Below are 68,867 nucleotides of genomic sequence, written 5' to 3'. Positions count from 1 at the left end.
GGGAAGGAAGGGAAGGAAGGAAAGACAGCAGAGACAGCAGATGAGCCGAGAGAACAAACCGGGGTACAGACAAGGAGATACAGTATAAAAGAACGATGGCAGCTGAATGGGTTCTGCGGTAAAATATTTCACCAGGGTCTGTCTGTGCCTTTGTGGGTGTGTGGGCATGTGTGTGTGTGTGTGTGTCTTTAAAGGAGGACATAGAGAACTAACAAGTGGAGTGTGCCTGTTGACTGGGAGAGTTAATGATTCCTGTGGTCTGAATAGTGAGACAGTATTAATCCTGGAAAGAGGGAGGTTGCTCATTTACCTCCCGCTGACACACACATGCAGCAGCATCTATGGTTTGTGTGCCGATGGAGTTTGTTTTGATTGCTTTATGTGCCGCATGGCTGAAAACGGAACAGCTTCCTTGGCAACTCTCCAGAAGATGCTCAAAGCAGAACCGCAACGTTATAACGAGTTTATCGCAGCAAGAATGAATATTTTCCCCACCGCCAGCAGCTGAACTCAGTGAAGCAAGAAGTGTGCCAGCAAGGGGGGTGTGGGGTGGCAGTGAAGGACCACCTGTATGCAGATGAATGGGCTTGAACAGAGGAGCCAGAAGACACAGGAAAAGTGTGCCGAAATGCACCAGAGGGACAAGGTTGGGGGGTAAAGAGGACAGAGGGCAGCTGGGTGACAAGCCGTCCAGTTGGAGGTGAAACAATACCAAGTGTTGACAAGCTTAAACCAAAAGTAATGACAGAGTTTGGATGGACAAAAGGCAGCTTTTTGAAGTGCAATCTGTTATCAGTTAGAGTCAATAGGAAGCCTATTACAGTGATTTGTCACCCTTCAAACCCCTTAGAACATAGAATCAGATCTTCTACATATGTGACCTTTCCTACAAATGTCAAACGTCTCACGTCTCTGGAGTAGTTGGCAGAGTAATTTTAGATTGTGAAATGTAGAAACAATGATCATGAAGCATCAGCAAAAACAATTACATTTCAGAATATGAGGGGGGAAAAAAATAAATACAATCATTTGTAAAACTGATGCTCTGCATGTCCTGTTTGAACATTGTGTTGTTTCGTTTTACTTCCATAAATATAGTTATCCATCAGCAGATCATTTTGTTTTTTTGGTTTTGTTTGGGGACAAAATTCTCATATAGGTGTCTCGTCCAGATTTTGCTCAACACATCAATCAAAAGAAAAGCAGTAAATAATTTACAATTAGATTATATTCAAGGATTCAATGGCTCATACATAAAGTTGTAGCAGTTTTATATTTTATGTCAAACTGCTACTTTGATGTGGATATTTCTTTCTCTGTCTGCATCACTCTTCAAATCAAATTAATATGTCAGGATTAAGTACTGAAGTAGAATATAGAAATATGCTGCCATAAAAAAACAAAACAGGCGGCAACATTAGAAATCAGAATACTCCTGTAAAAGCCATAATGTTTACACAGATAGTTTCACAAACTTGTTTGAACAGCTTACAAGCCCTTTCTCTCCCATCCCTGTTTAGTAATTATTATGGCTTGGTGTGGCTTAACGCCTTCTTTTTTCCAACTCTTTTCTTTTACTGATCTCTCAGTAACTTCTTTTCAAAAGTTTCACTCCACCTTGTTTTGATTGATTTTTTCCCCCCTCTTCTAATAAGCCCATCTACGTCATATTTCACAGTCTGTGTGTGTTTGAAGAAAACCCTCTAAGTCTTTTGACAGAGGTCCCTGGCCAGCTCTGATCCCTGCCTGAGGCCAACAAGATGCCAGGAAAGAAGGAGTATAACAGAGAGGCAGGACTGAAAATTTAATAGGCTAACAGGCTGAGGGGGGAATCTGTCTTTATGTATGCTATAGGGTTCCATACATTCATGTGACTTTAAAAAAAAAAATTGTACGCAATTTTCTTGTCTTTTTTTATCTAGCACGTGTGTGACCCAGAAAAGAAAACGACCTCTTTTCTCTCGTTGTATTCACTTTAATACACTTGTGTTCTTTTTAACTGAAAAAGTATAAAAAAAAGTAACTGCACTTTCCAGAAGCTAATTTAAAATATTTATTATGTTAATTTAATGAGAGCGTGACCCAGAGAAGGATTAATGATGATCTCTTCAACGTGAACATCATAGTGGTAACGAACCACAGGAGCTGAACCCAAAAACACAATTTGATTTGACGGACAACTAAAAGACTAAATGAAACATTGAGCTCAATAGGACTAGGCTTAATTTTTGATATGTAATTGTTTTTATTATTCTTATTCTTATTGTGCTTGCTGAATGTGGTTGTTGAACTATTTTATTTTGTCTTTTTCTAACCAATGATAACTATTTATTGCTCATTTCCTGCCCCCAGCTAATTCATTTCACACTCACCTTAATTCCTTTTGTAACCCTGCCAAACCTAGCAACTGGTCCACAACACCTAAATGATTTCAAATTATTTCCTGAGACCGAAGTTACACGTGTCTCACGAACAGTCAAAACTCTGTGGTTTGCTTCCATCTACTAAAACAATTATCATACACCTTGGTTGAAACAAAACTAAGTATCATCAGGAACCAGTAGCACCGCGAGTTCTTTTTAATTATACAGGTTATGCAACTGCGGTGTTTCAACATTACTCTAAATAACTCGTGGAAGACACCGTGATGCCTGGAGACAAGCTCGGAAACAAACAAGCCTGATTTCCTCTCGCTGAACGGTTTGTTCGGCTGTCGGTGCTTTTCTCCGACTTCCTTTTAATCCACTTTCAGACCTGTCAAGTTTTCCATCTCCTCAAACGCTTTCTTTTCATCAAATTCTCCTTTTTTTACTTTTTTTTTGCTCAATCCCCCGATTTTCCCAGCCTTAGCGTGCCTGCATGGGCTGTGGGAGGACCGAGTGTCATCTGCGGTCTCTACTCTCTCAACACTGTCAAAGATGAAGACGTTTCCTGGTTGTGTACATCCACAGAATTCATGTGTAGAGAAATATGTAGAGCTGGCAGAGGAAACCCCAACTAGCTCACTGTTGGTTGCTGCGGCAATAAAATGGAGGTGTATTTGTAGACTGTGAATTTGTCTAGTACATGTGCTGCACTAGATAAATGGATAGTGAGGAAAGCCCATGTATGAGCAGCGGAAGTCTGCTGGTAATGAGGGGACACTCAGCCGTCTCTCTGAGTGTTGAGTTCAAAGTGAGAACTGGGATCCTGTTGCTGGTACTCCGAGGTCAGTGAATCACAGGCTAGTTTTGGAGCTGCTGAGACAGTATTTTCATTTCTGACGTTCCACTTTGGAAATCAATCCATAGGTTGGACGTGCAACGTCTCCAGAGGGCAAGATGTTGAATATCTTACTTTGCACAACTACCAGCGAGCAAGAGATTGATAGTACTGTATACACTCTAATAAGTCAGAAAATGATATAACATTTGGCTGCCAAGCTATTTATTGTTGAGTCTCTTTTAGAAAGAGCTAATAAGTTGCTGTCAACATGGCTTTGTCTTGTGAAGGAGGTGTAGATCAAGGATAAGTGCTTTTTAGAAACCCAGATCTGTTTGAGATTTCTTATTTTAATGTGAGAAAATGAGTGTTTTTTAGTTGTCCCTTTTTGCTTGAACTGATCCAGACTGCAGCACCTTCAATTGCAGCGTTTCAAAGTTGGTGACTGACCCTATATTCAGCATGTATTCCCATCTAGCGGCAATTTAAAAAAAATAATCTAGTGACTTTTTTGTTGCTACTGGAGAGTTATGAACACTACAACACGATAACACCAGCGCTGAAACATTGTGACTTACAAAATAAGAATGAAAATGTAAAATCTCACTTCTCTGGATAAATCACTGTATTTGATTCATTTATTTATAGTGTATTTTACCAATTTCTTGTCTCCCCAAATAGTTTTTTTTAATCTCAATCAAGGCATCCATTCCAAGTACATCAACATACTGAGTTTGCATCATGTTACATGAAATTCAATAATATCATTATTTGGTCATTGCTTCGATATCTGAGTTAGTTGTTGTGTAAATTGTGTAGGATTAGCACCACACTTTGCTGCAAGTTGTTGAATACAGACAAATCGTTCTTGGCCTAAACTCAAGTGGAAAATTCTGATTTTGATTAGAATTTTTATAAAACGTTGAATCTTCTAAACACACTTTTTGATTTGTGAAACCTTTTGCTCCATTTGTGGAAACAATAAAAAAAAAGTTAGTTTGACCCAAATATTGTTGAAAAAATCCTGTTCACCATCCTGAACCCTGCGTTGTGTATTGAGTTGAATTGCCTCTTGAAGGTAATCTTACAGCCCAACTACTGACTAGTAGAGTTTCATGGTCTTTTTATCTCTTGCCACTCGTATTTGGGAGCCATTACAGAGTGGAAAAGCACCCCCTCCCCACTGCCTTCAACATCTATCCTGAGCATGTGTGCTGGTGATCAGAGAGCTAAGACGTGTGTGTGCTTGCCCAAAACCAAACCTCGGGACAGCTAGACTCTTTACTCATAACACTCAGACACACAAAGCTCCTCACCAGATCACCTCAGCATGTGTTCATCCCTGCCCGAGGGTATCCCCTCTCCTGCTGAGGCCACAGTCTCGCAGACATTCAACACTCTGGACTTTATCCCCTCCATCTGCCAACTTGCTTTCTGTAGTTACCTGTCTGGTGACACAGCCAAGTGGAGACTGTGAGATAAAACTCACTGATAAGATGATAATAATGCTTTGCTATCTGGACAAAACATAATCTGTGCATCTGCATGTCTGAGCAACAACTTGCAGGAAAATTGGACCGACACATGCTTACTTGTAAAGATTTATAGGACTTAAATGCACAAAAAACATGCAACAATCTATTGAGCTGCAAAAAGATAAAGAGCGTAGCTACAAACAATACAGTTTAGCCCATATTTACAGGCTGCATCACATAAATACCAAGTAAGCACAACATGCAATTAATTGCAACACAAACTGCGTCATAGAGGCATGTAGCTTAACTTTAAAGCAACTGAGAATAGCGTTACAACACATAAAAACAAATATGCCATCAACAAAACAGACCGGCACAAAACAATGTCTGTAGGATTTTACTTAGTTTGCTTCATCTTTGTAATCTAGATGAAAAAGCATTAGTGTTTACAACAGTAATCACTAATATTGCAGAGGAAATATTTTTTAGCTTATGCAGTGATATAAGTGGTTAAAATCACTTAAAACAACAACATTATGAAACTAATGCTTACACGTTCCCACAGAGTTAATTATAATCCTCATATGTCATGCTATAACACAGACTGGAGCCATTTGTCATAAAAAAAACATGTGTCACATGTTGTGCAGCTTGTTCCAAGGGTTTCATAACTTTCATGTAAGATTTTAAAAGTATAGTTCTAAATTTTCGTGGTGAGGTTCTGTTAAAAGGTTACAGAAAGCTATTATCAGTACAGAAGATAATTTTCTCCCTACTACCTACTTTCTGCAGAACACAACTTACTTTGTCTGGTTTAATACTCTGATGATGATGATGATATCTGTTGCAATTTATCACCATCTTTTCTAAACCTTGCCTTTGTTTTCCACCATTCTTATTTAGCCACCTATTTGAGTGATCTTAAATATTTTGTCCATCCAAATTTATGACAATATTGGCCATCAAGGGTAACAACAGCTTGTTCACTATTGTTGCTTGAATGATTGCATCTAATCAGGCGACATGATGCCTACAATATTATGACATTAATATTGCAATTACATCAATTTGATGGGTTGAGCAGCTCCAGTATAAATCTAGTGGATCCCAGAGGTTGATGCTAACCTCTTTTCTGAGTGGCAAACAATCCTAAAAATATCTTTGGTTTTTTTTACAGATACTGTTTTTATTACATCCAAACCACTGCCATGTTTGCACTGGGTGTCTTAATATTAGAAATAGCAGCAAAATCTGTCATTTCAACCAACCTCTGTTGGAGAGGATAAACAGCTCCAGCCAAAGAACTGAGGTTTTATATGGATATAAACCCTCATCATTGTTGCTGACACAATGCTAGAGAGTTTTTTACTGCAGGTCAGATGTTAACTGCTTATAATCTTCACACAGAACCTCTTTTTGGGGATCCTGAACCACCCCTTAAAGATACACCAAAGAAAATCTTAAGTTTATTATCTGAATAATTTGACTGGCTCAATGTAGTATGGGATCAGCTTTTAACTGCTTAGGACACCCTGCTGGCCTGGGGGCTCAAAAAGAGCTTGAATTCACAAAGCAATCATACAGCAATGAACATATACTAAAGAAAGCATTCAGAATTAAGTTAACTAGGTCATAATTTAAAACTAACTTAATAGGCTTTTGTTTGACTTGGGAAAACATTTCTGGCTAAACTTTTTGTTACCTTTTTATTTTTTGTAGTTTTTGTGATGCACCCTGAACAGAAAAAAAAACAAAAAAAACTTTAATATATTGTAATGTAACACTGTGCAATTCCTCTGTGTTTAGAAAACCTTGATTAAGCGCCCTATTCTTGAAATATTTTATAGAATATTAATGTTTATATGTATATATATACACTGCTCAAAAAAATAAAGGGAACCCTTAAACAACACAATATAACTCCAAGTAAATCAAACTTCTGTGAAATCAAACTGTCCACTTAGGAAGCAACACTGATTGACAACGGGGACCCTCGTCGGGTCAATCAGTGCTGCTTCCCATTTATATATATATATATATATATATATATATATATATATATATATATATATATATATATATATATATATATATATATATATATATATATATGTTATTACTGGTCATATATGTATTTTTCTCTTCAACTTAGCTGAAAAAGTAGATATCCAGTTAGATCATTTAATCACGTTTTAATTATTATGAGCTAAAAAAGTTTTATATCTTGATTATTAAAACTGATATGGACCAACTTCGAAAAAAAAAGAAATCATTCAGTGTCCTGGTCGAACTTGATGCTGATATGTACATACAGTATTATTTTTTTTCTTTGAAAAGGGAAGATAAAAAAAAGCACTTGTTTTGCCTTAGAGCAGTTCTGTATCTGACTACGTTCCTGGAAAAAACTGTCAGCCCCAGGCGAAGTGGAGGGATTGGATAAGGTGTGTGTGTGTGGGGGGGGGAATGAAACTGTACCCTATTGGCTGCTGAATAAGTGGGCGGAGTCAAGATGAGACAAAACAGACAAGTTGCGCTCGTAAGAGACAGATAACAGCTTTAGAGCACAAGCGTCATCTTTGTGATTTATTCGTGCCAAGGAGCGAAAGATCCACGAGTGCGCACTTTTTTACGCGCATTGAAATCTTTCACGGAGGACGTTTTTCTTTAAAAATAAAAATCTAAATATTTTTCCAATTAACCGGCTGAGGAGAAGAGAACAGAAGCCATGGATGTGGTGTGTCTGATGTGTTTGGCGTTGACCGTCGGTGCGTGGTTTGCCTCCGCGGAGCGGCACAGCGTCTATTGGAACAGCTCAAACCCAAAGTAAGTCCTCAGATCGGGGCTACACTTTCTATTCCTGCAGCGCGGAGAATAGCAACTTCTAAATGTGATCAGTTAATTGAAACTTTTCTTACCGTTTTTGCTATTTCTGTGTAACCACATCCAAAACTGGTTTTAATTGTTACTTTCATAATACAGCTAAACGTGTAGGTTATTGTTTGGGTACCCTTCATATTAACTTTAAGGATGCTATTCAGTGGTATATCTTACTCCAGGTAAAAATAATTGACGACATAAACACATCTGGATACCGAAGTAGGCATGATTTTACAAAACGCAAAGTTTTTTGTTTGCTTATTTATTTTAATTTAAATAAAACCTCTTTCCATGTGCAATATGGCTTCACAAGAAGCACAGGAATTCTGGACGGATTTGATTTTATGGCAGATTAGAAAGTTTTGACAAAACTTGAGATTCTGAAGCAGTAACATTTCATTCCAGTCTGCCCTTTAACTGTCAAACATTTGGTTGCAGCCATGCACAATATAAGTGAACAACTTTGAACAAGAAATCTGATGAAAATGTTAATTAAGATAGGGACAAAACAGGAAAAAAATATAAGTACTCACTTAGTAACCTTTCGCCCCATTTGGCGTCATCAGAGGGAAGTGTGCATTAAAGTTTGGTAGCATGAGAGTAGTTTGCAACAAACTGCAAAAACAAAGGGAAAATCCGAGTGACATGATGTTTTATAGGTGGCAAGTTGAGCTTCAGTGGTTAGCAGTTTTAAATATTTATATTAGATCAGAGAGTGGATGCCTCGACAGATGGACACATTCACTACTATATTTAACTGTAACACATAGACTCAGACATACTCTAATAGTAAAAAATAGACTGACGAGTATGAACTTGGCCCATGCTGTCTGCATGGCTCTGCACCTGTGAGTGTGTGTGGGTGTGTGTGTCATGAAAAAGGCGTGTCTATTAGTAAGTGGGAGTTAATTGCCTAATTCAAGACAAGAAAGAAAAAGTGTGTTTTTCCATCGGTGAGGATTTCTATCCTGCAGAGACTGTGAGTCACGTATAGTGCTGATGATTTTGTTTTGAGGTCAGAAATGTAATGCTATCCGGCCACTCAGTGGGATCGATCAGGCTTGACGTATCTCAGCGCGATTTATTGAGCTTTTAGCGTGGGGAGGGGGGGTACGAGTCATCTCAGTGAGTATTATTTTGAAATTGAGCTGAAGGACGGTCCCTGAGTTTTTTTCTTTTTTTTTCTGCCCAGTGTGGTCGATTAAAACCCATCATCGAGAAGCAGAAAGGGCAAAACCATTATGAACAGTTAGTCTTGTCTTGAATACATTAGTTACTCTATAATTGCCCTTCATCAATGAAAACAAGGGTGGTTAAAAAGGGAAAAACAATTGGATGGGTGTGATAATTTAATTGGAGATCTGAAGGTAAATGTAGTGTGCAGTGCTTGTATCATTTGTAGTGATTCAACAATATGACGTGCCTAAATCACCTCAGACAGACTGAACAGGTGGGAAAAATCTGGTTCACGTAAGACCTGAGGGAAAATGTGTAACCAGGGTCTGATAAAACAGAGACCAGGGCCAGCCTTATTGACAATCCTTGTGATCACCTAGATGCCCCCTGCTGGCCTTGGAAACCTAATGAGGGTCTTAAATTCAGAATGGACAGGCTGAATAATTCACTGATTGTACAGATAGTGAAGACTGGCATCGTAAATGGCACGTTAACTGTCGTAATTCAAGGATACTTTAATAGCTCTAAACTAATGAATGTTGTTCAGTGGATCCTTTGTTAAACTTTCACTTCAGCTAGAACTTTAGACAGTTGGAAAATGTGCTCAAAACTTGAAAAAATATTTGTCAAACATTACTTAAAATGACCACTGGACACCGTGCTATTTTCTATATTAAAAAAAAACAAAACAAAACTTCAAATTATTACTGTGGAAACCAACTTGAAACTTAAGAAACCAATTGACAAAAGCAGGGCCGGTGACGCTGAGTTGGCTATGACTTTTACTAGAGGTAAGTCCCAATGTGAAATTCTCTTTATGGGTTCCTACAATCTAAGGTCGGACCTGGAAGGGACACTGGAGCTCATTGGGAGTGAGTATAAGTAAGACGGGGCAGACGGACAGAGGGGCAGGAAAACAAGAGAATGGCTCGATCAAATGGAAAGTCAGTTCTTGTGCTGTCACTAATCTGACCCTGGACTATTTCTGCTGTCAAATGGGGGTTGCGTAACCAAACGAGGGGGTAAAAAAATTATAGAAAAAGACTAATCCCTTCTTCTGCATGTCTAAACATAGACTGACACAGATAAACTAGACAGAGAATCAACTTTTAGTGTCATACCCTCTATTAATGTGCCCCAAATGTTAGGAAATCAGGATAATTCTTGGTCTTATTTTATTTCCTTCCAAATGTATTCTTTTCACTATTTCTTTTTCTATTGCATCCCACCTGCCCTGAACCATTCCCATGTGATCCATCAGTCTCCTGTTAATCGGACTGCATTGATCCATCTGTACGCTCCACAGATAATTGATGCTAATTGATCCTTGGCCTAATTGTGAGGCTGCACAGATTTATCTTACAGGAGGAGGACAGTGACCAGATGGCAGCAGTCTGCTCATTCATGTCGGGCACTATAGAGACATGAATAATTTGCCATCTTGTCAGGAAGCCTCAGCAATTGTGGCCTAATCTCTCGCAGTGATTTGATACGCAACTGTGTTTGCATGCTACTTTTCCCTACGTGACAGGTGAAGTCCTGTTTTTCAGCTACGTGATTTGGCTTGTACGAGCGCTTATTAGTGCTTCATGGGGAGAGGTTGAACTTACGCTGGCCCATAACCGGGTTTAACTGGCACCAGGCGTATTTTTGTTTTGGACTGACAGCACATGACTCCACCTGAACGTCAGAGAGCGAGAAAGGAGTGGCCTTTTTACCGTAGGCAGCCTCGCCGAGACTTGACGAGTGTGTGACTCACACACACTCATGCACAGTCCACTGGGGGGGTGTGGGGCTAAAAAGGGGAGGACCGGGGTGTTAATATTAGCCACAGACAGCATTCCAGCCTACTGTTACTACACTCAACTCTGTCAGCTGTGCGTGCAAGTGTTTTTTTTTTTTTCTCCCTCTGTACCTGTCTGTTCCTCTCCCCAGCCCTCCAACAGCTGGGTTTCCTCCCATTTTGACCCCGGGCCTTGCCGTTCTTTGTCTCTTTTTCTTATTAATAGTATACGTCACCTTATCTCTGTTATAACACCATCATCATCCATCTTCAGTGGACTGGGTCTTCCAGATATAATTTATCAGGAGTCTGGTGTAATGTAATATTCTGCTTATCTCAGCCTTGATGCTGATGAAGCAGGCAGGTCTGCCGCTGGACTATATGTTCCAAGTGGTAAAGGTGGTTGATGTCACCCCAACCTGGAGATGCACCGATTAGAAGTTTGTTACCAATATCCAATCTTTGATTTTTGTAACCCCAAAACCAATTAGAACCAAATCTGATTTCTGTTTACGAGTTATAGATTATCTGCCTTGTGCGAGAGCTGTTGCTGTTAAACAGACAAAATTACAGAAGACACATTTAAAATCCTTTTATAGCATCTGAAATCATTGCTTAGCATGGCTGCAGCTAGCATTACTACATATTTTGTATATGCTCTTTCCATTTCTTCTCTTCGCTTTTTTAATCTTTATTCCATATCCACCAACTCCAGAGCCACCAGAGTACGAACGCACATCCATACTAGCACATCCTCAAACTGTCAGATTACAGTTTCTAATCTGACCACCTGACCTAGAAACACAAAATTTTTATCATCCAGCCGCTATATAATGTAAGACGTGGTGATGTAAGCTCTGTTCTGTCAGTCTCACTGTAATCCCCCTGATGAGATTCATCGTGCAGAAGCACAATCAGATACACACTGCTCTTCCATTCATAATCAGGGTCCTTTATCAGCATCACGGCCCAGCTGGTATAACTGTCTTGTTACTTTATATACAGAGCCAGCTTGGGATGCTAGTAAATAGAAACTAATATACTTGTGTCTTTATTTTGTCCATGGCGATGGCGTTAAGGTATCCATGCACCTCTGTTATTTGTCTTCACTTCATTCTCTTGCTTCCTTATCTATAGTCCAGACTTCCCCCACACACCCAGATTCCCCCCTTTCCACTTCTCCCATCAGTTTCCCCTCTTTCTCACAGACCTTCCTCTGTTTTGGCCCCAGTAGTTTTCCACCATAGCAGGACAGAGTCCTTCTCTGCTAACACGGGAGAGCCCACTCTACACATAATGTTGTCACATTACAAGTGAACAAGATTATATATGTGTGTGTGTGTGTGTGTGTGCCCTGGCCATTCATAGCATTTCATGCATACTTGCATAGTATAGCAGACTGGTGTCTACTGGAAGCTCACTGTCGCCCCCTGAAGGCAGAGCTGGGAACATTAGATGTGCTCTTACAATTACAATAAGTCCTTTTTAAATCTTTTTGAATAAAAAAATATATTTGATGAACAGATTATATTTTTGTGATCCCCACTCCCACAGCATATTACAGGAATAGGTCAGGACTTTTGAAATTATGTTGTCTTAAGTTATGAGCACTTAGTACCTCTAAAAACATCGCAGTTTTATATCCACGCTCTATTTTGGGAACATGTAAACTTTCATCAGATTTGCATTTGCTGGTAATTTGCAAAGAAGCCAGTAATTATTTACATGAGTGTTACAACCGCAAAGGCTCTTCCTGTATAAAACATGTATTTAAACCATGAAAAAAAAAAAGTAAATACATTTTGGGTGTCGCAGTGAAGGGGAATGAAGTAGGGGGAGAGGTAGCAGCCCGGGTGTAGGCTGAGGTGAAGAAAGGGGTTAGTGTTGAGAAATTAGCCTGGATGAAGAGCTCCAGTTTATTATGTCAGCCTTAAGAGACGGGACAAAGCAGGAGAAAGCGCGGGGGTGGGCTGGATGTGGAATAATAAAAGAGAAAGGGAGACTGAGGGAGGAGAGAGTGGACAGTGATGGATGAAGGGAGGGAAGAGAAGCACTATTGTTGACATGGGTTAAGGTTCTCAACTTGCATAAGTGTCTTTATGCATAAGTAAGACCCTAACTCAATTATAAACTGCAACGTTGTACTCTAAAAAGGTAATAAAAAAAATAGTTGCAGATAGTGGTGGATAGTGGAGGAAGAATTCCCTCCTGTTAGATCATGATGGAAGCTAATATAGAAAGACTTTTTAGATTGGCTATTATGTGGCAGCCCGCTATGAGAGACTAAAAACCCATTAGGCCTCCTGACAGCTCGTGTGAAAGGAGGTGTGAATCTGTCATACCGCAGCAAATTAATAGCGTATTAAGTTCAGACTTCACAGTGAAAGTGTGATAAAGCAGTATAAGAAATTTGATGAGTATGCCTTGTGAGAGACCATCCGAACCGTAACCCCCCTGCCTGGTTGTGACATTCCAGAGTGTGCACACTTTCTACTGATTACCTGCACAGCAGATGCAAGGAGGAGGGGTGGGGGGTTGCTGGCTTTCTCCTTGAATGTTTTGTGTGTGTGAGGCATATATATCACCGACGCTGACTTGGATGGTAGCGTCTGTGAGCAGTTGCGACTCTGAACTCTAACCCCTCGACCCCGACCAGCAGTTTGAAACTCTCTCTGGAGAGGCGGCAAAAGACAGACGTTCCTGTGTCAGTAGTTTGCCCGAAACCAGTGGGGGGAACGGGGGCTCTTCAGGGGCGCAAATGGAGGTAGGGGTGGGAAAAGAGAAGAGGAAAGCAGGAATGACAGGAAGAAGACAAAACAGAAGAGCATTACAGTGACAATGGCAAGACTTCAAAGCATCAAAGAGACAAGTGTTGAAAAAGCCACCTTCTGCAACAACCATTGCAGCTGTTTGCTATTTTATACCCCCCCTGTAACCTAGCAAAGGGTGCTGGTCATTGTATCCCCTTTGCTAGTTTTTGAGCCAGTTCGTACCTAATATGTAATTCATACATTTCATACCTAATTTAGACATTTGAAATGTATGAATGGGAGGGTTTATACCCACCTTGGCAACTGACAATTTAGAGTAATTTTTGGTATATTACTCTGTGTATTGCATGGAAATTGTGGTTATTTAGCTTGAATAAAGGATATCTACAAGCAGGTTATTATTTTTGATTTGATCAGTGGTTACAATCTGTCATATTTCAGAAGAGTGAACTGGCCTAGACACTGATCAGAACCAAGAGAAATGGAAACAAAGCATAACACTCAACTTTCAGGAAATTATTTGCTTTTAGATTCAAGTGTTTAAGATGCATCCCCATAAATAATCAACATACTGAACTGTCTGGACTAATGAATGTTGAAGTATGCAGGTACAAAATGGGACAGAAGGAAGAAATTGTGACACCATGGTGGGAAAGGGGTTTACCAACTGATAATAGGCTGAAGTGACCAGGAGACTCTTATAATACACACCTCTTAGTTGATGACGCAAAAACTGGAGTAGCTCCGCTGTGAGAAATGACCTGCAGAGGGGAACAAAGACAACAACCTTCAACCTCCTCTGTTTACCCACACCTCCATCTCATGTAAGACATGAACACACAAGGGACTATGCAAGGCCTCAATGAGCAGATGTGTTCAGGAGCCCGGGGCACCAGACGCCCTGGATAAGGGTCTTCAGAGAATCTCAAAGGAGAGCACACGCTCAAAACCCCAGCGCGTAGGAAGAGGAAGCGGTGTGTAAAGTAGGTTTTGAACAACTCACACACACCTGGCTCCGAATCGCTCAAAGGACTGAGCTATCAGGTTTATTGCGTCTCTCACTCTCCTGAGAAATCCCAGTCGGAGGTGAGCGCAGATGCGGGAAGATGAGCGAGCAAGTAAAAGGAGGTTGGTGGAATTGGAAAGGTTTTCATCTTGCGGTGACATTCGCGTTGGCCGAGATGATACAGCCAAAAGGCCCCTCAGCCATACGGATGCACACATTAGACAACTCCACATTAGTCAGGGCAGTGAAAGCTCCTCGGAGGTTTAGGCAGAGAGGTTGAAGGGGCCCTGTGGCCTTCAGGCAGTCTGTCTTCGGGGAGGCAGAGGGTATAATTACACCCCATTCATTCCTCCTCCCCTGCTTTTGCTCATAACACATTGGTCCCAGACCCCTAACAGCTTTTAATTAGCCAGACCATTGGAGGAAGGGAGAAGGAGGAGGTGAAGAGAAGGATAAAGGAGAGTTTTCTTAAAAGCCCGAGTCGTGAATGAAATTAGCAACAGAATCTTTTTGTTCAGTTGGCTTTTGACAAGACCGTGTTTTAATGCGGAGCCAGGCCAGACCGCTAACAAGGAGGCGGTGTGGGGAGGAAAAATAAGGTGTATCCCATACAATTTGAAGCTATTCTTCACTTCAGAAGGAACCACTTGAGACCTCCAAACGCCTTGTTTGCTCCAGTCCTGTTATTATGGCTTGGGCATGAGAAAACAGCGGAGGGAAGCGAGAGGAGATCTGAGTTTATCTGGCCAATTTCACTGCTGCAGATGTGTCTATTGTTTCTGCAGAAGCATTCACTGTGGCATCCATGCACACATGCATATTTACGCACCTGTGCAAAAGAATTTACACAACAAAAACCTTTACTTAGGGGGAAAAACGCTGATTATAAGCAGAAGGTAGTAATCAGCCTATTAGCCCTGGATAACAAGTGCAGCGCTGTGCTCTGCTAACAAAGCGTGTTTTGACAGGTTTGTTAGAGCTAACCAATGCATTACAGGCTCATGGAGGGTAAGGAAGGAAGGAGGGGTTAGGGGGCCCTCACATGGAGCCTGTGTGTCTGACTTGGCTGGGGGTGGGGGGTCCTGACAGGAGTCACAACAACAGGACGCTAAAAGGAGGTGGGGTGGGATCAGAGCCAGCAGGTCTCAGGCTTTGATGACAGCGTTACGGCAGACATAAACACAGGCAGACACACAGGAGCTGTTTTCTTGTTACAACACGCTACACAAGCATCCAGATGCAGATTTTTAAAAGGGTAGTTTGGGATGTAAAGTCCTGTTCAAAGCTTATATGAACTTAAAATGTTACATTAAGCGGCTAAAGTGGACTCCTTGCGTCTTAAAAGCACTCCAATCTCAAAAAGATTGTAGTTGGTTATGCAGGCACTCTTTCAGAAACATTTAAATAGTCTTTGTTTTGGAATCAGGCAAAAAAAAGCTTACAGTTATTTACACAGAAAAAAAAGCACCAGCAGCAATAGTGAAGTGAACAAGTAAAGTACTTCCTGTCAGTGTAAAAACTGTTTGATATAAAATAGTCGTATAAATGGTAAATGGCCTGCACTTTTATAGATTTTTATAAAGTCCAAAAAACCCCAAAGCGCTTCTAACTTCAGTCATTCACTGAAACATTCACACGCTGAATGTGTGCGGAAAGAAAAGAATAAACTAGGGTTTCCTTAAATCACTGCACTATTTCTGTTTTTACACCGCTTTACTTGTAATCCAAAGAGTTAGTATTACAGGAAACACTTAACATGTTCCATTCTCAGTGCAAAGAGTCTTTAGCCCTCTGAGGATGTAATGGGAGTTGTGTGCAAATAAAAATCTTTCGTCGCCTCCTTTTTTTTGGCAGATCTTACAGAAGGAATAACATGTCAAGTAGATGGCCTCATCTGCTTTGTGTTTGTAGAGGCAAGACTAGTCAATTCAGTTTTTTACATATAAATTACCCCTTCTCCTCTAACCCCATTAATCCTGCTCCAGAAACCAGAGGCAACTACTGATTAGCAGAAAGTAAACGCTCAACAGCGGCTTTTCGGTTCTCACTAAACAATCTCAGATGCGCTTGTGGGGATAAAAGGGGGTTTATGCTGATGTGTCCATACTTTATCAGGACACGGGAAGCGCAGGATGCCAGCAAAGAGGCTTGAAAGAACCAATAAAATGAAGTAGAGGGTGAAGACAAAAAACAGGGATAGTAGAATATGACAGCAAATTGCAAACATTCAGGTGAAGAAAGTGTTTAAACGGAGACTCGGGATGGCTGCATCAAAAACCAATATCCTCCACGACTGGGGTGGCTGGTATGCTGTGTTTTTATGTGTGACAACCAGTGGTGGAAGCTCCATACAACTAGAGAAATCTCTAAAACATCGTCTTTAATCTCATTAAAAAGACAGGAAGAGTAAATTAGAACATTTTAGAAGTTTTTAACCTTGTTGTACCTTAATGCCTGGAACTGACCCACACTTGTGGTTGAATATAGAGAAAAATTATTTGGGGGATGACGTGAACTTTATTATTATTTTTTGTTTACTTGATGGCAGTTAAAAAGGGAAAGTCCACTTGAGAGGAAAACACAATGGAGAGGTGTGCTGTGGTTATCGTGTTTGACGTTTGTAATGTTCTGGGCGTGTTTTCTTGTCTAAAAACAACATAAACAGGTCAAGCCTGATCGGGCTCCTTCTAATTCTGTTGCTGAAATCAGTTTGCACACGCTCACCGAAACAAAAACCTCCCCACCTTGAGTCCTGCATATTTAACCGATCTGCGAACACGTGTTGTTTGTGTGAGACTGTTGTCAATTGCTGCACAGGTTAGAGAACAGATGATGTGAGGGAAAATTGGGGCATTTGTCGCTAACCTCTTCTCCCTCCTTCTCTCTAAAGCTTTGTGTGGGATGACTACACGGTGGAGGTACGCATCAATGACTACCTGGACATCATCTGCCCCCACTACGCTCCCGAGGAGGTACCATCGCATTCAGCAGAGCGCTACGTCCTGTACATGGTGGAGAAGGAGGACTATGACGTGTGCAAGCCTCACTCGTTCGATCAGCTCCGCTGGGAGTGCTCCAGGCCCTTCGCTCCCCATGCTCCGGAAAAATTTTCAGAGAAGTTCCAGCGCTTCACGCCCTTCACACTGGGAAAAGAGTTCAGGGCGGGGGAGAGCTACTACTACATCTGTAAGTCTAACAGGGAAAAAAACAAAGACAATTTCACATTTGCTGTGATCTTAAGGCTTTTATTTGACTAAAAACGTCCCGTATTCTTTCTTGAAATCTACAGCCAAGCCAATGCATCACCACGGCAGCGACTGTCTGAGGCTGAGAGTCGATGTCGTCGGACATAAAGGCTCTGCGAAGTCTCACAGAGACAAATCCAAGGCAGAGGAGAGCGAAAAGGAGGAGGAAAAAGTTACATTCATTGTTGCTGGAGGAGTTCACAACCCTTCCAACCGACTCCCAGCAGGTGAGGACTGATTTTAAGCAAAACAGCTCAAACTTAACTTGGGCCTCAGATCAGCTCAAACTGGGTGTGTTTACCATTCCTGACTGATGAAATCCTGCGCTCTCTCCCTCCTCTCAGATGACCCCGCTGTCATGGAGCCAAACGTCCAGAGGAGCATCGGCAGCTCTGCAGCACAGCTGGTGTCTTTGTCGTTCCTTTTCACCGTGACCCCCGTCTTATTAGCCATGGCTCTGCACTGAGGCCCACCGCTAATCCAAAAACAGACATTTTCAACCCGATGCAGGATGTCGGGACATAAACACTGAAATTTTTTTATACATATCTGTATGTGAGGTGTTTTTTTTTTTATATACGAGCATGGACAGTATGTGTTGTTCAGTGTGTGTTTGATGTGTTTGTTTGCGTGAATGTGGAGCGTAGATCGCTCCAAAGGAGGAAAAGACCTGGAAGATTTTTTTTTTTCATCTTTAACTTTTTTTCTTTAGTCTTGAGGATGAAAATTCTCGATTTTGACTATTTAAGATGCACACACTTTTCAGTAATCATGAACAAAAGCTACAAGCAGAATGATCAAAATACGAGTTTAAAACCGCATCAACCTTTGTGATCATGTGTTTTCAGATGTTCATGCCATTGGTACAGCTGTGCATTTTCTTACCCTATTCTGTCGTTTTTTTCCTCCTCTACATGTAGAGAAATTATTTTTATTTTTTATTTGTTTGTGATATTGTTGTCAGCAGCTACCAAAGTGGTAACTATAATGTAGGATATGTGTAATGTTGTGTAGCACTCAGCTCCTTACTCAGCTTCAGTCATCTAAATATCCCACATGTTTCCATGTTTATCAAAGAAAATGGTTGTCAGGTCAAAATGGAGGAAATTCACATTATTATAATTTGAAAATAATATTTTTTACATGGGAAATATTTTTTGTTAATATTTCCCATATAAATATATTGCAACCTTTACAATCCAAAGAGCAAATAGTTCACTAAAATCTACCTTCAAAGACCGGGTTGCTAAATTACTACTGCATACGAAAGCTTAATAATTAACAAACACAAAATTATTTCTACATTTGTTTTTGTTTATCTAAATCTGTCAGAAACTACCAGAATTTTTCAAATGGCTGTTTCTTAACTCCCACTTCCTTATGTATCAGCGTAATTTCTCACCAGGACGAGAATTACTAATAAAGGGAACAACATTTATTTGAAAATTTGTTTTGACTCTGGTTTTAGGAGCTGAGCTTCATCAGTACTTCATCTCATTTGTTCATTCATCCAATCTTGACCTTACCTGGTACACTGGTTAGTGTTTTAATCCTGCTCATCAAACCTCAACGTGAAGGGGCTTCCCAGAATAAGGTTGTTTTCCTGTTAAAAACACGCTTGACTCAGTTTTGTTGATGTTTATATGTAAAATTGTACATAAAGAAAGTTATGAAAAACTGTTTTAAGATGTGAAAAATCTTTTGTGAAATAAAAAAAAAACAAATGAACATGCAACGATGACTAAAATCTGTCTGGTTTTTATCATTGTTGTGAAATGTCTGATTGCAGCAACCCACCTCGGATCTTTAAACTCCTAGGAGACTATAAAGATTTTGATGGATGACACAATATTTTGGCAAAGCTGTCCGTCTCTCGCCTGATGAAGCCTCTCCAAGTTTCCACCCTCTACTCTTTCCAAACCCCAGTTTTCTCATCCCATATCTTTTCATCTCCGGTGTACAACATGACCTGGCTTAGATTCCACAGTCTCAAAACTAAACACTAGAGCCCAGAGGCCGCTTGAAAAAGAAGCGAGGAGTCCAGGAGAAGTGGGGCCCGAAAGCTAACTGACAACCAAGTGCAAAGGTGTCACGTTTGTGTCCTTGCCCTCTGTCTTTTTCTCTCTTTTCCTCGTTTTAGCTCCTTCACACACCTTCGTTTGAGGTAAAGCCGAACATCCTCCTACACAGCTGGATGTTAGAAAGAGGCGCACAAAAGCTCAGGCCTGCTATCCTCAAGGATCGCTGAAAACTGTCAAAAGTCACTACTCCTTGCAAAACCACGCAGCATACATACTCAAAGTCAGGGCATAAAACAGAACTGTTAGTTTTTCCATGATCACGTCATGGCGTACATCCACTGCCTGATGATCACACAGCCTTAAAAATATTGTGTAATTGCAAGAATAGTGTGTTCAGAGGGCTAACACAGGACAGAGGTCAACTTCATGGTCAGTACAGAGTCCAGACCTCGTCACTGCACCAAATTGTGGATCTCTGCAGCTCCTCCAGGGTTACCGTGGTTCCATGGTCGCTTGTTATATCAATGCTGTCTTTGCTCCAACTCTCAGTTTAAGTGGATAATAAATTCTTGGCAAGTTTCCATTCTTGGTGGACGTGTTGAACACGGCTCTGTAGGATATTTTCCCATACCTTTCTCTCTGATCTTTCTGCTGGGTTCCTTGGTCTTCATGATGCTGTTTGTTTTCTACAGCTCTCAAACCTCTGAAGCCCTCACAGTAGATTCATCATCAGCGTCTGAATGTGTGCATGAATGGATGAATGACTGAATGTAGTGTGAAGCGCTTTGGGGTTCGTTGGACTTGATAAAGCGCTACACATGTACAGGCCATTTACAGTTCACAGAACAGCTGGATTTATGCAAAGATTAAATGTTCTCACAAAAAAATCCAGTAGAACATATAGTAGACATTTGTAGTTGTAAAGTTTCGACATGGGAATCCTTCACAGAGTAATAATGCTTTTTGCAAAGTACCACGAAAACATTGATATTACAAATATGTTGGTTATCTTTGGTGACTAAAAAAACACACAATTGTTTGACTGATTTAGCATATGTAAGGATTTGCATTTGATTATTGATTCATCTGAATATGTCACATTTAGTCACAGCTCCTTTAGCAGCAGTCACTGCCTCCATTGACTGACTGACTTGTACACTGGCATTTTGACATTTTCCATCTCTTCCAGAGCAATCTGCTAAAGTCGTAGCAGGTTTAAAGGACGGTGTCTCAACACAGCAACTTTTAGTTCTTTCCGTATATGCTCATGGTCAACTTCTTGGGTCATAGAGAGATGTCAGGATAGTCCAGTATGTTCCTTTCCCAGTCAGTCTAGAGATATTTAGGCTACATATTTTGAGTAATTATGCTGTTGGAGGATCCATAACCTGAAACTCAGGCTGAGATTCTATCAGCATATTTCTCTCCAGGTAGACTTGATGGCCTCAAGATTTCATTGTTTTGTACAGATCCGAGGTTCTGTGTGTTGGATGCAGCAAACCAGCATCCAACCAAGATCTGTATCCTGTTCTTATTCCACAGTAGGTTTGTTTGGAAGTTACCTGACCAAGAAGCTCCAGTTTTGTTTTTCTTTTAATTAGATGAAAACAAATATTTCTGAGAATCTCTGGAGCGTGTTAAAAGTATATTTTACTTTAAGTGATTTCTTATTTTAGCGATTTCTTTTCAATATGTTTGTTTATCTTTCTGTCATGAATGAAGTGGAGCCCCATTATGGTTCAAAATACAGTGAGTGGTGTAGAAACTGCTTTTGGTTTCTTCTGTTCTGCATTATTCGTCTAATCAACCTCAGCTTGCGTTTCCTCCTCCGTCCACATCTCTGAAGTTTGGCCGCAGTTCCATGAACCTTTCACTTTGAAATAATTTTAGTCACAAGAACAAACCAGACTAACGTTGCTTGGAGAAGGTCTCGTTGTCTTTACATCTTCAATATTTCCTCTGAGCTCCCCATAGAGCTCTCTTGGCCTCGCTTTCTCTGATCCTTGATGGACTTAATAATACCAAACTACAAAGTAACACGTTTAATTAAGCCTAATTACAAATGATAAGCTTGAGGCTCTTGTGATGCTAATTAAGGTCAAATGGGCTGCGACATGATGATGACATTTTCAAGGATCTTCTAGGGAGCCAACTCGTCTGTTCCTATTAGGTTAGAATATCTTTATAAAACAAACAACAAATCATTTCTATTTGCAATTTTACAATATCACATTTAAAAATGCAGGTAGACAATTGTTTCTAAATAAATAAATTCTTAGGGATAATTAACCATTATTTCATTGAATTGTAAGGAAACTAAGCTTTTGTTTGATACATTGTCTGTCTTGTTAAATAAAGTAGTAGCAACAAATTAGCTATAAATGTTGTGCGACTAGAGTAAAACTCTTTATTGTTTAAGTTCTTTGTAAAAAAGATTGTGAAAGAGTTGAAGAAGACTTTAAATTAATTGGTGAAGATTCTTCTAGACCCACATAATTAAAAATCCTTGATACTTTTGTAGTAGATCTATCTTGAATGGCACAGAAAAATGACAAGATTGTCTTTACAAATGCAGTACAGTAAGACTGATATATTTGCCAAGTGTTGTGCTGTATTGGGAAAAGGAAAAACTGACCCTTAGAGATTGGTTTTAAAGATTTTGTTGCACACAAGTCAAACTTGATTATTATAAAATATGCTTTCAAATTTACAGTCTTATGAAAGTTAGGGCAAATCATTACATATTCAGTTCAATGTTCACATATGTCTAATCTAATTCTTTATAAGAATTTGTTATTTAATGTCAATTGAACAACATGTGAATAAAAATGCATTTTCTACCAGAGGAAAAATTTGAAATATCTAATTAAAAAAAAAAACTTCACTGAGACACTTCTAATGCAGTCTCTGGGTCTCTGTCTCCTGTAGTAGGTCCTATGATATTTGTTTGTTTATTTATTCCATTTAGAATTAAATAATGCACTGTTTAAGTATAGAATACATTGTTTTTTCGACTTATTTTCATTTTGATATGAAACTGTATCTGATTACTTTGAAAAAAAAAATCCTATTATTGTTCAGTTGATTAATTCTGGATTTTATACTCCAAAGTGTAGCAATTATATTGTATTTACTGTTGAATAAAAAGCTTAACTTTACTTCTTTGAATTATTGATCGCCTTTGACGGTTCTCTCCAGCTTCGAGCAGGACCTTTGCTTATCAGCGGCGTGACGTTTCGTGTGACGTTTTCTATCGTTTCAACATCCAATTGGTCAGTCCCAACCCTCCCTTTTAGTCGCACAGCCAATCAGAAGGCAGAAACACCGAGCACAGTGATTACAAATACGGAAATCCTATTTGAGAATCCTGGTATCTGCAGCCGATTTTGTTTTTCTGTAGTTTGATAAGTTTTGGCTGAAATCACCGAAAGAGCGTGAAAAACACAGGTGACGGGTGCAATAAATATCTGATCTCCACTCTATGGATTTGACTCAGCTTCTATCATGGGCCTGCATCGTGTTCACAGTCGGGATGTTCTCGACAGGACTGTAAGTTTTCTTCAGTAATTCCTTGTCAAATTGATTAAAAACGACATTAGTTTCATCACTAGTTGCAGCTGCTTGTCTGAATTTATATGAACAAACTCTAAACTATTTTTTTTTATTTGACAAAGAAATGCGCTGCAGTAGAGTGCGTTTACGTGTATTTCTTATGCATTTACTTTATATTTGTGCTTCTAGGACCGACCTGAAGAAGATGCGAGAATCCAAAAGTGCAGATAACATCCAGTTTCTCCCCTTCCTCACCACGTGTCTGAAGTAACTTTGTTGTTTTGTTTTTTTTAGCCTTCCTCCATCATCTGCACCGATCAGTTCAGTTCGGCCCATCTAACGCTGCTCCTGTTTCCACAGTAACTTAGGCTGGCTGTTTTACGGCACTCTGAAGCGGGATCACACCATTGTCGTAGTGAATATCATCGGAGCTCTTCTCCAAATCCTCTACATTGTCATGTTCTTCCTCTACACTAAACAGAAGGTAATACAAGACATGGTGTGAAATTAACCAAGTTTTGCTTGAGTGGCCCTTCAAATAATGAGAAATAAAATGTTCCATTCTATTTTAAAATTGAATAAAAACTAAGATTTCCCATACGATATGCTCTACAAAAACACACCAACCAACAGGATCTATTTCAGGTCAGTACAGGTCCATCTCAACTTGATAGTTGTGCAGAAGACGGTGATTGATGTCTTCCACATGCAGGATAAACCACAAAAGGTTGATGCAGAAGAAGCTGGCACTGTCAAAGCATATTGCTGGAAAGTTGAGTGGAAGGAAAAAGTGTAGCTCAACAAGGCCCACAAATAACAGGGATAACGGAAGCTATTAGTATTTTGAATCGAAGTCCATACAAAAGGTTGAGAGAGATTAGCCTTATATCAAGTTCAACGTATTGCTTCATCAGCAGAATTGTCAAACACAAAACTCCACAGAGAATCTATGAGATATTATCGACAAGAAGAAGAAAAAAATCAGACCCGACAATGAGCTGAAAATGGCTATTAAATCAAGCTGGGCTTCCATGACACTTGAACCACAGACCGATCGCCTCAATGTTATGCTGAATTGATGGAGTAATTCACTTGAAAAGAGCCCTGACAGAGCAATCAGTGTATAAACTGTAAAGTGCACGTACATGTTTGTCAGTAGGCCAACATGGCGGCATCATAAATCATGTATTTATTGTGAAATAGCATTATTATTTATTCACATTTTCTGAGAAACTGAATTTGGGTTTTTATTACGTTAAGTTACCAAAATGATCAGAAATAGTTGATCAGGAAATCTATCATTTGGTGTTTAATGAATCCAAATAATAGTTTCAGATTTAAAACTTTCTATTGGCATTCTTATTTACTGAGATCTACTTGATACTGCGTATAGAGTATTTTAGTAATCCTTTAATATGACTTATTATTCTGACTTTGTGTTTGTTCCAGCGACTTGTGGTGCTTCAGACTCTGGCTGCAGCAGCAGTGTTGGTCTGTGGATGGTTGTACTTCACTACCGTTCTGACGGAGGGAGAGGCCCGACTCAATCAGCTCGGTCTCATCTGCAGCGTGGTCACCGTCAGCATGTACCTGTCTCCGCTCACAGATCTGGTAAGGCACTTTATGGGCACACATTTAAAACAGGCTTGTTATCTTTTTTCTTTTCGAAAAATCTCTTTGAAGTTTAAAGGGCAAATTTAAATATGAAGGGATCCTGTGTGGCTGAGGCATTTTAAAATGTTTATCAGAGGAAATTTAGAGACCATTTAACCTAACCATCACGTTTTTGGCTTGTGGGAGGTGGTCGAGTACAGAGATGAGAACAGCTGTCATGATTCCAAAATTATAAGGAGGCTGAGCAAAACGATGTCTTTCAAAAGCTTCTGGCACAATTTCACACACTTCTTACAATGATGTAGACCAAACTGAAATGCATTAATCTGCTACACCATGAGTGTTCACAGACCAAAGATGATATAATTATACATTTAAAGGTGAAGATACATAAAAAAAAAAAAACTTTGTTAGGATGTATATTTTCTCTAGAGAAAATTGACTATAAACCGGTCAATTTTTAGAACCTGTTGTCCCAATCAATTGTTCAATTTCTCAATGAGCAACAGCCAGCCGCAGTTCGGTTCACATCCATCCATCCATTTTCTGTACACCCTTGTCCCTAGGGGGATCGGGAGGGGTGCTTGTGCCTATCTCCAGCTAATGCTCAGTCTGTCGCAGGGCAACACAGACACACAGGACAAATAATCAATCACACACACACTCACACCTAGGGAGTGTTTATAGAGGCCAATTAACCTGAGTCATGTTTTTGGACTGTGGGAGGAAGCCGGAGTACCCGGAGAAAACCCAGCATGCACTGGGAGAACATGCAAACTCCATGCAGAAAGACCGAAGGGCTGGGAATCGACTGCACCACTGTGCAGTTCACATCCTTCAACTCAAATCAGGTCCTATGTGCATCTGCACAATTGAAGAAATACACGTCTTGCTCTCTTTCTTCTTCCTTTTCTCACTTCTCATGATCTTGTAGTTCTGTCCTCCATCCTGTTTGTTTCCTTCCATCCATTTGCGTCGGGCTCTGAAATGACCCCCAGACAGTTTCCTGCCTTTCATTCCTCTCCGTCTTCCTGTGGTTCTGATTCTCCTCTGTTTTGGTGCTTCGTCCACTTGGTTACGTTCTGTTTTTTCCTGACACTCTGCACTGAAAATACTGACACCGAACTTTTCTTTCAACTTAAACCTCACTAATCCTAAGATTACACGACAACACAAAAACATCAAACAGACAGGAAATTTCTCAGGCAAACTTTTGTTTTGCCTTTGTAATTGCAAGTTATGATGTAACCCACCCTGTAAATTGGTTACGGACACTTTAAATGTAGTTAAAAATTACACGAATAGACAAGGATTATGGTTTATTGTACGCAGACAATTCGGCAAGTTTTAGTAATTTCTTTGATTCATTCAAAAGACTTTTAAAGGGATAATAAGAAGTAAAAGAAAAGGAAGCTATTTGTTACAGACTTGCAGGTTTCTTGAAGATGCGTATAAGAGAGAAAAATAAAACAAAGTTACTGAAACATTCTTACATTTTAAAATGTTTTTTTTTAGAGAGAAAGCATTAGGAACTATAAACAGCTGTCTTTTTTTGTTGTTTTTATGTTGACATGAACTACAATTGCAGGAATGTTTGACATGCTGTTGGATCCTTGCCAACAGGAATTTGTGCAGACCTGAAGGCAAAAGGGTGAAACATTGTACCAGCTGCTGTGGTCTTATAGCGGACTATGACTAAAAAGACTGTAAAGTATTTTGTCATTAGTTATTAAGGCAGGTTAATAACCTTCCCTCTGGTGTGTTTGAATTGGCACAGGAGAGTATAAAACCCCCCAAAACTCCAACCGCAGGTGGTAGAATAGCCAAATATTGCCCTCAAAAGTAGCACTACCTCAGTATATTTTTACTGAAGAAGAAGTAAAATAGAGTTGGGCCAAAAAAATCTCAAGTAAGTAGTGAGAAGTTGAGTTTAATCTTTCCTTAATTTATAAAAATGATATAATCATACAGACAAGATAGAAAATGATGTTCAGGTTCTGATATTCTAAGTAGTAAAATAAAAAAAAATAAAAAATGAGAGTAAAAATAATGTGCATCATTACAAAATAACAGGTATGTTCTCATGCATGCAAGTGAATCATATTAGATTTTGAAGTTCGACTTTCACACTCACAATTCAAACTCGGACCCACCTTCCTATAAATTTGTCTGTCATCTATGTTTTTGGAAATGTAATCCTCCAAACAACCAGACTGCATGATTAAATTGCATCCTTTTACCAATCAGCGGTACCTCCAAGTCTTGTGACAAAGCAGTTTTAGAATAAAGATCTTACGATGGTGGTAATAGAAAAGACCATATGACCAGGTTTCACTGGCATAGCTATAAAATTTGGTTTAACACAATTTTGCCTCTGTTGTCGTTTCCATTTCCAGGTAGCAATAATCCGCAGTGGTAACGTGCAGGTCCTGTCCTTCCCTCTGACTGTAGCCACCTTCTTCACGTCAACTGCCTGGGTTCTTTATGGCCTGCAGCTAAATGACTACTATATCATGGTAAACTACACAGAGCCCATCCTACTTCCAAGCCAAAAATAATAAGCGATGTTGCTTCATGTTTTTTTTTCCTTTTGTTGCTTCCAGGTTCCAAACACACCTGGAATCTTCACCAGTTTGATCAGATTTTACCTGTTCAGGAAATTTGCCTCCACTAGTCAAGGTTCACCTTCCTACAAGCCTTTGCATATATGAGGAGAAACGTTTGTGAATAAAAGCGAAAAGACAATTCAAGCCTTTCACTTCATGGAGGAAGAGCTCTTCCATATCTTCTCGCGCATATTAAGTGACACCATATATGAAATGGTTACAAAATAAATAATATGGATGTTTTACAAGAAGCTAAACTTATTTTTCTGCCGCTATATGTTAAAATGTGACCCTTGTCTTTTCTCTGTCGTCCCATACGGTTGAGCTTGTTGCTAAGTGTTTTTTTTTTCTTCTTTGTGATGTTGAGAGACAATTTGATGAACTGAACTCAGCATTATAGCCAAAGATTTAAAGGAGTTCTACTTTCTCGATTGCTAGTCTATTTATATATGTATATTTCCATAAATATAAATATTTTTGTCCCTTTGTACTCGCATAAGGAATATGTTTGGATGATATCGTTACATATTTTTCTGCACAACTTGAAGAGAGTTCTTATCCCTTCAGAGTGGATACTTGTGCCTTTTTACGTAGCCTTGTATGTAGACTATGTCCTGCCTGTGGCATTGACATCTGTCCTGGAACCTTTTCTAAATATTTTTAACTGTGCCTTTTTTCTATATACAGGAAGGGTTTATTGAGCTCATCTTCAAGGTCAAACAGTTTACTTATTTTTTTAATCTATTTTTATCATTTGCATATGGAATTTAATAAATATGACACAAATTACAGAATTTAAGTTTTCTTTCTAGTGACTAAATGTTTTTTGTTGTTGTTTTTTTCTGATAGCTGTAACGTCAAGCCTGATAATCAAATACAACACTTTACAAAAGTATTCATATTTTTTTTTTAACTATGAAAATCGGGAAAAGTGCACTCGGAGTTAATTATTAAATTGTAGTGAACTGTGGTTCTACGAGTACTGATGGCTGAATACAAATGTATGCCACATTTTTCTGATTTGTAAAAAAAAAAAGCTAAGAAAAAAACTATCAATCATTTTCTATCAGTGTCTCAAATATGTACTCTTTTGGTTTATCACAAAAATCCAAATTAAACAACTTAAGTTTGTAATACTCATGATGGTGGAGAAATACTTTTGCAATGCACCATCTACACGTAGCTGATCCCTTACAAAAGTTGTTCTGTAAAAAAAAAAAAAGTCACCCAAAGGGGAAAGTTACACTTAACCTTTTAACTAAGAAGATTTGCGCTTTGTTTTGTTTGCAGTAATGAGCGTCAACGCACATGTGTAGAGAGAAGCATGTGTGTTAGTGGAGTGGTTGTACAATGGAGACAAAGGCCCTTTGATTGTGCAGAAGTGCAGGGAGGCTTGTTTGTGCGAGTGTGTTGATACAGAGAGGGCAGTGGTGGGAAAGGCCACGCCAGAGGTTCTCATCCCGTGTGTGTGTGTGTGTGTGTGTGTGTGAGTGTGAGCGTTACGCTGGCCTCTCTTCCTGAGCTCAAAGATCCAGCCTCAGACTGAAAACACACAGAGATTACATAGCCTTGTGCTGGAACTGAGTGTTGTGTGTAATCTGAGAGAAAAGTGGAGATAGAGGAGAAATGAACTGCAGTTAAAACAAGAAACAGGTGCAGAACAGTGAAGGCTGGGACAATAGTGAGAACCCAGCTGAGATGTTTAGCCTTGGCTCATTTTATTTAGGTTCACTACCTCTTGACTTTCATTTATAAATGCTCCAAGACATACGTTGAATATAGTTATTATTATACCAACTTTTAATAGTAAGTTGTTTGTTGTTACACTATTGACTTAATGGTAAGTAGGGCAACTCTGTGGCTCAATGTTAGAGTTGCTATCTTGCGGTTCTAGGTTTGATTCCAACTTCTTCCTGGCTTTTAGCACCAAGCTGCCTACCAATCTGTGTATTAGATAAAGACTATCTTAGTGTGTAGCGCTTATAGCACCATAGAAAAGTGTGATATAAACATTGTGTGTCTGCCTTGAATCTTGAAGGTGTACAATGAAATTCAGCTTTCAGTAAAAAATCAATCTCTCATCACCTTTCTTCACATCAGAAACTGAACATGTCAAGGTAGATTCTTCCCCACAAGTTCAGATAATTCACTTACAATATGTGCTAACTGAGATGAATAAACACATTTGAAACAGAAATAAGTAAATAAAAAAATGTGCACAGGTTTCAGAAAATGTATGAAGTTGTGATTATGTGACATAACCCCAATCAACTAGTTGTTTTGGACAATCCAGAGACAACAAACTCATCAGCAGTTTCACTGATACTCTTTTTCTTAGAAACGCCCACATAATCTCAGATATTTAGACAATGAGGTCCTTCCTAAGCTCCGTAGATAAGCACATCTCCTAATTCTGTTTTAACATCCCTTTAACAATGTAACGTGTGATTTTCAAACAACAATTTTAGTGTGTAATCTAAGAACTTCAAAACTTTGATCAGAACTATGAGAGCTGAAATGTCTTCAGGAAACAAGAGTAGTCCAATTCCCTTATTAAAACAAGCACATGACCTGTATGACGCCCTTCACTTTACCTTATCATTACCGTCGACCTAAATCATAGGTTGGAGAAGCTTCAGCCGATATATTTTAATTTCAGTTTCAGCTTGTTCTCATTTCCACTGAGTTTAAATGTCTCAGATGCATCATCTCAGCTCTAGATCCTGCACACTTGATCTTACCTTGTTCTGACTGTTACAGTTTGTAAAACTTACAACCAAAAACTATCTCATGATCTGGTTGTAGCCTGAATGTATTATTTTTTTCTTACTGCTTCAAAAGGTGAATAGCACCCTTGTGCTGATGAAATACACTCCTAGGCAAGCATGAACACGTCCATGAAAGCAAAAGTTTTGGCTCTTCGCTTGTCTGAAACACCAGGTGTGTCCAACAACAATGAAGAAAAACATCAGACAACATCTATAAGAAACACCTGTTGCTGTCAGTCAATCTGGATAAAGTAAAAGTAAATTCAAAGTCCATCAAACTGGAGTTAAAAAGTTAGGACAGAGATGCAGAAACCCAATCAAAAACAGGAGTTGATCTCAGAGATGTAATTGTGAATTGTGAAACTACAATATTTGCTGTCACTGAGAGGTTATGACGAAACTACCAAAGATACGGGGCGAGTTTGGCTCGTTTGATTGGTTCTAAAAGTTTTGTTTTTTCCATAGTAAGAACATGACAGGACACGACTGGATAGAGCAGTTACATCTGACAGAAAAACAACACATTTGGAACAATGTGTCTTTGTAATATTAATCAACACTGGAGACGTGTTGGATGTAAATCTCAGACATGCATCTCGTGTTAATAATCAAGCACTGCAGTGGAGGGATGATAGTTTGTGCTTGTGCTGCTGCCATGAGACAAAAAGCACCTGGCAGTTACTGAGCCAAACATGAACTCCTGTAACTGAAATAATATTCAGGGCCTTGAGAAAACGGCATTAATAAATGTCTGCTAACCTGAATGAACTGATCCAACATAAGTTCATAGTGGGACAGAACTCCACATCAAAAATGTTTGACGATGACTTTGTGACTAAAAACAGAAAACATTAAGTTTTCACTGCTTATAAATCTTTCAATCTGCTTTGAGTTTTAGATCATTTTTACATTTTGGTTAACTATGCCTTACGTCTACAGTTGGGTATGTTGAAGGGTGTGTGAAGCTGTGGACCATTTTCTGAAACCATTTTAGAGTGCATGTTGTCATCGTCTGAATTATTACTATATCATAAAATATTTTTGAGTCATTTACAAAGCAAATGTCGTACCCGTAACAGGCAAACCGTTCCAAACCTTACAACCAGAAGATCCTTATCGACGTCATTTATGAAGTCTGGATTTCAGGTTTCTGATTCAGCATTTTCTTTTCCAAATCCAAGCCAACATGACTTGGAGTCAAATTGAGTAAGTCTGGAAACAACAAACACTTAGCCAGGGGGACAACAAGGTGGGACGTGATGGTGCAGAGGGGTGAGTCAGCGCTTACATTCAACCGGGGATGTTTGTGAGCAGGAATTAGTCATTTAGGAGGAAAAGGAAAAGGGGTGTAGCTGCATAAAATCAGTAAATGATGAGCCCTGGAGAAGATAAAGGAGTGTTGATTGTTCTTCTTTCTCTGGTGTGGAGCGATAATGATCACTGATGTCAGAGAGACAATGCCACGGAGTCAGATAGACTGGGGCAGACACGCCCCTCATCAGACGCCGTGGCTTTGTTGTGAAGACACAACATGCAAAGTGTCAGGCAGGAAATCAAAGTTCAGTCTTTATGCTGGTCAGTGCACGTCTTTGCTCCCCAGTCAGTTTACAACACCAGATGTGTGTGTGTGCGTGTGCGTGTGTGTGTGCGTGTGTGTGTGTGTGTGTGTGTGTGTGTGTGTGTGTGTGTGTGTGTGTGTGTGTGTGTGTGTGTGTGTGTGTGTGTGTGTGTGTGTGTGCGTGGATGTGTGTGTGGTGGGACTTGAGGGGGGACAAGTAGCTGAACAATGAGAACTCCCAAACAGGATCCCTCTGTTTCCTGATGCTCCTTAAACAACACACACACACACACACACACACACACACACACACACACACACACACACACACACAGTCCATCTAGCTGCACAGATCCCTTTAAATGTATCACACAGCCTTTATCTGCACTGTATGTTGTGTCTCAGAGAAACTCCCGCAGGCTCCCTTCACTGACACCAAGTGTGCATTCACATGTCTATTTATATCCTTATGGGCAAACTCTGATCTATGGGTTTTGTTTCCACCGTAATTACGCACAGCAGAGCCTCGGCTAACATGCAGTCTGCTTTCAGACAGTGTGCAAACTCAGCGTATAAAACACACATGCTCACAGAAAGCTCGCAGGGAAGCAGCCAGCAGCGTGTGCACATCAGTAAAAGCCCACCTGTCCCAGCTGCTGTTTTCAAGTGAACAGGGGATAAAGGAACGAGCCCCCCCTCCCTCCAAGTCTTCCTGCAGGCCCTCCCCTGTAGCCCCTGTCGTCCTCGACCCTCAACTTGTTTGTCTTTATCGTTCCCATGGTCAGTTATTGTTCCTGCTTCTCCCTTATCGCACCTCACTGTGTTTTGTCTTTTTGCGAGTCTTGTAATCTCTTATCTGATGTAGTGCAGAGGATCAAAACACAGCTAAAAAAAAGTAAATACTTGGAACTTGCTCAAAAGAATTGCTTAAGACTGGAAAAGAAAGTTTTAATGTTAATTTTAGATATTTTTTGTAGTAGCAGTAGTAGTGTAACTTTCAAATGCAACTTGTGTTCTGTTGTCAAAAAATGCTTTGCACCGTCCTTGAGTTTCACCTTGTGATGATGGGCTTCATCAAATGCTTTGTTGTTTTTAGATCATGTTTTGTTTGCTTTTATACCGTAATTTCTGAATCGTTAAAGTCTGGTGATGTTTCTTCACTTTGTAGTTCTTGTTTTGTGAAAAGCTTTGGACATTTTATCTTTTTTTTTTTCCGAAATGTTTTTGTTTTATTTTCATGTTTTGTGTTAGGACTCAGAAATTCTGATATGAAAAATGACACATTTGAACAATCGTTGACTCAAAACGAAGCTTTCCCCTCCATCACCTGTTGCTGCACTGTACTGGTCAAACATCATTTTGCTTTGTCCTGCAAGACAGACAAATTAAGTTTAGCTGCAAAACCAAACTGTTTAGCTGTCCAGCTATCAGCTGAATGTCCATGAAGGAGAAAGATGCAGACTGTCTGCTCAGACAGAAAACCTGACAAATTATCCAGCTAACATAACCTTGTTATTCTAAAAAGTGCAGAATGGCGTCAAGGACTATTATAAAGCACAATAACAAGTTTATCTGAAATCTTACTACATTTAGAGGAGGCCTATTGCTATTTTTTTAATTATAGCAAAATAATTGTTGTTATTGATTATGTTATTATTAATTTAGCAGTGGGAATAATTGTTTTTTGTAAGTAAAAGTAATAAAGCCATGCTGTGGATTTTTTTTTTTTTTTCTTCAATGATGCAACAAAACAGGTATCAAGTTGATCCATGTCACCCTGGAACCTGCCTAGTGTGATGTCAAGTTGAAGCACAGAGACAGAATAAATGATGTGTTAAGCACATTGTGGTCTTGGCTTCAAAAAGATTGAAAGGAAACCACTGCGGAGACTGAACCAGAACACCATGAAGAGGGAACAATGGTGGCTTTTTTTTCTCTTTTTTTTTTGTGCAATCTCGGTAAAGTCTCTGCAGGACTGGCAAATGACAAAAAATGCAAAACAGTAAGAAACTTTTCAAAAGGTTCAGCTGAAGTGCTGGAGCAGCGAAGAAGCAGATACCAAAGAGTTTTCTTGCAAGAAAAAAAAGTTACTTTTTTTTTTTTTTACTGTTATTTTTAATGTCTCATATTACATTTGAAAACTTTTTATTTCCTAGTATGGTGCTGAATATAAAAAGTTTGAGAGCCTCTGTTTTTATCTTATGTAACAGACGCATGTTGTTCCTACCTAAACTGATCAGTCGTTTATAGCAGTGCCTTAAAAAGATTAGTTTTAACTCTTTTTCTTTCTTTTTTTTCCAGATTTTGTGACATTACAACCACAAACAAGTCTGATCAGTAACTTTTTCAGGATGCATTTTCTAAAGATTTTTGATAACTGGCAACATGCGTGGAGCTGTAACCTTCGTGTTTTGTACTTTCAGATCTACAGTGATAATAATAACTGCCAGATTCAACAACTCAAGGTTTTAGATGTAGAAGCAAAAATGTTTCTTCTTACCAATAAAAGCAGAAAATCACTTCAGGCTCTTTTGATATAATCAGACTGCTCTCTCAAACAGAACACAGATCAAAAAAAGTTCCATCAATGTTCAACCTCCCTCTCACTTTTGTTTTTATTAGTGCCCATGTATCTACACACACTTCTTATTGTTTATGCAGTTGCTGCTTTATGTATACTTATGGCAAAGCATTCCGGGAACCTTTTGATTTTACGATAATCCTTTTCTCCTCACAGTTCGCAGGTTGTGCAATGTCGGGTTTTTGTCTCGAGAACTTAGTGCATGCATCAGAGGTTGGAAACAAAGCCACCTTTCTTTTTCTGCCCTGCACACATGCAGTCACATAGAAAAATTTGACTCTTCAGGTCCTCCGCTTTTGCCAGCTGCCGTTAGAAGACCTTTGCTCTACAGCCAACTGCTGCCAAAGTAGAAAAAAAAAGATTAACAGAGAGAAGCTCCAGTCTATCTATCTGCAGGGCTTGACTGTGGTTCGCCGAGAGCTGTCAGTCTTCCAGATTGTTTTGCTTCCATCTCCTTCTTCCTCCTCCTCCTCCCCCGTCTTGCTACTTGCAGCTGAAGCAGCGAGTGGAGTGATACGTGGACAGCTAGTCATTAGGCTGTCAGAAGAGTCTATGGAGCAAAAACTCTGCTGGCAGGGATGAATGTACACATTTCACTTTGGGTATTCATCAGCTGTCAGGTATCCTTCTGTTTTACCAGCCATACATGTGTGAGAATCACACACATGGGCTTGACAGCAGGGAATCCAATAAAAGCAGAGTCACACGTTTGAAAAGCATCATTATATGACTACTGCTTATGGAAATCAAGCTGCAGAAATCTTAGTGTTTATGGAAATCTTAGTTGTTTTTGCTTTTGTTTTAAAAGAAAAAACTACTAAGTGTGCTTTGAAGTGGCAAGCCAACCTTTAATGACTTTATCAAGTTAATGTACTCTTCAGTCTAAAAATGACACACAACCAATAAGTAAATACTCACGCTAACCCCGGGGGACCTTCGTCTTGTCTGAGCTCGCCTTCCTGTTTGGCGTCCATCCACAACAAACACTTGTCTTTGACCTATGTGCGTGAGTTTGCATGTGTGTGTGTGGTTTTGAACATGTTTTTCATGAGAGCAGGTGGAATTAAAATGCATGTATAAATTTCATAGCAATGATAAAAAAAATTTTAAAAGTAAGTCTGGAGGCTTTTGAGGCAGAAGAAGCAATGCGTTCAGTCCAACAGTTCCACTAACTTTCCACGTTTTGCAAAGAGTTCGCACCTGTTGGAGCTTGCAGAGGCACTGGTGTGTTAGTAAAGGGTGCGTGTGTGTGTTTGTGTAGGTGTGTGTGTACACGTGTCCATGTGTGTGCATAGAGAAATTAAAAATTTATAGCTGTAGAGGTGCGGAGGGCAGGCAGGAGTATCAGCTGTTTAGAGGGCTTTTAGGATTTTTTTATACATTTTATAGTACATCAGAGATCGAACTGCCCATGAAACATATTTACAGGCTGTCTTGGATAAACAAATATTATTGATGGAACTTTGACTCAACCAATTTCTTCAGAAACTGTAAGACTTGCTTTTTATCTCTACATCCTGGAAATTTCTTTCTTGTTTCCCCTCATATTCTGATCAGTAGAGTCGTCATTAGTGTGAGTCACTGATGATTTCTTTAAAGAGCTTACCTTAGCGGGAAATTCCTGTTAAACGTGTCAGGAGGGCCCACGCAAACGGTCATTAATTACGATAATCTGATTTTACTGCTGTTGTTGTTGGAGGATTCAGGTCCAAAAAAATAAATATAAAGAAAATATATATATATTTAACTCCGGTTTCCTCCCACAGTCCAAAAACATGACTGTCAGATTAATTGGCCTCTCCAAATTGTCCCTAGGTGTGAGTGTGTGTGTGCATGGTTGTGTGTCCTGTGTGTCTCTGTGTTGCCCTGCGACAGACTGGCGACCTGTCCAGGGTGACCCCGCCTCTCGCCCGGAACGTTAGCCGGAGATAGGCACCACCACCTCCCGACCCCACTAAGGGACAAGGGTGTAAGAAAATGGATGGATGGATGGATGAATATATATATTTTAAAAAAAAAGAACCCTGTAGTTTCATCAGATTTATTAAAATAAAAAAATAAAATAAAAGAAATACCTGGGCCTCAGAGAGGAACTGGAAAAGGCCTGGAAGGTGAAAACCACCTTCCAGGTGCCTGTGGTCATCGGGGCCCTTGGCAGTCACCCCCAAAACTGGAGCAGTGGCTAAAACAGATCCCAGGAACAACATCAGACATCTCAGTCCAGAAATGTGCAGTTCTAGACACAGCCAAGATACTGGAGGAGAACCCTCAAGCTCCCAGGCCTCTGGTAGAGGACCCGAGCTCAGAGGATGAAAGAGAGAGAGAGAGAGAGAGAGAGAGAGAGAGAGAGAGAGAGAGAGAGAGAGAGAGAGAGAGAAAGAGAGAGAGAGAGAGAGAGAGAGAGAGAGAGAGAGAGAGAGAGAGACCACCCGCGGAGGGTGGAGGGTGATATATATATATATATATATCCACTATGGATATGAGCTCTGATCTTCACAAATCAGCAAATGACTACCAGTAAATTATAATTGAATAAAAAAAATGTTGTCTATAGCTACAAATAAAGCAGTAATTAAGCGAGAGTTGAAGAATGATGCTGTGACAGACAAAACTGGTAGAGGGCAAACATTTCACTGTTAAACACGGTGGAGGATTTATGATGCTGTAGGCCTTTTCCAAAGACCCTGCAAATCTTGTTAGACCAGCAACATAGAGTTGAAGTGAAATCTAGGACAGAAAAAGAGAAAATCAGCCTTCCTTAGGCTCCAGTTTCCAAAAAAGTAATCTAATGTTTGAACCTTGTGAAATGCTATAGGGGGAAACTAAGTGTTGCTTGATTAGAAAAAGAGGATAGTACAGAAACCGAGGCAGCAATCACTTTGTCTTATGTTATTTTGTTAAAAACATTTATTTCCTATTGAGGATTTTTCTTCCATTTCATAAATGTGCTCAAGTAAAAAGTTGAGTTTCTCCCAGAGTTACACTAATAAGTGTAGCTCACACTGTCAACATGGCAAAGATGTTGAGTATTCATCTTTTGCGGTAACATTTATTTGCAGAGGTTACACAAAAATAAAGTAGTTTTTATATGTTCCTAACTTGAAGTAATTAAAAACACATACTACATCAACGTAAGTTCAAAAGTTGTTTTAAGTCGTAGCTAAGACCTGTCAGCACAGATTTGTAACCAGACCAGGTGAGCCTGGATGGGCCTGTTGCGTTTTTCTCCTAAAGGAAGAACGCCATGTTGTCCACAAATCAGAAACAATGCTTCCCCCTACTGGCCATACTTATCTCCACGCTGCACACTCCTGAATTTCCTTCTTTGGTCTGTGTTCGTAAAACCTTTCGTGACTGTGAATCATGTTGGTGTTACCTAATGTGACCATGCCTTTGTAGAACGTGCCTTTCCGATACTTTGACAGTCTGTTCAAACAATTGTCCTCACTACCAGTTCTACTGGCTCTCCCCGCCTCATTCAGTGCTGCAAAGCAGAACCGCGGAGCTGTCTCACCAAATCTCTCTCTTCTGCTGGAGGTTTCAGGTGTCTTGATGAGTTTCCTGCTACTGTGCAAAACAAGCAGATTAAATTTGAACCCAGTGGCCCTTTTATCTGCCCCAACAGCTTCTGGTGTACTCGTGCGATCAAGGGGAGGCTTGTCCTCGCACGCACCCTGGAAAGGCTTTCTCTCTTGGATACAACTTTTCTTTTCCGTGACATGTAAACAAAAGTGTGTTGCACTAAACCCGTTTTGTTTACAGTCAATCACCATAGGATGATTTTATACAGAAGGGAATAGTTCACCCTTCAGCTAGATTGAGCAAAACATGTTGTGACTTCTGGTTTTTGGGAAGGTGTTGAAAACCGCAAGTTAATTAATTAGGAAAATAAATTAATGGGAAGGGCAACCTGGGTTCTGTTTTATATTGTTCCCCTGAATACCAGTAGGTTGCCAAAAAGAAAAAGCCAAAGCTGCAGTATGACCATTTTTAAGTATGAGGGGGGTTATGGATGTCTGGTCAATGAGAGTTTAAAAGAAACTAAAGCCGTTACCTCTTGTAGAGGTCAAGTAAAGACTTGAACTATGTGGAGAAAGGAAGAGAAGCACCTGAGAGGATATGAGGACTTGTTGGTGCAGGAGGATACCAACAGATATGGGAGAGAAACGGATTAAAAGTGAGTAGCATGGTTTTTGGGTGAATGCAGTGTGCAACGGGAAACCAGTCAAGTTCTTGAAAGGTAGAAGTGATGTGGTAAACCGATACGGCCAGCAGGAGAGTTATGTTATGTAGGTGACAGTAAGCAGACCGGGTTACTTGATTTATATGAGCTGTGTGCTATTCAGCAGGATTCCCAGACTTCTGAAATGACAGGAGGAGGAAACAGTGGAAACGTCGACGTTAACGAAGAAGCTTTCGGCTTTGGAAAGAGTTTACTTTGAACCTTGGAGGAGAACCTGACTTTTTACCCCCGTTTTAAATGGGGAAGCTGAGGAGGATTCAAAACACTTAATCCTAATCAAACACTGAGAAGGAGGAGGAGGAGGAGGAGGAGGAGGAGGAGGAGGAGGAGGAGGAGGAGGAGGAGGAGGAGGAGGAGGAGGAGGAGTGCGTGGGAGAGAAGGAGGATGGTAAGGTAGAGTTGAATGTCATTTGTGTAGCAGTGAAAAATTATATTTAACTCACAGAATATGTGGAAGGAGACTCAGATAAAACCAAGTATTTACATTCATTTGGACTGAAATGTCCCTTTTTTGAGTAAATTGGGAGAAGCTAAAACATTTTTATCTTCTTTATTCATATTCAGAATAAAGGATATTGGGAATGTACAGTGAAACCACTGTATGTCCAAACACTTTGATTTCTAAACTTTGTATAGGTTATTTCAAAACTTGTAATCAAACTGGAGCTGTGGATGAAGCTCAAAGGTTGTGATTTTCCCACACAAAATTAAAAATATACCCGGATTGTAAACTTCCATAAGACTGTAAACTTCCATAAGACTGGTTCATCCTAAGGTACAATTTCATCTGATCATACAGGTTTATGGAAGTACAAACAGTATGGGAATGTCAAGCCATCATACCATCCAGGGTATTAAGATATTTGTGGCGACAAAATGCATCAATCCTTTAAGAAAAGCAATACAAAGATGCTGGCTGAAGCAAAGGGTTGTGTTGCAGTTTTCAGTCTTTTATTGTTTTTTTCTCATAACAACATGGAAGCAATTTTAAAATTCTGAATGCCACAATCTAAAGCCATTCGAGAGCTATGCTGGCATACAACAACAGGTAATCCATTCAAAACAGAAGAACACGTGTGGACAGATTTGTGAGGATCCGAGAGAAACACGGGAAACAGAAATATACATCAGAGAAAGAGACAAAATACAGCAAATTGGGAAAATAAAAAAAATAGAAAATCTATGCCACTGGTCTCAAACTCCAGTTCTGGACGGACGGTGACCTGCAAATTTTAGATGTCTCTCTACTTCAGCACACATGGCTAATATTAGCAGTGAGTAGCACATAAGAAAACGGACAAACCTAAAAGTTGCAGGACTCTCGTCTTTAAGGACAGCAGCTTGAGAGCCCTGATGTAGACTGACAAGATGTTAAAGGACCACACTGACACTGAGCTACAGAGTTATTACAAGACCTACAAAATATTGTGATGAAACAACATTAAAAAAAAAAAAATAGTTCAGGGAGACAAAAATATCAGAAAAGTAAATCTAAAAGAAGAAAAAAGTATGTGTAAAGAAAGACACCTAAAAGTAATTTAAAAAATGAAGAGAGCTGAAATTGCACCACAAAGCGACCAGATATAAAACCTTCAAAACCAGAACAACACACTATTCAAAGTGAGAGATGTGCAATACGTCCGTACAATAAACACATAATCCGCTCCGATCTGCACACACAATTTTATTGGAGTAGTATCTCTTTCAGCGGAAGGAGACGGGGTTCATGAAGGATATCAAAGTTAAAGCCAGAGCTCACATGCATCCATCTTACACCCATATTGATCATTAAAGTACAGTCTGAGCCAGTCAGTTTGAAAATAGAATTAAAATATTGCAGGAAAAAAAAACACATTATTAGACTATTTATGTAATCATATAAGTAATTCAATACAGAGAAAACAAATACATTTTAGTTGATGAAAGTTTTAAAAAAACGGAAGTCTTTAGCTGGTTAAGCCCCTCGTTATTACACTTTAAATATGTTGTCATTGTTATGTATGTGCAAATGACTCATAGTTCCAAGCTGAACAATCAACAAGTTTGTGAAAAATCAAAAATCCAAAGTATTTTCATATGTTTAAAAGTCAAGCGGTATAAAGAGAGCGTCACTCATTCAGAGCATCCTTCACTTTTGATTTCTGTGGAAATCTGAAAACACAAAAGCAGCCGTGAGCATCATTATGCAGCTTCACAAGTTCTTTTGAAATGCAAAAACGGAGAGAGAAACGGGTGGTTTTTCGGATACTGACACGTGTGCTTCCGGCTGAGGCAACTCCTAATGTTCACACTTATCTAATCCTGGTGAATTCACATGAACATTTCTTAAGCTGCGTAAAAAAACGAAGGTAGAAAATTAGACATACAGCATATCAGGTGTCTTCACAAGGCGACAGTCAAATATCTGCATAAGGAGGCTAAGTTACACTTACATGCAACTTTTGCTGTCCCTTGAGTCTGGGACGAAAGAACGGAGAGCAAGCTGTGTTTTTCTGTGTGAGAGTTTTAAAGTGTGATAAATGGGTTTGACTCACCCTGTTAACAGATTTCTGCATAGTCTAACACCACTTCAACCACGATGTCCGTTAGATATATTTTTCCGTTTATGAAACAAGAAGCAAACGAGATAAATTGTGGGGGGAGGGTGGGGGGGTTAAGTGTAAAGGTAAGAGAACATCAGATATTTATTGTCTACCTCAAAAATTGCACTGAAATACCATTTTCCATATATTTGCAGGGATGGAAGTTACAAGGTAAGTTAACGTATATCATGAAGGGCATGAATGTCATCAAGTTTCCTGCTTTAATGATTTAGTTAGATTATTCTTTTTGCAGGCTAGAATGAGAAGACAATGCTGAAGCTCTATTATACCATGTATAGGAAATTATTATTAATTCTAAAACCAGCCCTGCTAAAAACAACAACAAAAAAAACGCAGTGTTGAACAGTTCTTTGAAAATTTCAGCTGCGATTCAAGGTGTCAATTTTAGAGCAGGGGCTTCTGACATTCATGCTCATGATGACTGTATGTTAACTCACAGGACATATTTGACCAGATAGAATAAATAGTTTTTTTTAGCTCTACAGGTTGGACAAACTGGGCTTTAACGACTTGCAGCCAAACACTGTTGATCTATTTGAATTTTTTGACTCGTGCTTCAATGGTTACCCTGCGTGGCGGCGGCTCGTCGATGCTCCGGTTGGCCACGAGGTCTTGCAGCTGCAGCGCTCCTCCGCCTATGAAACAAAAAGCTGGACAAACTGGAGCAGAGCAATCCACGTGCCCCTCCCACAGCACGCGCAGGGAGTGGGCATCGTAGAAGGCGACTTGGCCTTTGTCACAGTCCAGACAGACTCCGAGTCGTGGAGGTAGGGGAGCGGTGTGGGAGTGAGGCTTGTTGCTATAGTTGCTGCTTTGAGAGTGCAATGCTGCCTGGCTGTGGCTCTCGCTCTGGCTGTGAGAGGGAACGTGTCCTTTAGGGAGCAGGATCTTACCCATGCCCACGGTGAGGAAGCAGAAGGGAGGGGAGTCCTGGCCGTCTTCTGCATCGCTGTCATGGCCACTGTCTGGATCACAGCTGGTAGGGGGGATGAGCGTCATCAGGATGAGCGGGGGAGAAGTAAGAAGAGTTGGGAGATTGATCAAACTTAGCTACAATATCACTTTTATTTTGTCCTTTAAAAAAGGACAAAATAGTGTAGTTATTCTCTTTTTATAATGCGCAAACATACACATCCTCCACATAAAACAGAAAACATGGTAACATCAGAACCAAACGAAGAGACCTTAGTTTGGTTCTGAGAACTGCTAAAAGCAGATGAGGAAGCAGAGTGTTTGGCTGTCTCCTCCTCTGCAGTACCTATACATACATTTTGATGTCAAAGTTTGATGCTTTTCCACACTCAGTTACTCACTTTTTGATGGAAGGATGGGTGGACAAAGGAACTTCTATGCATGTCTATGTGCTGCCATCTAGTGGCCAAAAGAACTTAAATATATAAATGCTTTATTTTTAGTCTGGAAAAGATCTGTCTGGTTTGGCATCCACAGGGCAGCAAATGTGACTGAGATTTTATTTGACAGGCCAACAGAAAGCAGAGCATATTTGTGAAACAGAAGAAAATCAATTGTTTTTTTCAATATTTGTGAATGAAGTTTAATTTACTCTTAACCAATTACGATCAGAGTTGATCAACTTACAAAAAAAGAATTCAATTGTGTCTACATACATTTCATAGAACACTCTATGAGGAGGTGTTCTATGAAGACCTCAGAGAGTTGTAAGAAAACAATAGTGAGCAGACACATCATCATGAAGACTAAGGAACACGGCAGACAGGATCTTGGTCAGGATGGAGCTAAAGGACAATGATGACATTATTGTAAAATATTAAGTCAGATGTTGTTATCAGTTACTCAGTACTTAAGTAGCAATTTTACCAAATACATTTTTACTCTTCCTTAAGAAATTTCTTGCACAGCTACTTTTTAGTTTTACTTGCATAAAAATATATATTGAAGTCGTATTTTTCTTATTTGAGGACAACTTCAGGGTAACATCTGGATCTGACTGACCTTAACCATTTTAGCAAAGGAGAATGAGCAAAGCTGGAAGTTGCGTAGCCCAAAAAGTGGCTCCAAATCTGTTTTTTTTTTTTCACTCACTTAGGCTAAACACAAATACACACCATATTTTGTTTGCAAATTTCAATATACAAGAAGAGTATTAAAACTGTAGGATTTCCTTCAACTTTAAAATTATGCATTTAATTTGACAGATTTTAATCTGACTATCATGCATGAGTCAGTGACTGCATTTTACAGACAGCGATGTGGATATGGTAAAAATGAAACATTTACCGTGGGCTCGCCATGTCCTGAGGGAGATGGAACCACTCTTGTAGTTTAGTCTCCTGTCCAACGCCTACCTGAAAATCAGAGAAGAAAGATAGTCTGACAAAATAAGATCAATTCACACATTCAACCTGACATGAAATCACACTCGAGACAATCTTTTTCACCTTCACCAAGTAGGACCCAGGCTCCACAGAGCATGCCCAGTAGTGTCTGCCGTGAGTGACGGCCAGGTCGGCCACAAGGAGGTCAGAGGTTAAGTGACAAGAGGTGAGAGCGCGGTCGGCGGCTTGGAGAAGGGAGAGGCCAGGCACGCTCCGGGCATAGGTCTGGCCTTTACCTAGCGCCAAACGGTCAGCATGCAAACCCCAACGAGAGTCCAAGGAGAAACTCAAAACTGGACGGACAGGGGAAAAAAAAGGTGAACCAGGAATAAAGGGAAGGTAAAAAGGAAGAGAAAAGTAAGCTAAACAAGTAAGAAATTACAGGACTTTAGACAAACTATGAGAAGTATTAATTACAAAAAACTGGAAGAAAAAATACAAAAGATCAGGAGGAAAGCACATATTTGATTTGGAAAATGAGAAAATCTTTGCTAGAAAACAACAGAAATAAAGCCAACGCTGACTCTGTGTATCATGTTTCACAATATAAAATGAAGGAGTTAAATGTTTCATGAAGTGGTGAATATATTAAGAGAAAAAAAAAATCTCTTAAGCACTAACAGATATTTGAGAGTGCATCAAGACAGACCTGCAGCATGAGAGACAGAAGCAGAGATGTTATGACGGGGATGACGCTGGAATGCAGAGCAAAAAAGGAAGCCTTTGTGCAGAAACTAAAAAAAGTAGGAATGGAAGAAATCAAGGGATGGAGAGAAAAGAAAATATCAAGGGTTAGTCAGATAAGTGACGCATGGCAACGGTCTAAAACATTTTTGTGGGAATCAAAATACATCAGCCTCTAATCCACACGGTCATTGGACAAAGTTTAATATAATGTCAACGTTTTTCTAAACTAAGATTTCAGTTTTTATTCGTTTTTAAGTAAAAAATAAATAAATAAATGAACGACAGATGCAACTGCAGTTATCAGGATTTCAGTTTGGAACTTGCAAAAATCAGAAACGAAGAAAACCAACGAGCGTCTCAGCAGAAGTTCTTATTGGGGAAACCAACACCAGATCCCGTGCACACATCTGACCTGGCGCAGGCGGCGTGTGAAGGTAAACCTCTTCGCTGTAGTCTCCAAAGCCAGCCTTGTTGCAGCCCCTCACTCTGAGAACGTACACGCTGTCCATCTGCACCCGGTCCACCACGGCGCTGGTCCCCTTCACTTCGTTCAGACGCAGCCACGGCGTCGAAGAGTTCGGGGAGCTGATGCCGCCCCACGTGGCGCCTGCCCGTCGCTGGTACTCGACAGAAAAGTGCCACGCCGGGGCCGAGTCCTGAGGCAGGCGCCAGCACAAAAACAGCTGGTCGTAAGCTAACGTCTTCTGAGTGTCGATGACTGGAGCCAGAGGGGCTGCAGAGAAGAGAAAGGAGACCGAGATCGTGTTGCTCTTTTTCACCTTTTTAATTAGAATTTTAGGTGCCGATGATTTGTTTGTAACAAGATAGATGAGAGCCCACCTTGGATGAATTGCAAGCCGTCGATGAGCTTGACCTCTTTGGATGCGTCAAGGTGAAAGTGTCTAAAGGAGGTGTCGGCAGCAAGAGAGAAACACTGCAGGTTTTCTATGGCTTTAATTAGCCTTAGGGGACAAAACAGAAAAGAAACAAAAAGAGAGAGAGAGCCACATTAACAAACAAATAACTTCCACTGAGCTCATGCTGCGCCCAAATAAATGCCCGCTACCTGCTGTGTGTTACTCTTGCGGCTTGCACAAAGCAGGGAGCGTCTGTCTCTTTGAGCAGCTCGTGGGTGAATGCCATCAGACCTGCCTGCTCCATCAGGCCCTGCTTCTCAAAGACCTGAACGGACAGAGCCTCCTCCCTTCTGCTCCGGGATCCCTCCAAGGCAATGGCTAGGGTCCCCTGACGCTCGGCGACGGTTGTTCCGAGCTCCCGGATGCAGTGAGTCAGCTGGTGCAGAGCCACGGTGCTGTTAGCCTGCAGAGAAGCGCGGGAAAAGCACCGTGAGTGGACAGGATTAACCGAGATCAGAGAAACCTTTGCCCGTCATAGACTGCTTTGTACGTAAGCACTTCATCTAAAGGAAAACCGAACGGCATCGTGCTCACTATTTCTAAACACACAGCAACTTCCATGCTTACTGACGTTATTAATAATTTGTATAATTTCCATTTGCATTTTAGCGCCTTCCTCTTCTGCTATAACATCGTTCAGCATGGGAGCAGACAGAGAGAGCTCTCGTCGACGAGTCTCTCTGTACTATATTACGTTCTCTTTAGTTCGGATTCCGATTTTCTATATGAATTTTGTCCTGAGGAGCCATGGAGGACTGATTTTATTTCTGATTAATGATTTGATCATACATTTTAGATCGTTATCACATAAAAAAGATCTAATGAGGGCCCGTTGTTCAGTTATTTTCTGGCAGAGTGCAACGGATCTCTTTTGTGCATAAAAGTACATGATCCCATGCACTCTAGCAACGTTTTTTTTTTTTTCACATCACTTATGGTCCTGCTTACTTTTGCAAGGTGACAACAATAAACCTCGATCCTTATTAAGTCGTGTTTGTCACAGTTCCAGTTGTCTAAAACGTCTTGAGTTGCACTACCAATAAATGGGGATAGAAGAAAGATCTATGCTGAAAGGGCAGGAAATGAAGATAACCTAAAGCAAATTTATGGTAGAGACAATTTTGGGAGGTATAAACAATGGCTTAATGTTGAACAGTTGTTGGTTTTAACAAAGCAAGAACATTTCTGAAGGAATTCAGCTGGTGAGCTAAAGCGAGACCTCCATCTGTTTGATGGCAGCCTCCAGCTGAGCGATCTGACTCCGAATCGTCTCCTGATTGGCCAGGATGAAGTTGACTTCCTTGCTAATCTTGTCCTGTAAAACCAAAATAAAACTTGTGACAGTGGCAACAAGATGTTAACACACACACACACAAAACTTAAACAAGGTTAATACACTCACCTTGAGGGCCTGATAAGCTTGTGCTATGGGTAAAACTTTGTGTCCGTGATGGACCCGACGGAGTTTGCACAGCTGGCACAGCAACCGCTGGCAGTTACGGCAGTACCACTGCAGCCTCTCCTGCTCATGCTCTGTGCATGTTAAAACCTAGAATCCAAAAATGGGTTTAAAAGCAGATCAGACACGAGAAATGCAGCCACTGCAAACTGGACCGAAAAAAAAAACAAAAACAAGAGACGGACCTTTGGTCTGAAGTTGTTGGTGGGTAGAATGTGTTCGTGCTGAGCTCTAGGAGTCCCCCAGGGGTGGTAGAGTTTGAAACATTCGTTGCAGAAGTTTGACTTGCAATCAGCACAGCCTTTAGTAGCCTCCAGAGACTGGGGAGGCTTGCAGAAGCCACACATAATCGCTACGCTGCCCAGACTTATTGTGTGTCTGTACCTAAACACAAACAATGAGGTCATGACAAAAATTCAGGGAAAAAAGAAAATCAGCACAACTGGAGAAAGACTGAGCTCATGAGAGAGTGTCCTGCTTTCGTTTTAGTTTGGAAAACCACCATTTTAACTAGCTGACCTGGATCCATCGACGGCACTCGCCACATTAATGCAGTAAGACATGCAGGATCACGGCTTGCGGCTTGATGAGGGGTGAGCAGCTGCAGTCTCCAACCAAATCAGCTGACCTCCATGACTTTCTCATTCAAACTAACTAAAAGCTGATGACCGTGATTAAATAAAACGGGTGTTTGAAAAAAAAAAAAAACACTTCACAGTTATGCCTAAAAGTTCACATGCAATAGCAGAACTGACAGTTTTATGGTCTGTTGTCCCACACAGCACTGCAGTTTTTAAGCTTTCACTGCAAAGTGCTCTTTGGCTTAGCCTTTGATCAGGACTAAAGGAGCAATTCATTATTTAAGCTCCTTCCAGCAAATGATTTCCCGTCTCATTTATACAGCAGTATTGCCTTAGTTGGTTCCTCGTTGCCCTATCTTGTTGCTTATGAATGTTGTTTAAGGTTAAAGCAACAACCTTTAGTGCTTTTCAAAAATACACACATATTTTTTTCACATAACAACCACAAACGTCTGCATACTTTTTCCCATAGAAATTCTGGAGAATATTAGTGATCATAAACATCATTATAAAGACCAAGGAACAGAGCACAAAGGTCAAAGACAAAGTCTTAAAACAAAGTTAGATTAGAAAACAACATCCCAGGCTTCATGGTTCACTGTTCTTTGCCTGAAAATAGGCCCACTGCATCTACCAGGACAAGCAAAACATGGAGGTGACACTGCAAAAAAAAACAACAACATTGCAAATATGCATCACCAGCTGTGACACACGGTAGTGGCAGCGTCATTCTCAACAGGTAAGCATGTCAGAGGGATAGAAAAAAATGTAATCAGGGGGAAGATTCACCTTCCAAAAGGTAAACCATCAACATATGACTAGAGTTACAATGGATTGTTTTATGCAGTAATATTTGTGTGTTAGAATTGCCCAGTCAGTCAAACTCTAAATCCAATTGAGAACAAGTTCCAAAGCTTAAAGCCTGATGTTCAGAGAGGTTCTCCATCCAATCTGACTTTGCCAAGTTATTTTTGTAGGAAGAAAATACACACAGTTTCAGTCTCCACCTCTACTGTAATAACAGAAAATGATGCTCCCACTGATATCTACTTAAAAACTGCAAATGATTTGCCTTTCACATTTATCCATTGTCTTGCTATCACCAAATCGAACCCCAAAGATGCATTAAAATGTGCAGCTCCAACATGATGGAGGTAAAAGAGGGATGAATTCTTTTTGCAAGGTTCTGTTTTTGCAGCTGTTGTGCATTGCAAACCTCTCGACGATGCGCTCCAGGGTGAGATTACGGAAGCAATCGGTGAGTCCTCTGTCCCCGAGCTCCACGTCCTGCTGACAGGAAGGACAGGGGAACAGCATGGGGGGAGGGGCCGCCTCCCTCCGCCTTCTCCCTGGGTATGTCCCACATACTGGGAGAGGGAAAACAGGTGTACAGGCGATGAAAGAGAAAGACAGACGTCCAGAGAGGAAACGTGAAAGGGAGACGGTTTATGAGGCTGACGAGTAACAAGCTTGTGGAATTATAGGAATAGATCATTTTCACAGTGGAAATCCTTTACTGCAATATCCGTGTTCTTTTCTCTAAAATGAATAAAACATGAGTTGAATAAATAAAGCCGTGCAATGTTCAGTGGAACAACAACCAAAACATCACAACGCATCATCATCTCTGCATTTTTTTTATGTAACGTTTGACTCTCTTTGACATGAGTCAAAATCCTCCACCACACAAACACGGACGTTAAGAAATGGACTCCTGTACCTGTCCTGAAGACCCGCTCCAGGTGGTCAGGGGTCCTGGGTACGGGTCGGCGTGCTTGCCGCGGAGAGCGAGCGCTCGGCGTGGAGGCTGGTGAGACGGGCTCCGCAGGGAGATCCGGGGGAGGATAACCTCTCTGCACCAGCATCTCCGCCGCACACAGCAGACACACGCTGTGCTGGCACGGGAGCAGAATGGGCTGCTTCACCATCTCATCGCACACTGGGCAATGCAGCTCCTGCTCCATGCTCTTCATGTTGGACTGGAAAGGCAAGGGGAGGAAAGAGAATAGCATGGGAAAGGTTCACTGGGAAAAGGTTCTGGTTTAACAACGACTGAGTTAAGAAGCCACAAACAAACTGTGGAACGACATGAGGATGCAAGCACTTACAATAGGAAAGGAGACTGTAGGATGTCTAGAACCTCAGAAGCCCCACAATTCCAGACCTTTCTAGGTATATAAGCATGTATTCCTTAACTATGAACTTATGGCAGATATTTCAAGAGAGGGAGGGACAGACAGACAGATGGAAGGACATGAACAAAAAACATGTATAAAAAAACGGAACTAAGAAAAAAGGCAGGGCATACAGAAAGAAAAAATGGAGAGAAAGAACAAAAAGGAAGCAGAGTAAGATGTGAGAAAGGAAGAATGGAATAAAGGAAAATGAGGAATTTTACTTCGCGTTTTCCTCGGGCTGGCTCTGGAGCAAAGTAAAACATTTTGAGAGTTCATGGGAATGACACCATGTAAATGAATCTTCCGGCCGCAAATTGGCTTAAAATCTCTGTCAATTGTTTGGTAATCGAATGTAGAGATAGCTTACAAACAGTGAGTATATGGTTAATTTAGGTTACTCTGGCACTGTTGTGCCCCTTTTTTCTGCTACTGCAGCTACAAAGCGCAGCTTCCCGTTTCTATGACAACGTGCATCATCCCTTCCTTCTCGTTGTGTGCGGCCCAGAGCCTTTTATGCTACTTGCCAACATATTCAGCAAATTATAACCATCAAACACCCACCGTGTCGGCAGCTGGGTTTGGACCTTTCTAAACGTTCTGCCAGTGTTGCCATGTTTCCGACAAAATACCAGCGATTTTACGTTTGGTTTGATACAAAAGCAATAAAATATGTCAAAAAGAGAAATGCCCCACATTCCGTCAGTGCAGTAGGCTTTCGGTCCTTTCAGTTGTTCGAGAGGCAAACTAAAAGTATAGGTCGAAAGGGTATTAAAGCCCTGTGTAATAATATGTAATTAAACTGCACAGGTAGCTACTATTGCTAATGAAATTAGCGTCACACTCACACTGATGCGAACTAGCGCGTCCATGATTGAGGTAAAGGTTTCTAACTCCGCTTCTGCCATGCTGCTTCGAAATAAAAGCGTCTCTGCGGTAAAAAAAAAAAAAAAGAAAAAAATCGACCCGTTTTCCAGGAGAAAACACCGACAGGTTGTCCTGGCTAGTCCGCCGGTAATGCTCGGTCCAGGCCTTTAACGGAGCGTCACCGCTACAATGTTGTGCTGCACACGCCGAGTCCCTCCGTGTGTCTGTGAGGAGGGACTGGCCTGACTAATGGGGGGGTAAAAGAAAAAAAGATGGGGGGCTGGAAGCATGAAAGGGCTCTGGCTTCAACTATCATATAGCAGAGGTGGATGCACTAATTCAGCAAAATAAGTAAGTCGAGGTAATACAGAGAAATCTGAATAATAAAATTAGAAATGTATTCTTTATTTAAAAATATACACAAATATACTAATTGTTTTGTTTTTTTCAATAATCAATGTCGTTAAATGTACCCGTAAAAGTTCAAATTGCAGTTTCAAATAATCTGTGTCAAACTGCAATATAATCATACAATTCAATAAAGAACATTAAAATGTTCCTTTTTTTATATGGAATATTTTTTTTTCTCCAACGTAACAATGGAAAATAAACAGTAAATGTAAATAAACAGGATTTATTGTTCATAATGAGAAGAAGAAAAACAGCCATAAAGACTTGCTGGTAAATTAATTTGTCCCCATGTTATGGATGAGCTGCAGATCATTTCAAACAGCTGAAATATTTTGTTCCTTCTAGGTAACTCAGGCAATTAAAGAGAGCAAATTGTGTGTGATATGATTGAGCGACCTAAATATCAAAATGATTGGTTAATCCCTCTCCAATGGTATCCACAAGCATTTTTTTCGTCATTTGAAAAGAGAGGAACTGTGTTATCTTAAATCTCAGAATAATTTAAAAATATTTTAAGGTATAATTGCTTGAACTTAGCTATCAAAAATTAGCAATTAAAATATACATTTTATCCAGTTATGTGTCATATTGAACTGGATTTGCCAGAAGCCTGTGTACAAAGAACCTCACACAATGCCAAGTTTATTCATTCATTTATTTATATTAGAATTGTGTTGTTGTTGTTTTTAACAGCAGCTGTTGATTAAACTGAAAGTCGCAGCTTTGATATAATTATGTGAGTCGTCTGACCCGAGAAATCGATCAGAAGCTGTGTGAAAATGGTCTTACACGCCCCCTTGGCTGCAGTGCGCGTTTCTGGCACAAGGGGGTCAGGGAACAGATTTTCACATGGGAACAGAATTTCGCAGAAGACCGGAACGTTTAAATATGTGTTTTAAGTCCGGTCAGTAATACCGAGCGTACACATGAAGTGGTTGTTGTAGCAACGGTTGTTAGCAACTGCGTAGCAAACACGCGAAAAAATTAAGTTAGCTTCATTTGTAAACGAAGGATATTCTAATCAGAACTTCATGTTTCCGCGATGTAAACCAAATATAGATATTGTTTGTGGAACCACAAGAGTTTTAACTTATACGTTACTTACTTATTAAATGTTAGCTCCTAATTTTAGCAATGTGCTAATGTAGCTTTGCGGCATTCCACAGTGTTTAATAACTGGATCTTTGGCTTTCGGGCGCCAGTGTTTACTGCTTCGCTGTTGTTCAGCTTTACTCGGCACAACTTGAAGCCAACAGTGCTAGTATGTCGGCTGTCAGCAGCCTTGTTCCTGCTCGGTTTCTCACCCTCATAGCTCACCTTGTCATCGTTATCACCATCTTTTGGTCAAGGGTAAGAAACCTTTTGTTGTTGTTGTTGTTGTTTTTATTTACGATCTATTATGTATATCTTACCAGTAAAACGAAACAAAACTGCTAAATATGTTTTTAAAAATATAAATTACTACTATCTAGTATTACTTAATTACCCTTTGGCATTGACAAAGTATTTTTGTAATTAAAAATGTGTGCATACTGTTCTGTTATGTTGTTGGCTTGATTGGTTTATAAATATTGCATGTTCGATTTTATTACAGAACACATTTAAAGATTTTCAACGAATGAGTGTATGTGTATTTCTATTGACTAATATCCTTATTTTGAAGAAAAAATGAAATAAATAGTTTTAAAATCGTTATTAAAACAATAAGAAATCTCACGTTAGAGTGTATCGAATAAAAAAAGCAATGAAAATAGTGTAAATTGAAGAAAAAAAAAACACAACAAAAAACAAAACTGAATTAAGCTGTACAGAATAAAAACAATGGAGCTTGTCACAAAATGTCTTTTATGTTGGAATTTAAAACAGGATATGAGAGAAATGTTTGAAGTGCAGAGGCACATTAACTTAATCCCCCCATTATATTAACTACTTTTTAGAAATGTTTATTTAGCTTTTAGACAAGGCAAGTGTTTTACTAAAGCACAATTCAGCAATTTGTCAATTCAACATACTTTTATTTTAATGTTTTCCTTGCAGGAAAATAATGTGAAAGCGTGTTTACCTTTGGATTTTACCCAAGAGCAGTATGACAATCAGGACAAAAAGTAAGTTCAACAAACAAATTTTACACAATTAAATACACATCTTTTAATATATCCCTCTTTTTTTAGGTTGGTGGTGGGGCTGGGAGTCACCCTCGGTCTGTTTGCAATAGAGCTGACTGGTTTCTTTTCAGGAGTGTCCATGTTTAACTCCAGCCAAAGCCTTCTTTGTATCCTTTACTCTGATAGTTGGCTCTGCTTTTATCTTCATTTTAGTCATACAACTCATACTCATAAGTAAATATATTTCTGGATTAAAGTGTCTTCTGTTAGTTGCTCTCTATTTTTTCAACAACCCTCAACCTGCCACAGCTTGTGATCATTAGTGACCATTTGTTTCTTGTGGACACCTTTTGTACATTTTCTGTCCAGTAAAATGTCATCAAGCCAATGACAGGCATCATTGGCTCGATGCCTGTCAAAATGTGGGGTTAATCTAGAACCATCAGGGATACAATAAAGTAAAGCATCTCCTTAGAAATAAAGCACAACAAATACAGCATTAAACATTTTTCAAAGTAATTTTATTAACGGGTTAAGATCCATGACTATCATCTTGCTTATGTTTGACATTTTGTCTACAATAGCAACAGGAGTCCATGCCAGTGCCTCGGTGGCTCTACTTTTCTTTCTATTTGAACAGTGGGATTGTAACATCTACTGGTGGATCCTTGCCATTTGCAGGTTAGTGTGTCAGCTGTATGATTGAAGGAGAGTTTTTCCCTGACAAACGTTTCCCCCAAGCACTGGCTGCCCATTGCTGTGCGTCTGTGTCCTTGTCCTTCTTTGTGTTTGAGAAGTGGGAATGCTGGACTTATTGGGTGATCTTTGCCTGCTGCAGGTGGGTGTGGCTTTGAGTTGTAGGTGAACTAATGGTTCAGTTTTGAGTCTAATTTTGAATGAATGCAAGCCCTGTGGTTCTGCAGTGCTCTTGCCTTACATTGATGTCCCTGTCTTTGTTTGCAGTGTCGTACCGGCCTTCGTGGAGATCCTTCTGTTTATAGCAGTTGTTGGACTGAAGAAGAAACCCTTATAAACAAAAAATTGCTTGTTACATTAGCGTGGTAATAGACAAGCTTCAGTGTAAGAATAGTTGCAGTTGGCGGATGATATATATTTGATGTAAAGAATAATGGTCTGACTAAAAGGAATTCGACTCATGTTAAAAATCACTGCTGTTAGCAAACTGTAGTAGATTATAGTACAGGATCTGTTTTTGTACATATTTTGAATAAAATTGGAAACAACTGCTTTCAGTATGGGGTGCCCAAGTGCAGTCTTTGAGATTGACTATCTTGCAGCTTTTAGTTGCATCTCGTCCCCAGTGCTACTAAATCAAATGGCTGAATTCCCGCATCAGCTCTGCAGAGGCCTAGTGATGGCCCATTAATTTGATGAAGGTGTGTTGGAGAAGGAAGGCATCCGTGGCCTAAGACTTTGATAAGTTAGGCTGCAGTCTGATGCATTGAAATTATGTTTCTTGGAGGGAATGCATAATGTCATAATTTCAACTTTTTTTTTTTAATAATCTCTAACTGGATAATTTCATATCTAAATATTTTTGTTCTCAAATCCATAGAATGATGATACACTTTTTTTTTTATTTAGGACTTTAAATTATTTTGTGTAGAAATGAGGCTAACAAAAAATACTATTATTTATAATGCATCAAACGTAATGAAAAATCAAGGGTACGTTTTGCAGCGTTGATATACTAAAACCCTTTAACATGGACCCATTGACTAATGTAAGCTTTGTTTAGTGATAGTTAAGCAGTTTAACCAAAAAGTCCTCCGCCCACAGGTCCGTCTTGTTTTGTATTCCGGTTTATTTCAGTTCCTAGTGCCGGTTAAATTATCTGGCTTTGCGAAAGTAAATCTTCCCACTCCTCTTTCATCTCAAGGATTTATAATTAACCTGTAGCCATGGGTATGTATTTTAATTTGATATTAATCTACAAAATAGTTTTGTAGATGTGCAGTCTTTCAAAGGTTTGTAAATAGTGGGTGCTGCAACAGTAAAGCTAGCTAATGCTAATATTTTATGCTAACTAAAATGGCTCAGAACAACCCGCAGTGTTTATTTTAATTAATCAACGTTTCTGCATAAGAAATAAAGTGTGTGTTTGCGCTACTTTGTGTATACAGAGTTGTGGTAAAAGGACACAGCTTTGTTCAAATGCTAGTTTGAACAAAGCTGTATCCTTGCTTGAAGCTAGCTGCTACGTCGGAGACGTTTGTGTGCGAACACTGACGTGGCGTAAGAACGAGCAGTAAAATTAAACTTACGATGTAATGAAACTATACATTTGATTTTTATTAGGACGACTGTTTTTTAAAATGTACTTGACAAAAGCGTCTAGTCACTGCAGATATTCCCGTCATACTTTACTAATGAACTTTTGTATTTACAGTTAAAAAATAGCTAAAACGAGACATGGAGCTCTGAAAAATTGAGTCTTAAATATATGTTGGTATCAATATATGTACATATTATAATGCAAAGTAGATACAAATACAAGATTTTGTTGGCTAACCCTGAATTTTCTGTCTTTTTACATTGAATGCCACTCTTTTTGTGAATGATGATTTTACCTTTACAAAATAAAGCAGCAACTGTATGAACATCTGTCTTTTTTCATTGACCGTTGTCAGTTAATGTCCCCTGACTGTTTCTTGTTTTAATAGTAATTGTGCATTCATTGTATTTTGTCTTTTGCTCATTTCATTTTCTAGTTTGTGGAAGTTGTTTTAATAATGTCTATCTCATTTAAATCTATGCTACATTGCTGTTTGTTTTATATTTTATGTTTTTTGTCAATAACTGAGGAAGGATGAAAACCTTTAGTTTTAAATGACTTTTTCTTAAAGTAATAAATGCATTAAAATAAATGATCATATACTGTGTTTTAACTGAGACTCATCTATGCCCTCTATTTCATGAGAACAGCTCTATTTGTAGCTGAATGAAGCATTAATAAATTACAATTGTTTCTTTTCATTGCATAATTTAATTACACGCTACTCCATTGTTGTTTATCTACATAATTCCGACAGTGTTCTCACTCTGTAATCATGTTCCCCAGTAATGACTCCTTGGGGAAATAATTACATATTTTTTGTTGATCATAGCAAAAGGTGTATGTATATTTCTACAACTGACGTAGCCAAATATTTAGTCTTTTTTTTTTTTTAAACGAAAAAAATCTATGTAACTTTTTTGTGGCCATTTCTCTGTAGCTTCCACCAAAGATCACTGAGAAATTAAATGTAGAACGCGCACAATGAAAGGTGTTGCAGTCAACAGATGCTCTTCATCCTCTGAGATACGACACACAATAATATCAAAACCCAAGTTCCACATTTTGGCTCATCCCCTTTATTCTTAACACATTCTATGCATAAGGTTTGAATTTGAGTTCTATTATTTCCTAATCTGTTGTGTGTCTTTTATAGCGGTGAACACAGGCACTTCTCTGGTGCTCTCCAGTCTGCTCTCAGTGCTGGTTTTTGCCGGGATGCAGATGTTCAGTAAACAGCTGGGATCCACAGAGTGGCTCACCATCCTGGGAGGGTTCCTGGGCTCTGTCCTTTTCATCTGCTCCCTCACTGTATCCTTAGGATGAAAGCACGTTTTAAATGCACCTTTTTGTGAATTTCAGATTTTTACAGTGGTTCTGTAACTTACTTCCTGATTTTTTTATTTTTTTTGCCACATATGAATGCACAAATTCCTTGGGGCTGTTGCAACTTAACTTCATTTCCAGGCATTCAACAATCTAGAAAACCTGATGTTTGGGAAAGGATTCCAAGCCAAGATTTTCCCAGAGAGTAAGTGATGACAGAATTAAAGCTGAACTCATAATCAGGACTGGGTTTATGTTTTTTCTTCCTAATGTGATTTATGGCTTTGCTATGTTTAAACTTCATTTGAATAAGAGTTATGTTCAAAATGTCTTTCTCTGTATACACAACCAACTATAACAAATTATGTATTTTGATATTTACATCAAAATTAACTTCTCTTTTGTTCTGCTTTCAGTTCTTCTGTGCCTGTTTCTCTCACTGTTTGCCTCTGGTTTAGTGCATCGGGTCTGCGTCACCACCTGGTGAGTGGCTTTCTGCTCAATTGTTTTACTTCTTTATATCACGTTATTACCAGTTACCACCTAATCTTGTGCCCTTTTTTCCTATTTATAGCTTGATATTCTCCCTGTTTGCCTTGTATTACATCAACAAGATATCTGCCGCCCTTTACCAAGCAGCCGTTCCTGTTGTAACACCGGCCAAGTCTGCCAGCAAGAGCAAAAGGAAGAACTAATGAATCTCAAGAAAGAAGCCAATTAATATAAGTAGATTAGGTGCTGATGTATACTTTTGCAGATTTAAATTGGGAAAATAATTCCAAGAAATAATTCTCTGTCGGTTCTTTTGGAATGGCCCAGTTTTTCTCACACATATTGAAAGTGCCCCAAGGTCAAACGAAAGGCCAGAGAGTAAAACTTAAAGCAGCTCTCTACATTCCATTCATCTGCTTTTTCCAGGTGCTGGCGGCTATGAAGAGATTAACACAGCCCGTCAGGTTTTCTGTTCACTTCTCAGCACCTCCAGCTGCTGTTTTGTCATATTTTGTAATTAAACATTGTGGAAAATGACAAAAGTGTTGTTTTTCTGTCACAGGGTGTGTGGTGTATGGGTAGGGCTGGGTGGGACGTACAGAGGGTGTGTAGCAGGAGTCGGGTCTTAATCTGCAGACTTTACTGCATGCATGGCCACTCTGCACATGTTTCCTGCCCTTCCCGCTGTCAGAGATCTTCTGCCTTTGAATACTTTCTGGTTAAAACATTTTTTCAGTTTGGAATGTGTTGGTCGAGTCGGCAGGGTTGATACGGGAATGTGAGGTTTCTTCATAACAAAATGAAAAACGCCAGTTTTTTAGTTTGAAATATTTATTCAGTTAATTTTTTAGTTTGAAATATAATAGAACTGAGGACTTGATTTTATTGTATTGAATCAGAATGAAGGTGTTAAACATAAAAGCTTGCCACACTTCTCAAATTTTAACTTGTAAGTAAATTGTAAAATCAGCTGTGTGTTGGTCTCACGTAAAAAACAAATAAAGGACACAGGATCGTGGTCCAATCTTTCAAGAAGTTCAAAGGGGACATAATAGTTCAATGCAGGTAACAGAGTACAAGTTGTTTCCCTTCAGGCATGATGAACACATTACTGTGGCCTGCTCTATTCTTGAAAATGTTCCTGAGAGAAAATATTTTCTATATAACATATTACATTAAAATGTCAGCGTTACTTTAAAGATTTCATTCCTGCTGTTGCATTTGGGTGGAAAAACCACGCACAGGGAGGGTGCTTCCTGCAATTTTTCCATTCTCTGGCTCCGGTATCCCCTCCCTCGCCCTCATCATGTTAGGCGTTTCCTGGATGACTGTACCTCCCTGTATAAACTATCTCAAACCTCAAGCACTCTGCACTACAACGTTTCTGCTCCATCCCGATCTGGTAAGGCTTTTACGATTATTTAAACATAAGAACGTCGGTACCTTTACCTTCCAGTAGTTTCAGACTTTTATGTAGAGCCTTACAGTAGTAATAGTCTCAGTTTATAGTGCTTTTGTTGTTTGTCTAGTTTTCACCTTTAATTTTCTATTAAATAAACTTGAATAAACAAAACGAAGAAGGGGAACGAATGGAAGAAAGTTTGACTTTATGTGCCAGAAATGATGCCGGCCCAGAAGAATTTGGTTTGAGTGCCAGTTGAACCAACACCCACATTCTCACTGAAGCATGTTGGTTTTAGGGAAAGCTTTAGGAGCTGATTGCAGCCTCGCTTTTATATCCAAATTAAATATAGATGCTCACTCTGTTTTAAAAACATGCTAAATACAGTTTAAAGGTCCTAGAATGGGTTTGATTAAAGTGTTTTCAAGCTTTAAATGAACTCTTTGACAGAAAACTGCAGATAAGTTCAGAAAGCTGAAATTTGACTCCACTCCTTTTTTTCCCCTCCTTTCAGATCTCTGTGCTGCAGCCATGACTGAGTTGGAGAAATCCATGGAGTCCCTGATCACGGTGTTTCACCGTTACGCCAAGGAAGGTGGCAATAAAACGACCCTGAGCAAGAAGGAGCTGAAAAAGCTGATTGAGAATGAGTTGCCCAACTTCTTAACAGTAAGGCTCTTTTGTCTCTCACGAGGGCGAAGACCTGTCAACATGATGAATCAGTGGATGCATGTAACTTCTTGCTTTTCTGCTCGACTGTTTCAGACCCAGAAAAACCCCGACACGGTGTCGTGCATCATCAAGGATCTGGACCAGAACAAGGACGATGAGCTGGACTTTGAGGAATTTGTCCCCTTCGTCGCTGGACTGACAATCGCCTGTGAGAAGCATTACGCTTTGCACCACGAAAAGAAGGGCAAGAAGTGAAGGGCTGACGAAAGACCAAGGAATTGTTTAAGATTAAGAGTATTTTTCTGAGTTGTATGACACATTAAAAAGTAACCTTTGAAAATATTCACTGTTTGCTTGATTACTCTATTTACTTTGGGTTTTTTTTTGCCTGCATCTTTCTGTAGCTTTATGCAATGACACATGCTATCATTTTAGGATGGAGAAGTTCTCCCAGTACTGAAAAATACTTTTGAAAGAACTTGGAGGTTTGACAAGTTCACATCTGATGCTCATCTCACACATAAATCCTTCTTCAATCTTTAGCTGAGGCAGCTAAATTTACTTATTGAGGGCCAATAAAAACCTTACTTCTAGTAGGCCAATAAAAACCTTACTTGTTCGAGTTTTAACAACGAACATGTAAACCATGGAGCTTTTTCTGTGTGTTGTCAACACAGGAAGATGGACGATGGGTATGTAAATCCAGAACGTGTTATCAGAACACTGAGAAAGAATTTTTTTTTCTTTAACATAGAAAATACTGAGTCAGTGTCTGCTCTGTTTTCTCAAACCTCTGGTTGATTGCAGCAGATTGCGGTTCGCCATGAGGCAGGTTCTGGTGGAGAGTTTATTTTTTTCCTGACCGATTAAAGGGGATTTGTTGTTGCAAAACACGTGACTCAATGGAGTCGGCCAGCCACTGTTGCTACATGCCTGTCCAGTGGGAGGAATTTGTGCAAAGTCAGTGACGTGATGCAACCTACTGGGTTTCCTTAGTCAGAAAACCTTTTTACTGACTTCAATAATAAACGGAATTTAACTCCATTATTTAATAACAAGACGACAATTTTTTTATAAATCTGTGCTGTATAAATAAACTGAATTGGATTAACCCAGATGGCTAAACAGAATAAACTTTCATTCGTTTTAAACTGAAAGAACATTGTTCAGCACACGTCAGCAGTGGTTCTCAGAGAAACTCCTCTGTAGATATTACGTTTCCAAGTATTACAATGCTGATAGACATGTCAAATCATTCTACAAACAACTGCAAACATTTTCATTCATGTGTTGCTTGTTAAAAATAAAAGACAAAAATGTGACCATATATTTCAAGCAAGTCGTTGCAGTTGGTTAACTTTAGAGAAAGTTCCCCTTAAGTCAGAACTCAGAAAAGAGGCTGGTTTCTCACCTACTCTAAGGCTATAGATCCCTGCATTCATTCATAGATTTGATGGTCACATTAAAACAAAATGGCTTAACTAGCATTGGCATTTCTAAAAGTGTTTTACCGTACATCTTCTTTTAGTAAATCCGCTAGTGTTAGGATAAAATGCAAAACATTATTAGTTTGGTTTGCATTATTTTTCAATCATTTTTATTAATCATATTGCCATTTTTATTTTTGTTGTTGAAAAGGGAAGCCAATGCTTCGGTTGCTATTGAATTAACAGTTCATCCTCACTGACCAAGTTGCACCATGGTGAAGGTTATCCATTTGTATTCACCTTGTAAATGACTTGTATAATTTCAAAACGTAGCCCAAATACGTTTTGGGAACTTTTACCCCAGTTTCAGAACCATGAAAGCAAAAAGCTGTTCAGGTTTTCTGTGTAGATGATTCTCTGCTCAGCACAGACTGAGAGAGACGACTCAGGAAGCTTTAAACCGAAACCTGGATTACAGTTTCTACATTTTCCAGCTATTAGGGAATGGAAACCCTGATGAAAATCTTGCGGTTTAAATATTTTTATTTTGGCCAGAAGATGGTGCCACAAGAGAAGGAAACAGACGCCTGTATCTGATGAAACGGGTTTATTTTTCTGTTGTGTTTGTTGCTGTGCCCTGGGCAGGACTCCCTTGAAAAATAGGTTTTTAATCTCAATGTGTGTTTTCTATCTTGGTAGAATAAAGGTTAAATAAAAAAAATGAAGTAATCAGTCTTTCAGGACAATGGCTTTTGAGTTGTTTGATTGTGCAAGTAAAAATACCTGTTAGTTAAAGAAATTGTTAGATTTGCTTAAATAATTAACTGTTAGTGTGTAATATTATACTTTCAAATACTCAGTCTACACCTCAGCTTTATAACAACTTTCATTATTTCAACAGAACAATTAATTATGTGCTTATTAATGTCGTGTGAGCAAAGGAAATTGTAAAAAAAAGGGCATTAAATTGAAAAGAAAAGGCAAATAAACCCAACACAATCCAAATCAGTCAAACTCATGCCAATGAAAATGGAAGACCCCCAAAAACAAGAACAGAAAGAAATATAAAGAGGTGTTGAACTGTGTGCTAATGTTTTCACTTTAATTGTTAACATAAATAAAGACTATATTAACACATAAGAAAAGCATCTTTCTTTGGCACGTTTGTGCATGTCTCAAATACTTTGCATGTTCGCAGAAAATGTTTGGTCAAAGGTTTAAACAGCCTAGCATTTAAACCCAGGCTGTTTATGGGTGTGTCCAAACATGCAAAAGAAAACGTAGACAACTGCGCTGTAAAAATAAAGACATTCTTTTCTGTCAATAGAACCATACAGTGGTGGGGGTGGGATTTTCAAAATAAAGGTATAAAGTGCAGCTTAGAGGAAATGCTTAATTTTGAGTACAGCTCAAGAAATTAAATACACCAAAAAGTTAAATGTTTCTTGTCACTCATTTCAGAAAGTGAAACTCTTATTTTGATAAGCTCATTACAAATAGAGTGACATATTTCAAACCTTTATTTTTCGTAATCTTCATGACTTTAGGCCTTTGGAATGCCAATCACAAACCCCAAAATTCTGTTTCAAGAATTATGTAAATGTTACATGGGATCATTTTTCAAAAATGATATTTTCAACTGATATGTCAGTCTTCTGAAAAGAAGGTTCATTCCTATGGAGTCAGTTATTGGCTGGTTTCATTATGCAGTGCGACAGAGAGGATAAGGCTGTGGTTTTGCAAAGGTGTGATGGAAGCCCAGGCTGCTTTGACAGCTGTCTTCAGGTCATCTGCAGTGTTGGGTCTGATGTCTCTCAGATTCCTCTTGACAGTACTCTGTAGGTTCTCTACGGTGTTCAGGTCAGGGAAGTTTGCTGGCCAACCAAAGACAGGAAGATCATTAAAGTCAGCCTTTGCATACGGGCAGGTGCCAAGTCCTGCAAGAACATGATATCAGCAACTCCATGAAGTTTATCAGCAGAAGGAGGCATGAAGTACTCCTTGTACTTTCCTGGCTCTGCTTCTGGTTCAAGATAAGATTCATCTGGGCATGACGACTCTTGATGAACTGGCTGCAGCTTCAGTCCACTTTTTTAGAAGCCCTCCTAATTTCTTGAATGGATTTTGCATGACAATCCTCTTAAGGCTGTGGTTATTGCTGTGGCTGGTTCCACTCTAATTCTATTACTTCTATTAATATGCTATAATTTAAAATATATTAAAATTATTAAAACTTTCTGTAACATAATTTTTAGTTTTCATTACATACAGGCTATGTTCATCATTTGAAATATTACACCCTTTATGTAATGGATCTATGTAATATATTAGTTTTTCTTTTAAAATAGTAATCAGATTTTTTTAGCCACTTGCTGCATTTATCTAAAGCTTTTCTGCTCCTACTTTTGCAATGTGGTACAATAAAATTAGCTTCTGTTTGCAAAACCTAATATTAATTTCTTTTCTAAGTAGTTGGAAAATGTCTGACTCTACTATGTGAGCCATCAACCAGGCTTTGTGGAAACTAAGCAATTCAGATGTTAGTTAAAAGCAGTAATCCTTGGTAGCAAGATGTTTTGTACCTAATTTTCTCCACTAGATGGCAGGTAATTCCTAAAAGTTGTTCAGGCAATTTTTTTGTGCACCAGCTTAAGCAACTTCAATTTCACTTCGAGGAAAGAAAGATTGTGCAGAAAGATTGTGCTCACTTCATTGTTTTTATTTATTTTTTAATTATGACACATCTAACAGGTCTCTGGTGAAGGCAACAGCTGAAACATGTGGTCTACTAATAAAGTTTTTTTTTTTTTAGCACTTCAAGTGTTGCTGAAGTCTTTACCTTCAGTAACAAAGCTTGACAAATAAAGAGTCTATCAGGAGATTTCCATCATCTCAAATCTTGATTTCCAGTCAGCTTCTTCAACCTCTAAGCTTCAAGTAAGAAATTAAATTAAAATGCATTTCAATTTATTATATAAGTTGCTCTACAGTATTTACATGGAGGGACATCAAAAAGATTTGTGCTTTAGTACTTGCTTCTAATTTTTGTAATGGTTTTGGTCTGAAAGTGACTGGAGATTAATGGAGAACCTTTTTTCACTTAGCATTTACTTCTGGAAACAACCTTTACACCTTTTATGTCTGTTTTTGCTCTTGAAGCTTCACTTTACAGACCAGTGTTCTCCAGAAAATACCAAAGAAGCAACTATTTGAAACATGTTTCTTCTTTGGTAGCTGGTAGTTGAGGGATGTTAGTCCTTCAGCATTCCTGAGGAACTAACATCCCTCAGGAATGCTAGTCCTGAGGGATGACAAAATTATAACAGGAAGTTATTATTAGATTTCATTTCCCTTTGGGATCAAAAAGTATACTTCAATTGTAATCAAATTAGTGGTGTGATTTGTTGTCATATAATGTTTCCTTATTGTTCAGTTTCAGACGTGGAATGTAATTCATGTTCAGGCAGGATGACGATATTCCCTAAGGTGTTTCCTGACGACTCATCCTCTGTGGGAGTGGGTTTATACCTGATTGTGTTGTCCTAAAACAAAATTGTCCCTCCAGCATGTTCTATGGGGGCAGGACGAACTGTAAAGGGAACATGCATAGGCCTACATATTATGCTCCGGCATATGTATTGTTATTTTTGAGTAGTGTTTTATTCATGGGAAGTCTTCATGGGAAGGCCTGATAAAACGCAAAAGTTGATTGCGTTTTATTAGGCCTCTCCCCCAACACTTGTCCAGCCTGGGAGTCCCATCTGAAGCTGAAGCTCCTTCTGTATTGTTCTTGGGGTCACTGAGGCACCAAACCCCTCTACCACAATAAGATTGCAATCCCTGCATGTTTGAAAGTGGCCCCTCTCACAGGCAGGGGCGTAAAGCAGAACCTGGAGGCTCAGGGGCTGTAAACTCACACCCAAGTAAAAGTAGCTTTATTAAACAAAAAGATTTTAGATAAAAGCAGACACATTATGCTTTAAAAATATGTTGTTAAATATTCACATTTCCTGTTTGAATGTATTTCAAGAGCATCTAGGAGCACTCCTGTGAATTAAAATTGTATTTAGAGTTTACCAGACAACAGTATTGTCATTTTTAAAACTACAGATAAAATATGTATTAAAAAGTTGGTGAGTTTTAGGTAATTGCAGGTAACACAGGGAATATTAAATCCTTAAATACATTTAATTCAATACGATTTTAGAATTTATTGAATTCAAGTTTTGATCATTGATTATCAGATGGAGCCAGATTTAAATTCGGCTCATCTGAATCGAGATGGATGATTTTTTTTTTCATTCATTTAATAAGTTCATTACAGTTTTATTTAAGTTTTGCCTCTCATTTTTTATAGGCAATTATTAATTAACTGCTTAGCAACCCTTTTGGTCCTCAATAATTTTTATCTATAGAATCCTGTTGTAATAATCAATCATGAACAGTGTGATGATAGGTGGGCTGTAGGCTGAGCAGAAAGTGAGGCTCCGAGTTGAATTAGTTTTAGGACCCCATGCACCCTGGGTCCAGCTCTGGATATAAACCTGCAGCCTTTCCTGGTAATAACTGAGTAATCCACATATAAAAATAGGTTTATGTTCCAGCTCTCCTGCATCGCTTGTATTTGGTTCAGGGGCTTTTAAAACACCAGAGAAGTCTGAATAAGTTGCCAGTGCTGTTAAATAAAGCGAGCACTGAACAAAACAGCGATGCTCTCCGCTACGTGGCTTCAGCCCAAACTAAAGCCCAAACCAATGAAATCAAGCTTTAACTCATCTAAAACAGACCCGCTCTTTTGGCTGCGGCCAGAACTCGTCAACAGAGAGATGAGATTTAACCTGTGGATCACTGAGGAGAGATGAGTATGTAGTCAAACATGATGCATTTGTGCTAGCGTAACAACAGCAACACATTTTGAAAAAAATAAATAAATTACTGCCCTGATAAGTGTACTCCTAAATCCTGAATCACATAAAGATAAAATCTCTTCAGGTTGTGGATTTAACCCTGAGGAGGTGCAGGAGTCCCTCTCCAGCAGTGAAACTGTAACGCATCTCCTGGACAATGTGGTGCTAAAAAAGTTTAATGTTTTTGTCTTCAGCAACATATGATATGAAGGCTTAGTTTCCTTACCCTCTCCTGCAAGGGAAATGTGATCAGTCCACAATAGGTGGAGGTAATACAGCCTGGTTAAAGAGTGAACTGATCCACAGAGGGAACTTGGTGGGGGTTAAATTGAAGTGAAAAGTGCTTCCAGCCCACTGCCTTGGAACAGAGGAGTGGAAAAATCCAGAATGAGTCACACCAAGCAGAATAAAGTAAAAAGACTCATACATGCTCAAGGGCATAGTCAGGACGGGCGCTCATTCAGGGTAGATTTTGTAACATGAAAGCTATATTTTAAAGAAGTATTTTTTAAATATTTCTGAGTTACAGTTTTTTGAAAAAGGTATTAAACCATTTTCCTTTTCTTTATGCTTCCAATAAAGCTTTGCTTTTCTTCAAACTTTAACTGCGTGTATGCAGAGGATGTTTTTAAAAGTCATAAACGTGCAGAAGCCTAACAAAAGAAGAAGCGCTCGGTCTTAAGTCTGTACATGGAATAAGGAGCATAAAACTCAGGAATAAAATCCAGCAAACACATGACACAGGAGCTGAGCGAGGCATCGTCCTTCAGATGATTATTCAGATATCAGTTTATCTGTTTACAGTTGTTTGGGAATCACCATGACAGTGGTACATGTGTTGAACTGTTCTCATTTTTTGTATTATTATTTGTATTATTGCAACAAAATTGTAATTTTGCAGACTACTTGCAGCGAAACACCTACACCTTTCTGCAAAGTCTCCTGATCCCTACTTTGTATGTTAAAGCCACAAGCTTCAACTTATTTAATGTTTTTGTCTGCCCAAGATAACGCAGTCCATAAAAAATTGCACATTGTTTTCAGAATTTTTGTAATAATAAACAGTAGAAAAATGACAGGGATATGCTCTTCTATAAGTCACTGTAAAAAATAACCTTGCACAATGAGCGTACCTTAAGTTTCAGATCCTTTTTTGAGGCCCGGATGTGTCGCTTGTTACAACAATCCAATTCTTGTGAAAATGATCACGAGGAAATGAATAAAAACCACCAGAGACCAATGCACAAAGAATCACAGTCAGAACTACAATTTCTTGGAAGCAGCAAGCCTGAAATAAAACGCAACCCTGATTTATTAGTAAATCCCCGGCCTAAATCAGATACAAAGGTACTCATCACATGCATGCACACACAGAGGTTCTGCATTGATACAAGCCCCAAACAACAAGCTTCCATTCATTTCTTCAAGATTACGCTGAGCTGGTTTTCATTAAAAGTGGAATTTTCCAGCCTTAAGTGATCAAGCTCAGTTTGTAGCAGAACTCATGCAGCTGTTTATGAGCAATATATTCAAAATGATCTGCTTATAAGAAAGGAAAATTAAAAAAAAAGCTTGTAAGTTATTTCTGTACACAGACATAAATGTTTGCCTGTTTCTGCTGGGGTGTGCTGGACACATAAAAGACACAGCTTGTGATGCTGGCCTGGGTGGAGTGAGGCGCATTTCATATGCATGAATCACTCATGGTGCGTGTGTGTGGCTGTTTTCGTTCATGTGTGTTCGTGTGAGTCACACACAGCGTTCCCCGCTGTTTAAGAGAAGGTCTTTCCTCTCAAGCCTGCGGCAGTCTCAGTTTGGGACCAAGCTGCTGACACAGGGGCGACCTCTCTTCACCTGGTGGACGCAAACTGTCAGGTGAGTACTCAGGGTGAGCTTTATGAAGAAGAAAAAAAACAAAACAGCAAAACAAAAGCATGAAGGTTATTTAATGTTGATTATAAAAAGTTGCTAAATTTTGTAGTATTTACCTTTAATTATCTTTTATTATTCCCATGTTTGCATGTATGATCAAATATTCTTAGATTAAGTTCTTTAAATCTTTTCCTTACATTTCTTGCAACTTTAAATGCTTGTTTTGTCCAGCCTCAACCATGGCCCGCATGGATCAGGTCATCACAAACATTGTGGACATTTTCATGGAGTACGCTGATGACGGTGGCAAGAAATGTCAGCTGAACAAGGAGGAGCTCAAAAAGCTCTTCGAACAGGAAATCCAGAGCCCTGACTTAAAGGTGTAGCAGCTTAATTAAGAAAATACGTGCAACGTTTGTGCACATCATTTTCATTGTTCCTGCTGCTGCTAACACTGTTATGTTTGCGTCCAGGATAAAATCAGTGCAGGTGACATCGAGGAAGCAATGGAGATGTTGGACAAAAACCACGACGGAGAGGTGAACTTCCGCGAGTTCTGTCGGTGTGTGACAGAGCTCGCTAAATGCTACTACCACAAGAAGACGGGAAGGGGAGGGAGAAGAGGCAGGGGGAGAAACCAGGAGGGGGAAGAGGGAGAAGGCTGAAGAAACTAAAAGGTCCAACCAAATAAGAGAAAAATACTAGATGTGGTACTGCTGACTCTTCAAGCTGCTGAAAAAAAAACAACTTTTCTTGTTTGCTGGTTTCCAAAGTAACGTGCATAATGTCTGAAAATAAATTATAGCTATGAAGTCTGACTCTGTCGTGTTTAAAGAGAGGCTCATCAAACCTTCAACAGGGCTTTGTTGTGCACACGTCACTGTCTGCCCCTCCTCACAGGTCTAAGCTGGATCTGCTCTTATTTCTTTCAAATCTCTGCACTGCAAAAACTGAAATCTTAGTAAGATTAAATATCTTAAATTAAGGAGATTTTTCTTGTTTTCTTTCTGACAAGATAATTTTTCTCACCAAGAGGGATTTATGTTAGAATATTTTTCTTATTTTAAGTGTTTTTGTACTTAATTATCTCAGTAAGATATAAAAGCTTAATGTTAAGAAAATATTACTTATTATGAGTAAATATGTGCTAGAATCTAGAATATCAATATTTACCAATCAAACTTCAAGTCTAGAACTTATTTATATAAGTAAAAATTTCTTATTTCAAGCACAGAAAGCGAAATCACATACTTAATTAAATGTATTCAGATAATTAAAACAGACTATGTCCAAATGGAATCCTTTGTGTTATTGTCAATGAAAAATAAAAAAAACCCATGAACTTATATTCTTGTATAAGTTGGCAGAGTGTACAGGAAATTATAATTTAATATTTAAACGATTGACATTTAACACAACAATTTCAGAAACAATATCAGATTATATATCAAGATAATTCTTGGCATGTTTCCATCTGCTAAGGACCTTCTTAATTTGATCTTCTTGATGCAAGATGTGGGACCTCTTACTGACATGTCATGAAATTTCTATTGATGTGTGATTTGAAATGGCTGGTATTCCACACAATGAGATTAGAATCAACAACATTGATTAGCTCAATGTCATGATAAATATTTAACTTTTGGTTATATTTCAAATCTACTTTATAAGTTACTAATATTAGTTTGAACAATATTTATTCATCATGTTTGTAACCCCTTTATGACATCATACAATCCACATGGGAAAGCGCCCAAAATGTCAGTGAGATAGTATTAATGTTCGATACAACAGATTTTCTTTCCGATCCGATACCGAGTAAAATTTAAGGTGGT

General features: G+C 39.3%; 7 protein-coding genes and 1 long non-coding RNA gene across 11 annotated transcripts in view; 6 read left to right on the top strand and 2 right to left on the bottom strand.

Moving 5' to 3' along the window:
• Positions 1-8,342, bottom strand: part of LOC103478168 (uncharacterized) — a 9,366-nt gene extending 1,024 nt beyond the window's left edge. Inside the window, exons 1-2 of the long non-coding RNA XR_535749.3 lie at positions 8,087-8,342; positions 4,518-4,649 (exon numbers count right to left, since the gene is read on the bottom strand). This is a non-coding gene — a long non-coding RNA (uncharacterized LOC103478168). The remainder of the gene's footprint in view (positions 1-4,517; positions 4,650-8,086) is intronic.
• On the top strand, positions 7,209-19,269 carry efna1b (ephrin-A1b). Its single transcript, XM_008431730.3, has 4 exons — positions 7,209-7,499; positions 17,180-17,475; positions 17,579-17,761; positions 17,879-19,269. The coding sequence occupies exons 1-4, from the start codon at positions 7,402-7,404 to the stop codon at positions 17,998-18,000; spliced, it is 699 nt and encodes a 232-aa protein (XP_008429952.1). The 5' UTR covers positions 7,209-7,401; the 3' UTR covers positions 18,001-19,269.
• A 3,603-nt stretch (positions 19,270-22,872) lies between these two features.
• slc50a1 (solute carrier family 50 member 1) lies at positions 22,873-27,466 on the top strand. The gene is made up of 6 exons (XM_008431731.2): positions 22,873-23,104; positions 23,297-23,374; positions 23,468-23,591; positions 24,557-24,718; positions 27,118-27,237; positions 27,325-27,466. Exons 1-6 carry the CDS (start codon positions 23,037-23,039, stop codon positions 27,430-27,432), a joined length of 660 nt encoding a protein of 219 aa, XP_008429953.2. The 5' UTR covers positions 22,873-23,036; the 3' UTR covers positions 27,433-27,466.
• A 13,664-nt stretch (positions 27,467-41,130) lies between these two features.
• trim46a (tripartite motif containing 46a) lies at positions 41,131-50,369 on the bottom strand. 3 transcript variants are annotated; one of them, XM_008431732.3, is made up of 12 exons: positions 50,104-50,363; positions 48,802-49,060; positions 48,298-48,448; positions 46,686-46,884; positions 46,444-46,590; positions 46,261-46,356; positions 45,191-45,444; positions 44,965-45,086; positions 44,537-44,857; positions 43,501-43,730; positions 43,340-43,407; positions 41,131-42,056 (listed from the first exon to the last, which is right to left on the bottom strand). In XM_008431732.3, the coding sequence occupies exons 1-12, from the start codon at positions 50,161-50,163 to the stop codon at positions 41,612-41,614; spliced, it is 2,352 nt and encodes a 783-aa protein (XP_008429954.1). In that variant the 5' UTR covers positions 50,164-50,363; the 3' UTR covers positions 41,131-41,611. The 3 variants fall into 3 exon arrangements, with proteins under 3 accessions (XP_008429954.1, XP_008429956.1, XP_008429955.1); XM_008431734.3 differs by lacking the exons at positions 41,131-42,056; positions 43,340-43,407 and adding an exon at positions 44,087-44,171 and having other exon boundaries at positions 43,644-43,730; positions 50,104-50,369; XM_008431733.3 differs by lacking the exons at positions 41,131-42,056; positions 43,340-43,407 and having other exon boundaries at positions 43,728-44,171; positions 50,104-50,369.
• A 999-nt stretch (positions 50,370-51,368) lies between these two features.
• On the top strand, positions 51,369-53,886 carry LOC103478171 (transmembrane protein 107). Of its 2 annotated transcripts, none has more exons than XM_081597269.1 (5): positions 51,369-51,883; positions 52,571-52,638; positions 52,705-52,805; positions 53,223-53,319; positions 53,602-53,886. In XM_081597269.1, exons 1-5 carry the CDS (start codon positions 51,797-51,799, stop codon positions 53,669-53,671), a joined length of 423 nt encoding a protein of 140 aa, XP_081453395.1. In that variant the 5' UTR covers positions 51,369-51,796; the 3' UTR covers positions 53,672-53,886. The 2 variants fall into 2 exon arrangements, with proteins under 2 accessions (XP_081453395.1, XP_008429957.1); XM_008431735.3 differs by lacking the exon at positions 53,223-53,319 and adding an exon at positions 53,380-53,476 and having other exon boundaries at positions 51,396-51,883.
• A 147-nt stretch (positions 53,887-54,033) lies between these two features.
• krtcap2 (keratinocyte associated protein 2) lies at positions 54,034-57,294 on the top strand. Its single transcript, XM_008431737.3, has 5 exons — positions 54,034-54,564; positions 56,091-56,245; positions 56,402-56,465; positions 56,677-56,743; positions 56,835-57,294. Exons 1-5 carry the CDS (start codon positions 54,561-54,563, stop codon positions 56,953-56,955), a joined length of 411 nt encoding a protein of 136 aa, XP_008429959.1. The 5' UTR covers positions 54,034-54,560; the 3' UTR covers positions 56,956-57,294.
• A 729-nt stretch (positions 57,295-58,023) lies between these two features.
• s100a10b (S100 calcium binding protein A10b) lies at positions 58,024-59,168 on the top strand. The gene is made up of 3 exons (XM_008431738.2): positions 58,024-58,154; positions 58,669-58,823; positions 58,920-59,168. Exons 2-3 carry the CDS (start codon positions 58,686-58,688, stop codon positions 59,079-59,081), a joined length of 300 nt encoding a protein of 99 aa, XP_008429960.1. The 5' UTR covers positions 58,024-58,154; positions 58,669-58,685; the 3' UTR covers positions 59,082-59,168.
• Positions 59,169-66,885: 7,717 nt separating this feature from the next.
• Positions 66,886-67,844, top strand: s100w (S100 calcium binding protein W). Its single transcript, XM_008431739.2, has 3 exons — positions 66,886-67,035; positions 67,264-67,412; positions 67,506-67,844. The coding sequence occupies exons 2-3, from the start codon at positions 67,272-67,274 to the stop codon at positions 67,695-67,697; spliced, it is 333 nt and encodes a 110-aa protein (XP_008429961.1). The 5' UTR covers positions 66,886-67,035; positions 67,264-67,271; the 3' UTR covers positions 67,698-67,844.
• Positions 67,845-68,867: the final 1,023 nt, after the last annotated feature.

The sequence above is a fragment of the Poecilia reticulata genome, chromosome 16, assembly GCF_904066995.2.
Source record: "Poecilia reticulata chromosome 16, P_reticulata-male-v2, whole genome shotgun sequence".
Lineage (NCBI taxonomy): Eukaryota > Metazoa > Chordata > Actinopteri > Cyprinodontiformes > Poeciliidae > Poecilia > Poecilia reticulata.
Note: the sequence above shows the minus strand (reverse complement) of the source record. Positions and strands in the feature narration are given on the sequence as shown.

What these genes read in the sequence shown, in the direction of transcription:
- efna1b (XM_008431730.3), top strand. Translation starts at nt 7,402, where the DNA reads ATGGATGTGGTGTGTCTGATGTGTTTGGCGTTGACCGTCGGTGCGTGG. An exon ending in TGGAACAGCTCAAACCCAAA is followed by an intron (nt 7,500 to 17,179) that starts GTAAGTCCTCAG and finishes TTCTCTCTAAAG; the next exon opens with CTTTGTGTGGGATGACTACA. An exon ending in GGAGAGCTACTACTACATCT is followed by an intron (nt 17,476 to 17,578) that starts GTAAGTCTAACA and finishes TGAAATCTACAG; the next exon opens with CCAAGCCAATGCATCACCAC.
- slc50a1 (XM_008431731.2), top strand. Translation starts at nt 23,037, where the DNA reads ATGGATTTGACTCAGCTTCTATCATGGGCCTGCATCGTGTTCACAGTC. An exon ending in TGTCTCCGCTCACAGATCTG is followed by an intron (nt 24,719 to 27,117) that starts GTAAGGCACTTT and finishes TTCCATTTCCAG; the next exon opens with GTAGCAATAATCCGCAGTGG. An exon ending in TAAATGACTACTATATCATG is followed by an intron (nt 27,238 to 27,324) that starts GTAAACTACACA and finishes TGTTGCTTCCAG; the next exon opens with GTTCCAAACACACCTGGAAT.
- trim46a (XM_008431732.3), bottom strand. Translation starts at nt 50,163, where the DNA reads ATGGCAGAAGCGGAGTTAGAAACCTTTACCTCAATCATGGACGCGCTA. An exon ending in GCAAGAGTAACACACAGCAG is followed by an intron (nt 45,087 to 45,190) that starts GTAGCGGGCATT and finishes TTGTCCCCTAAG; the next exon opens with GCTAATTAAAGCCATAGAAA. An exon ending in CAGGACATGGCGAGCCCACG is followed by an intron (nt 42,057 to 43,339) that starts GTAAATGTTTCA and finishes CCCCCCTACCAG; the next exon opens with CTGTGATCCAGACAGTGGCC.
- LOC103478171 (XM_081597269.1), top strand. Translation starts at nt 51,797, where the DNA reads ATGTCGGCTGTCAGCAGCCTTGTTCCTGCTCGGTTTCTCACCCTCATA. An exon ending in TATGACAATCAGGACAAAAA is followed by an intron (nt 52,639 to 52,704) that starts GTAAGTTCAACA and finishes CTCTTTTTTTAG; the next exon opens with GTTGGTGGTGGGGCTGGGAG. An exon ending in TGGATCCTTGCCATTTGCAG is followed by an intron (nt 53,320 to 53,601) that starts GTTAGTGTGTCA and finishes CTTTGTTTGCAG; the next exon opens with TGTCGTACCGGCCTTCGTGG.
- krtcap2 (XM_008431737.3), top strand. An exon ending in TTTTCATCTGCTCCCTCACT is followed by an intron (nt 56,246 to 56,401) that starts GTATCCTTAGGA and finishes CTTCATTTCCAG; the next exon opens with GCATTCAACAATCTAGAAAA. An exon ending in AGCCAAGATTTTCCCAGAGA is followed by an intron (nt 56,466 to 56,676) that starts GTAAGTGATGAC and finishes TTCTGCTTTCAG; the next exon opens with TTCTTCTGTGCCTGTTTCTC.
- s100a10b (XM_008431738.2), top strand. Translation starts at nt 58,686, where the DNA reads ATGACTGAGTTGGAGAAATCCATGGAGTCCCTGATCACGGTGTTTCAC. An exon ending in AGTTGCCCAACTTCTTAACA is followed by an intron (nt 58,824 to 58,919) that starts GTAAGGCTCTTT and finishes CGACTGTTTCAG; the next exon opens with ACCCAGAAAAACCCCGACAC.
- s100w (XM_008431739.2), top strand. Translation starts at nt 67,272, where the DNA reads ATGGCCCGCATGGATCAGGTCATCACAAACATTGTGGACATTTTCATG. An exon ending in TCCAGAGCCCTGACTTAAAG is followed by an intron (nt 67,413 to 67,505) that starts GTGTAGCAGCTT and finishes GTTTGCGTCCAG; the next exon opens with GATAAAATCAGTGCAGGTGA.